Source organism: Hermetia illucens, chromosome 2, assembly GCF_905115235.1.
Source record: "Hermetia illucens chromosome 2, iHerIll2.2.curated.20191125, whole genome shotgun sequence".
Classification (NCBI taxonomy): domain Eukaryota; kingdom Metazoa; phylum Arthropoda; class Insecta; order Diptera; family Stratiomyidae; genus Hermetia; species Hermetia illucens.
Window position 1 is genome coordinate 140,585,436 of NC_051850.1, and position 72,089 is coordinate 140,657,524.

General features: G+C 40.0%; 1 protein-coding gene across 1 annotated transcript; it reads right to left on the reverse strand.

Annotated features, from left to right (window-relative positions):
* Positions 1 to 3,375: 3,375 nt before the first annotated feature.
* Positions 3,376 to 57,265, reverse strand: LOC119649990. The gene is made up of 3 exons (XM_038052445.1): positions 56,577 to 57,265; positions 11,119 to 11,260; positions 3,376 to 4,449 (listed from the first exon to the last, which is right to left on the reverse strand). The coding sequence occupies exons 1-3, from the start codon at positions 56,728 to 56,730 to the stop codon at positions 4,260 to 4,262; spliced, it is 486 nt and encodes a 161-aa protein (XP_037908373.1). The 5' UTR covers positions 56,731 to 57,265; the 3' UTR covers positions 3,376 to 4,259.
* Between the last annotated feature and the right edge of the window lie 14,824 nt (positions 57,266 to 72,089).

Below are 72,089 nucleotides of genomic sequence, written 5' to 3' on the forward strand. Positions count from 1 at the left end.
AAATGATTTCACTTACGCGATTACCAACCATTACGAATATGGAAGAATCGTGAAAGCAAATTAAAAGCACGATTCCTAAAGCACCTATGCAACCCTCGGGATCACCAAGCTAGTTAGGCGGTTCATCAACCGAGATACTTGGCTTTGGAATCATCATGTTCATGAAGGCTGGTGAATAGAAACGCCTTTATCGTAATTTTTCGATGACAAAACGCTGGCGCTTGGTAAATTTACAAGAATGACAATCGAGAAGCAAAGAAGGCGATCGCTGCTACCCGAATGATCCATTATAAAGATCTTTACGATAAACTGTATCTAACTGGCGAGAAATCACCACCGTTCCAATATGAAACAAGTCGGGAAACCGGAAGCTGGACGCTTCAGTTACGAAAGGTTTTGTGCATTTCTTAGTACGTAGCACGTAATATATGCATATACAATATTATGTGAGAATGTCCACTTTCGGATGATATTGACATTTATAGCCTTGAATTTGCAAAGAAGCGACAACTTTGACGTATTATAACTTTGTTAGCAATAGTGCGATTTCCACCAAACTTGGTAACATCATGCTCTATGTTAGACCCTATATTGTTGCGAAATTTCGTCGTCCTAGCATGAACTTAAGGGGGGTTTTGCAGCGAATTACCAAAAATTATAGTAATATACTATTATTAACTTTATTTGTGCAGCTATCAGTGTGGAAGGTATTTCGGAGCCCAGGCACCATATAGTGGCAGCCTCTTGATTTCTTTCAGATTTTTCGGTTGGGTAGTTTCTGAGAATGGCCCCCGTAAAGGAATGGTCACTTTCAACCCCCCGCACTCCCCACCTTTCCAACAAATGTCAAAACTAAGACCGTTTTCGAAAAGTACTAACCGAGACCTTTAATTTGATACCCCACATGACTATATTTGATGAAAAAAAAAATTACACCCCCCTTTTGCATGTATGGGGACTCGCCCTTAAATTCGTCGTAAGAGGATGTAACTCACTGTATGCGTGAGCGTTCACAGTTCCCACCTTTCTACCAAATTTGGTGTCAATCGCTGTAACCGTTCCCGAGAAAAATGCGTGTGACGGACAGACAGACAGACAGACAGACAGACAGACAGACGGACAGACAGACAGACAGACAGACAGACAGACAGACAGACGGTAAACCGATTTTAATAAGGTTTTGTGTTTACACAAAACCTTAAAAAGAAAGGTAGTCCAGCAAAATGTTCAAATTACCAGCAGAGCCGGTTGCTGTCCCATACCATGAAGATTTTTGAAAGTATTCTTGACAACCGTTTTCGCGCCATCGTTCAAATAATCGTAAATGCAGGGATTTGTCAAGAATTGTGGAACTTTTAATGCAATGCACGCTATTGAAGTTCATCAAGAAAACACCCTCTCACCACTCCTCTTTGTTCTAGTTATGGACACTGTCACGCGGGTCATCCAACGTCCAATGGCCTATATACTGCTTTATGCAGATGATATTTTCCTACCGTCTAATAGCAAAAATGATCTCGAACAACTTGTCCAGAAATGAAATGATCGCCTCATGCACCACGGTCTCAGACAGAATCTTTGTCGACCGATACCAATAAAAGAGTCACTATCTCTGTTAGTGACAGTGACATGTGTTATGAAATTGCAATTGCTTCACGCATTAGCGCAACCTGGATGAAATGGCATTCCATAACTGGTGTTCTTTGTGATCGTCGTATCAACAAACGTCTCAAGTCGAATATTTACCGCAGTGTCGTCCGGCTTATCGACCGCTGCAGCTCAGAGACTTGACCGACTATAAAAGACAATGAACAGCGCCTTGCGGTAATCAAGGCGAAGATGTTACGTTAGACTAGGAGTGTATCACCGCATGATCACATCCGAAATGAGGACATTCGCAACCGATCTGGGGTTGGACTGATCGTAGAAAAATTAGGAGAAAGGCGTATTCGATGGTATGGTCATGTAATTCGCACTAATGAGAATTCATTGTGAAGATTGGTCTGAACATCGAAGTCGATGGGAAACGACCAAAACGCTTCTAAACGGGAAAAACGCTAAAGAAGAAGAAGGTTTATTTTTATTACCCTTTCTACAAATGACATTTTAGATCAAACTAGTCATCGATTCGTTTATATACATCCTACCATACAGACCTCTTCTTTGGAGGGAATTAATATTTTTCCCTTGCTAATGGCCAATTCACATATTTGAATGAAATTTCCAATTAAATTGCACACGAAATTGCTTTTTCAAAAATATTTTTGATTCTGGTTTTTAGGGAGCAGAATCTCTCATTGTTATCTCATTAGATGTCAGGTTTATGGACCAAAAATTAACAAGTCGGAAAACCGGAAGCTCGGCGCTTCAGGTATGAAAGGTTTTGTTTGTTTCTTGAGTGAGTATATTTGAATACAGAATTATCCCATTTGCACGTAGCCCGTAATGTATATGTGCTTGGCATGTCAGACTACTCACTTTAATGTGATATTCATATTTAGTACTTTGGGTTGCAGTAGATTTATACGGACAAGACAATTTTGAGCTGCTGTAACTTTGTTAGTAACATACGATTTTTATCGGGGATAACATGCTTCATACTATAATCTATACTACTGCAAATTTTTATAATCCTAGGATAAACATAAGGGGGGATACTAGGTAATTTTCCCAAAAATATAGTGATATACTATTAATAACTTAATTTGAGCAGATGTCGATTTGGAGAGTGTTTTGAGACATGGACGCCGTATAGAGGCATTTTCATGATTTCTTTTTCAGATCTTTCGGTTGGGTAGTTTCTGAGAATGGGTCCGTTAAAAAAATCGTCACTTTTGGCCCCCCACACTCCCCGCCTTTCCAAGGAATGTCAAAACTAAGCATGGTATCGAAAAGTATTAATCGAGGCCTTTCATTTGATACCCAACATGACTATATTCGGTGAGATAAATTTTATACCGCCCTTTTGCATTTATGAGGACCCCCCTAAATCTCAACGTAGAAAAATGTAACTTAGCGCATGTCTGGGCGTTCACACTTTCCACCTTTTCACCAAATTTTGTGTCAATCGGTATAGTCGTTTCTGAGAAAAGGGCTTGTGACAGACAGACGTACAGAAATACATTGAACCGATTTTAATAAGGTTTTGCTTTGGAAACAAAACTTTCTAAATCGAAAAAAGAGTAGATGGTTACATTTTTTTCATCCATTTCAGTGACAGTAGAGTCAAGTTCATAAATAAATTGATTCGAATAGAATTAAGATACAAAAGGGTGATCTAAGGGTATCAAATGTGTCTTTCGCTCCACGAATATCTGGGGAATATCATATATGGCACTATTTAGCTTATAAATCAAATAAAATTAAAGATTTATATCTTGATGATTTCTTATTAAATATTACTATACTCACTATTAAAGATTTAACAAAAACAAACTTAAGTTTATATTCTATACATAGATATATCTAGAAATCACTTAGTTTTTCACTCTAAGATAAAATTTATTAAATGTCATCCTATTTTAAAATTAATAACTTTTTCAACGAGCAGTTTGGCACTGCTGATGGTATTGACCCATTCACAACTGGCTTTATCGAGTGAGGATATTAACTAAATACATTTTATCTTTTTGCAGCAAAATGACCAACCAGACGCCATCCAAAATTGTATCGTACAATGTATACTTTTATGGGAATTACTGTACTATATGGTTTGCTGCAATTGCACATTATTAAGCCGAAGATTCTTATAATTACATATTTACATTACATACATTACAATAATCACTTGAAAAAATATCTTTTTCCATAGAGGTTAATTTACACTTTCATCTCATATTAAAAGCGAAACTAATTTTGAAAGTTCACCCTGACTATTCAAAGTAGTAACTCTGATGTGGGATTAAAATATAAACCGAATATAATTCGGTTTACCGAGATTGAAAGTCATTGAGTGCTTCAGATACAAAGCAATCTGCGGTCTAAAGAGTAATCTGAACAATTTTCATTTCCATTTCAATGAAAAGCAACTTAACATAAACCGCTAAATTGGGGATGGGCAATTACCATATCTTATACAAAAGCTACAGGTATACAGCAATATCGTGCATATTTTTAGACTAGTGTATCTTTAATATAGTTCAGTCAAGTTCATTTACATATTACGCAAAAACGAAAAAGTGATGACTGCGTAACGCAACGGCCACTCCCGGGGGGTTAAATAAAGGGCATCTTTCTCAGTTTTTAGATCCGGCTCTCGATTATTTCAGGTTCACTTTGTATGTTAGCTTCATCAGCTTTTTTGAACTGAATGGGCATTGAGACCAAAGGCTTGCACATCCAATGGGTCCACTATTCGCATCGCCGGTGTATTTCATCAGTTCACCCATGTGAGCTGCAAAATGCCATTTCGTGGGTGGACCATTCATCGTCAAGGACATTGTTGTTGACCTGAAATAGAAGGAAAGATACAATTTAGTCGTTGTTCTCAGATAATTTGTTGGCATTTATTGAAAAAGATATTTGACAAAAGCTTGTGAATTGATGTACCCACTGAACCTAAGAGACTGTTGGAAACTGATTAGAAACGAAATATTATATATGAATGTTAATTGAAGACAACTAAACTAAACACGGAAGCAATATAATTATTAGATATACTTTATCAAGTTTGACACCATAGAAATCTATCAGTTTCAGAATGAGAAAGGGCACTATCACAAGGGTGTAAAATTAGAGCTGTATTCAGTAAGTTGAAATGTCGGTGAAAACGAAATGAAAAGCCAAAGAGACTGTAAATCACAAAAATCACACCCACACAGATCCCCAAAAAAAACGTTCGAAATGCAAATGGAAATTGGAAACGGAAAAACGAAACCTACAAATAATAAATACAACACTAACTAAGAAATATCAGTATGACGATTTTCAGAGAATAGGATACTGAGGAAAAAGACGACGCGCTATAAAGTATTAATGATAATTTTCGAAGTTTCTAAAGTTGTCAAAAGGATAAAGATTGAAAAGCTTGTGTAGACATAATGATGGTCCCATCAACAGCGAGGAAAGTGTGTGGCGAAGCAAGTGGAGTTAGGCAAGGTTCTTGGCTTCAGACACCACCGGGCAACCGTGTACCATCCGTAATCCAATTAGGTGCTTGAAAAATGACACAGAACCTTGTGGTAATTATAGACGTTTAAATGCCCAAACGATTCCAGGCCGAAATCCGATTCCACTCATACACGATTTTGCGGAGTCTATCCCAGACTACCGTATCTTTCTTACCTTGGACTTAGTGAAGGCATTATATCAAATCCCTGAAAATGACACTTCTCAGACTGTTCCAATGAACTAGGACGACTTTAGAACTGTGCAACGCTTCACAGATTCATCGACTCTATACTATGAAACCTTTACGTCCTTACATTCAGAAGGTATTCTGGTCTGCGGAAACGCCAAGCGTTTAGAGGACCTCGAGAACATTTTTCAACGTCCCCTTGACGCTAGTCTACTGCTCAACGTTCAGAAATGCAAATTCTTTCAATCGCAGATGGGATTCCTCGGTTACCTGCTTATTTATGAAGGCATCCAACCAGTCCGAATCAAAGTAAAAGCAATTTCGAGCTTCCCTTTTGCGAAAACAGCTAAGGATCTGAGAAGATTGTTGGGCATGTTAAACTTCTACCGCTGTTTTTTGCCTATGGTCGCCCACCATTAATCGATCCTTAACGATTACTTATCTGGGCCGAAGACCAAAGACTCCTGCCTGACTGTGCCATCCCTGGAAGCTATCCAAGCGTTTGAGACAACTAAGCAACAGGTGGTGATAGCTACGTTTCTGGCATTCCCTCAGGAAAATGAACCTCTGCCCGCATTCGCCGATGCCTCAGATATCGCCGTAGGTGATGCCCTTCACCAAAAGGTGAACCAAATAGGGCAGCCGTTGGGCATCTGAACCCGACTCATACAGCATTTACGATCGTGGGTTATTAGCCACGTATTTCGTAATTAAATACTTGCAGTATTCCCTAAAAGGCAGGCAGTTCACAGTATTCCCTGACCATAAGCCAACTACCTTTACTTTGAAACAGAAACCTCGCGACCCTCGACACCTGCATCTTATCAGCCAGCTGTCTTCCGACGCATGTCTGGTGAGAATAATATAGTTGCTGACGATTTGCGACATTTCACAGAAGTAAAGACCCTCGCCACCGTTAATTTTTCGCCAAACGAGGAGGCGCAGAAGCAGAGAGCCTAAAGTGAACGCAACATAGGTGTCGTATTTTACCGATTTCCTCAACACCTCGGATAAAATACCAGTGGGTGAGTAGGCAATTCAGCAAACGAAGGACATTGATTCCGGAGTCCCTACATTAGATTAATGCAGCGATATGGAGCCTGAAAGTCAACAAAACTCTAGAAACCGAAAATATTCCCGCCGACTGGATTAAAGAAAACATCGGTTGCGTGAAAAGCGCGCTTTACATATTTATGCCTTTTATATGAAGAAAGGAAAAAATGATAGGAGATGGACGCCAAGGCCCCATATGTCCAATCCACAAAAAAAAAACAGGATGGCGGACGAGAATCATAGTAGCATATGACTGCCCTGTTTTGCCTACAAAGAATTAACCAGAATCCTGGAAGAGTTAAAACAACGTTGGCTTTAAATTAGATGCGAAAATATCGATTACAACCGACGGTATGAAATTAGGCTCCAGTTTGCCACTCCAACAAAATTAGTTCGTCTGTCAAAAACAACCATGTCGGAGTCAACTTTGTGGGTGCAGATTCAAAACAGTACAACTAATCCATTTTTGACAGAGTATGGTCTAAAGCCTGGGGACAGGCTTCCATGTTCCTCTACTTGCCCCTTAAAAACCCAGTTGATACCAAAGGAACCCTGTCCCTCAAGTCAACGGAAGTGGTAACATACACCGATGATATCGATATTCCATCACCCTTCCGAAGCTGACGCTGTAAGGAAGGAGTAGGCTCATTAAACCAAGATCATGACCCAAACTAGAAAACATACGCCGTTTAGACAAAATGTCAAAATTGGTGAATACAACTTGGAAAATAATGAAAACTTTATGTATTTGGGAAGCAAGTTATCGTGTCCAGATGGCTCAAGTTGTTAGAGTGCTGGGCTGTCGTAGCGGAAGGTCGCGGTTCAAATCTCAGTTATGGCAGGGGGATTTGTTATCGTGACTGGATATCGGATACCAGTCGATTTAGCTGTGAATGAGTACCTGAGGCAAATCAGGGTAATAATCTCGGGCGTGCGCAATGCTGACCACATTCACTTCTGTAGGCTCTCCTGTAATGTACCGCTACGGTCTTGAATGAACTTCAAGGCCCCGATCCAATATGGATTGTTGCGCCAACAATTATTATTATTATCACTACAAAAAAATGATAAGAGAACTCAGTTGGCGTCGATAGAAAAAGAACTGTGAACAATGCATTTCGGAAGCTTTTGAAAACGAATTAAGATTGATTTCTGAACTGTGTACACGCTCCTCAACAACGGTATTGGGCGTCCCTAGTACGGTCGCCTTCTTCAACTCGAACGAGAATTCCAATTATATAAGCTGGACATTCTGACATAAGCGAAATAAGATGGTGCAGAGTACTCCTCTCCCTCTTCCGGTAATATGCTTTTATACTCTGGAATGCTGAGTGGCAGCAGACGTAAATCCGATATCGGATTGTTTCTGACGGCTACCCCGGCTTGTTCTTTTGTACCTGGTAGCTAGTTTCTGACAGGATTCTGATTGCAAGGTTCCGGTCCCGGTTAAGGAGCATCACAATTGTACAGTGCTGCACCAACGGAGATTTCCGAAATAGTTGAGAAGGCTGCTTTATATGACCAATTAAAAGCAGTTTAGAAGAGACTTTTAAAAGGTGACATTGTGATCGTAATGACTGATCTGCTCAGACCAGTGATGGAAAACACGGTTTTGGCTACTGTAATGAAATGACCCTAGGTTTGCAAATTTCTATAGCCTCCACCGCCTCGTCATTGGTGGCACATTGTTCGAGGTTGTCATTGGATTTCAAATAACCTATACCGTACGAGCAATCAGATCGATCACTTTGCGATCAGCAGTTGCCTCCTAGATATGAGTGTGATGGCCACTTAGGTTCGCTTGCGTGTTACATTCATTACTTCTCGCAGGGTTGGAGAGCTACCACAGCCCAAGTCCAACATCGTATTTGCATAATCCACTGTCATTCAACAGGCTTTACAAAAACTAGTGCAAAAAGCGTATGTTTACTGCCGACAAAGTCCATTAAGTTAGAAGCAGGCGGCCGATGATTTACAAACCTATTTTATGATATTAACTTATCTCTGATAAAAGCGAGAGTGAACAAAGGTCTCACGCCGAGAAATGCTTAAGGAAAGACAATTAGAGACAATGAGGCACAAGAAAAAATAATGAGTTCAGGGGGAACGAGTGATGAATTCTAATCAGGGTACCCCTGTCAGTGTTACATATTACACTCAAGTCTGCCGCAACAAATATGGTGTATTTCTCGAGGGGCAGTGAGCAAGTATTTTATTGTCATTGCGAGTTGTCACAATCTTGGCAGATGGCGGATTTACCTAATAATAGCACTAAGTATTTAGGCTCGGACGATCATACCTGGTGAAAAATGTATAGGAGCTCTAGTTCGACATCGACAATCCTGTGCACAATCGAGCAAGTTTGCAGAAGTGTATTTCTGTATGGTTGGAACCAGACTGTGTGACAGTCCCACTATATCAAGGGAAGTCGTGAGGGACAATATTAATGAAAGCCCAACCACCCGGGATGTCAAATTTCTTGTCTTGTCAACTAACAGCACTTAAGACTTATTGTGTGGTATATGGTGATCGGCTAAAAGGTGTTGGTTCCAATACGTGCTGTAAGTATCTCTCGAGTACTGCCTCCAGTTCATATCGGTAAACCGGACATGTTCTTATGATCTATTCGTGTCGTGCACTAGTACCATAAGAACGTACTCAGAAATGAGATGTTCCAATGTTTCTAACGCTGAAAAACACACTCCGCACTAGTGGTTCTCCATTCGCTCCTCGATTATGAACTTCTTCCTCAGAGGATTAAAGGAATGATCCTTAAAATTAGGTAGATTCAGCCTGCAATCTGCCTTAAAAATAGCCGACTTGGTGATGATGTTGTACCGCGAAGTCAAGCACGCCCCTGCCTCCGATATCACGAGGCAAGTTCATCCGCTCTACGACGAAATTTGGAGACAATAGTCCGTATCCGCCGCTGGACATTTTCCAGATCGGTTTTCTTTTACGGCGATATTTCGAATGTATATGCGAGTAAAGGGGTAACGGATAAGTTCAAAGCACTTATTTTATTCTTCCCCGAGAGATGTGATTTCAGCACCAGTTTCACACGTCGCAGGAATTCGGACAGCAGAACATCCTCCAAATCACAAAAGTTGACGAATCTGGTAAGTCACAAGATATACTATTTTGAATTAAAATATCACCCAGTTATGAAGTCGTGGAAGTGGGAAATTGGCTAGTTTTTTTCACAGATGTGGACCACATTGAATCAGTCGTCTGCGGCGCTGAGCCTGAGATGAGAAGGATGGCCGTATTTGGGTATCTTTTTCTGACATTGGTACGGTTCAAATCCGGCTGGTGGCAGTGGAAATTGTATCGCACTCTGGATGTGAGTATTAGTCAATTTACTTGGAGTGGATTCCCAAATCAACTCAGGGTAATAATCCCACGAAAGTTTAATGTTGACCATATTATCTGCAACTTACGAAATAATATGATTTAAAACTCTAGATTCAAAGTGGATTGTACCGCGCCATCGGTTATCGTCTGAAGACCAAAAATCTATTTGATATTTCGAACAATTGTTACTCTGCATGAAAAAAGTCAAGAATATTTGTTCACTTATGAACATTTTCATATTGGGAATAGAAATTCTTCTTACAAAAGTGGTAATAGATAGTAAATATCATGCGGTGGTCAGTGGTAATTGGTAGCAAAGATCAAGCAATGAATTGATGGATTAATCTTGAAGATCGATATTTTGATATATCTGTAACAGGACCCCGGAGTCGAAAACCATTTATGAGCCCTGTGGGTAAAAATATTTATTGCAACATATTGCAGATGCTGATAAGTGATTACTAAACGTCGAAATTATAATTGTTCATCGTATAAGCGGATAAAGCCTTCGACTTTTGCACAACCTTTCTTCTTTGTAAATTGTTTAAATTTTCTCCTAATTTTCCCCAAAGCACTGTTTCTTACAGCTACCCACCAATAGGTGAGAGTGATATTTGAATGATTTCTCAAGTAATAGAAAAGTTATAATTTTCTCATAAATTATCTATTAGTGAAATTATTCAAATCTTGAAACTTATGCAAGAAATAATCTACAAATATAAAATGATAGGTTCAATGACTGGTTGCAAATGTTGATGACCTCCAAGTTTCACATATTTGAAGTTCAATATTAATGAGAAAATTACTCAATGCAATATCATTATACTGATTTATTCCTATTTAACAAGCGCTTAAGAAGATGCCAACATTTCAAACCCCCATCAAACTAATCAACCAGCAAACTTATTTCTATTGCATGAGTTATTAGCCGCATAAAAATATAAATAGAATTCACTTTTATTATCACTTCCAATTCGCAGTTTAAATATACTAGATGAGTCAGTCTGCGTTTGTATCTGTCCACGCATGACAGCGTAGATCATAATAGGAAATTGCGAATTCTTAAGGTCACGTTAATTCGGAAAGCAATGATTTTTTATATATTTTGCATTATAAATAGCAGCAGATACTGCCAATACAGCGCCAACAGATACGACGCACTGAGGCTTGAGCCGATCAATTAGAAATACTTCAAGGCAAACAAGATTTTTTTATAAAACTTGCGTGTTTTCAGATAGCAAATTATGTAGATTTAAGCTTGATCAGGAAGAGTAGGCTGAGAGGTAAATGAAGTGTAATAAGATTTATTGATTCAATGATTGTTATAATTAAAATAATTAAAACCATCATAAATAGTTTTATATTATCTCTGATGCTTAGATAGATTGTAGGATAGATTACATCTTATATCTTACTTCAGAAGTTGCAACAGTTCCTTCTCCCTATCAGATAAGGTATATTCCGGGCGGGAGGCCATTTCACAAAGCATCTTCGGCAGGCATGATTCTCTAATGGCTCCGGCAAGTCGAGCTTTGAGTTTATTCGGTTCTTGTACAACTGGAAAATAAGAAGAAAAAAATATAATTATTCAGATAGCATCTAATCTATGACCTTTTAGATCGTATCTAAAGAAAAACAAAATGAGAGACAGAACATAATCGCAATTCTTCACCAAGTAACCACAGGTGGATCTTCGCACGCCGGTTATTGGTTACTCGTAATTGAGAAGATGTTGGCAGATAATTATGCATTACTCGGTCAGGGTAACTCTTTTGCACAATAATAAGGTGACTCGCTTTCGTGTTTAACGATCAGCATTCATACCTTGCTCTAATTGATGGTGTTTTAATGATAATTCTAATATGCATTTGTGCAATGCAAAAAACTTGCTTATCCGTCGTTAAGCAAGACTATTAACTGGTGTAGAGGGTTTATGAGATATTTTTCTTGTAAGCGCTATTTATACATATAAATATTTGAATTTGTGGTTTTTAATGATATTAGATACTTTGCGATCTAGTTGAAAGAAAATACAACATTCGATGCTCACCATTAGCGCGGTTGAAACGATGATATACATATGGTGACTAAAACAGGCTTCGCGATTAGACTAGCGTTACATCTTTGATGATTCAATCTTGTGAAATATTTCATAATGTGTGGTCACAGATTATACCGTCAATGTAAGGGCACTCCCGGAACATAACCGACGGCTTCTTTGGTATCATGGTAGTCATTTATCTGCTGCTTCATGATCCAGTACTTCATCCCTAAGCCCTGTCGATGTCTATAATGCCCCAGATTTCAATGAGGCACAGCCTTTGTGGTCTCTTCTCTCCCTAGGCATTTTCCGGCCTTTCATAGTGATGTAAGTTCTTGTGGAAGTTAGGAAGAAGACAGAAAAGGGATCTTCAAATGATAGTTTTAATCAGTGGGATTCATAATCATATTTCGAGAGATCAGAAACTGAACTGTATGGTTTATAGATGAATTAAGAACTTGTAACTTGTAAGTTCCCAAGCCCGATTGTGGAAGCATCGAGGGATGGATAGGTTCAAGCTAGGGTAGGTGAGTTAAGAGCAAGAGCTTTATGCTTTTGAAGATTTCTCACTGAGTTATCACGACGCCTGGCAGTCATGTATAAAATGGACTTCTACAAATGAGGCAGAGAAAAAATGTAAGGTCTGAGTTGGGGTTACAGGCGAAGTTGTCTTACTTGGTGGCTGGGCCGGGCTCCTGTAATGGACAAGACGCCGTTGAAACCACTAATTGTGGGTCGGTTCCATGACTAGGTGTCACGATGATTAGCTTCGCTTGCTGCAGCTATTTTGTCACACTTAAACTGAGGAAATAAAAGCCTTTATCTCCCGTGCCTATTAAGAAATAGCCACGAGGGTAGGCAGGCATAACATCTTACTGCCCCTCATTGCACCAAAAATTTATCGAGCGTTTCCCGTGATACGCGTGTTTGATTTGAGGTCATCGCAGAAACTGGTGACCAGGAATCGATGAAGGCAGAGATAACGGCATCAGCAACACCACGTTGAATTGTGGAAAACAGTTTCAATTGCTAGAGGATTCTTCGTCATCGCCACTGCGGTTTGGGACAAATTCCAAAGAGCGTGTATAGAATTCTACGAAATGGATCCTTTCCACAGAATAGGTGATCCCAGGCTCTCTCCAGCAACTCCGAGAATTCTATTCAAAATCAGTGATGATATTGCATCTGAAGGACTGTGTGCTCAGAAGTCGCTCCTGTAACTACAGTCACTTATGAATTCTGTTGTAGTTGCGGCTGACAGATTGCATGCTCAGAAGATTCGCTCTCGGGTTATTGGCCTAAATAATCAAAGAGATCAAAACTTCGTCTCGAACGCCAGCTTGGCTCACTAAGAGAGGACATTGCTAGACATGCACAAATTAGCACTGGTAATGCCACCAAGAGAGTGAAAAATAAAGCACGGAGGGTTTACCGGAACTATGACATCCCAGTAAGTTTGGGTGCAAGCCCTAAACGAGGGGTCCGTGGACCAGGAAAGAGGGAGTAAGTTGCTTCCCATTTGGTCCGGTCCAGCATTAAATTGATGCGGACTTAGGACCCCATCATTCTCAAAACGAAGGATCACATTCTCTAACGGAAATCCTACGATACTTTAACGAATCCGGGATATTCCGTTATATGGGGGTGTCGAGTATAATGGGCCACCATGGCCTGGATGCTCAGAAGCTATAGCTTCTCCCCCACCACACACACAAGGCCTACTTGATGTACTTAGATGTCATCAAACTTTATGCTGGTACTGACGACCGCCTTAGAAGTCTGTTGCGAATAGTAGACGTGGCGTGATATTCAGATGGAATTTGGATTAGACAAGTGTCGAATCCAAGCCATCTGTAGCAGTCATTCCGAGTCGCACGCTGAATACAGCACTGATAACCGTCGCATTGGAACAGTAACCGAGATAGAGTCCTATAAGTACCTAGATATTCTGCAAGGAAGCTGGTGCTGAAATCGTATTTCTCGGGGAAGAATGAAATAAGTGCATTAAATATATTTGCTATCCCTTCACTGGCATATATATTCGGAATATTACCATGGTGAAAGATCGATCTGGAAAAAATCCAGCGGGGGATACGGACTATGTCCAAATTCCGAATGCATCATCCAAACTCTACCGTGGAGCGGATGAACCTACTTCAATTTTTTAGACATTTCTTTTATGTATCCTACGTTTAGTGTGGGTATAAAATTTACCTAACCATTTATATGTAATTATAATCGAACTTTTCCCCCAAGATGACAGACTTAACATTTACAACCAAAATTTGTTGAGCTACCGTCACAAATGGTACTGGTCTATTGTATAAAATTATTCTTCTTGAAACCATTGACACAGCACAAATGTAGTATATAATTATATAATTTCCATTCAGGTATTAACCATTGTACTAAAAAACACAGACAGCTCTTTGAGAACTGGAATCTGGTAGTGTAAAATTAATCAGATAATGAATTCGCTATGGCATCGCTAAGGTATGTACTCATTTGGGTCTCTCAGTGCTACGGTTGGTATAATCAGAGGCGTTAATTTCATTTATTTTAAAATATATTCATTAAAAAACCAGTTTTCATGAGTTCAAGTTTTATGAATTCTGATTTGCATTAACTTTCAATGCAATCAGAATATTTTAACTTTGTAATTTGAAATAATTGGGATTAATTTTATAAGTCAGTTATGTTGAGAAGGTTTGAAAAAGTATAATAATATTTGTCTGAGTATAAACATTTTGGAGGCAATAAATAGTATGAGTAATCAATCTTGAAACAAACTTGAAATTTAATAAAATAAAAAAAAATCATGACTTGGAATTATATATATTCCATCGCGTTCTATATAGGTTCCATTGCGTTGCCACAGCCAGTGCCCTCTTACCTGGTATCCACCCTGCATCACTATTTTCCATCATAGTGTCGTATTCCTGACTTCGCAACATGCAGATCCTGGTATTTTGCTTTTGCCCTCCACCGAGAAACGATCCAGTTGCTTGTTGGTGTAGAGCATTTTTCCTTTTACCCCTATCTAGCATTCTTCAGCATCTCTCTGCGAAATCACATCCCGTCACATCACGTCCATTTATAAATGACTATTTTAATTTCTTTTTGAAATTTCTGTCACAAAACCCTCTCAACTTTAAATTCCCTGAAACTCTTTAAACTTATTTAACTATCATGGCACTTGGCGCATAACAGTAGAGGGGAGTACGAGCGTCTCGAGAAGTCGCAAGGGGAGCTGAAGTGCATTTCGCATAACAGTGAGTGTTGTTTTTTCCCCTATAAATTGCTTGCTCATGAGGCGAGAAAATGGATTTTTGCCAAGCGGTTCGGTTCTGCCAAACACTGCTGCGAAACAGCAGGCGTGCCGTCACGTCAACCACGTCCCTGCCTTCGATGTCATGAGGCAGATTCAACTGCTCCACGACAGAGTAGTCCGTATCCGCCGCTGGACTTTTCCAGATCGGTTTTCGTCCATGGCAATATTCCGAACGTATAAGCCAATAAAGGGATAGCGAATACATTCAATGCGCTTATTTTATTCTTCCCCGATAGATGCGATTTCAGTACCAGATTTAGACGTCGCAGGAGTTCGGACAGCAGCACATCCTTCAGATCACCAACTCGAGCATGGGTTCCTTACAGAAGTATTTGTAGAAGTCCTTCGACACTTGTCTAATCCAAATTCCATCCGAATATCACGGCTGAACATGTCTACTATTCGCAACAGACTTCTAAAGTGGTTGTCAGTACCAGCATGCGGCTTGATATTATATAAGTACATCAAGTGCGTCAGATCGCACTTAGCACGTAAGCCACAATTAATTACAAAACCATAATTAATTACAAAACATGCCCTCTAGCATCATCCAGTTGCCATTAAAGAGGGTTCAGTGCTATACAAAACTAAAGGGAGTCAATGAATTACCCTGAAAGATGCCGCTCCGTATATGGATAGCCTCTGAGGTATTAGCACCCTCAGTACTGATAAGGTGATGATTGTCGCCAAGAACTTTATTAGTTTGGGATCAATGCATTACAGACGTATCGATAAGGCAGAGATCTGAAAAAAACTCCGCTGGTTCCTGGCGTATGTTGCATTCTGGACACGTCTGGAGTGACTTTCGTCATACCGTCGTGACTGACTTCATATGGCAGAAAGTTTCTGCTTTAGGGTGTCCAATATTTCAACTAGGGGTATTTCACTGGGGATGGCATAGTTCCTGCACTTTACTTTTCATCCGTCTGCTGACATTGCCAATGCTGATTTGAATCAGCCTAGCAATGTCCTGCCGTAGTGAGCCCCGCCGACGATCCAGACGATTTTTCCATGGTGGATTTCTTTGATCACTCAAACCAATAACGCGAAAGCAAATCTCCTGACCGTACAATCTGACAGCCGCAGATGCACCGCAATATACACGTGATTGTAGTTGCGACAGCGACATATCAGCACACAGTCGAGATGCAATCTCATCAGAGATTGCACAGAGCCTGAGAATCTGATCTGGTCTATGTAAGGATCCATTTCCAAGAACTGTATACACGGTCTTTGGAATTCGTCCCACACCTGAGCGGAGTCTTCAGCTAGGCGGTGTAGAAGAGTGCCTCGGCAAGTACTGAAACTGTTGCTTGCAATGCGGCGTGGTGTTGTTGATGCTGCCGCCTCTGCCCCTATCGACTCCAGTTTACACGATGACCTCAAGCCAAATATTTTCCCTGGTGATGGCCGGGATTGTGTGGCTGTTTATTATTTTGTTTTTTTTCTTCACTGTCATTTTTAATTCAGTTCATTTCTTTTCCTTAGTTTAATGTATTATTTTCATTTTGTCCCCGTTGTGTAAACACAAATCCTTATTAAAATCGGTTTACTGTCTGTCTGTCTGTCTGTCTGTTTTTTTTTATGATGGAAGGTGGAAAGCTTCGAAAGGTACCCCAGGCTCTTGCCACACGGTTAGGTGGGACTCTTACCCACTAAAACCACCCCCTTCTCCTTCCACTCTTCCCATGGGACTCCCATTTGGTATTACGTCGCGGGGCTGGATCAGAATTTATTCTGCGTTCATGTGAATATTCGTGTTCCTCTCGCGTTCATTCTTTCGGATGACCTGCCTCCTGCCTAAGCTTCTTTCCGATGGCTTCAATCAATTTTTCGACTTCGGTCCATATTCTCTTTGCTTTCACCATAAGTTACATTATATTTTCGGGCGTAAAGTCCGGTTGTAGCTTCGATTGTAGCCCTTTGGGCATCGAATCTGGGGCAGTGAAAAAAGACGTGTTTTGCGTCCTCTGCAATATTTGGGCACTTTGGGCAATATGGCGAATGATCACGCCCAAATCGATACAAATATGCTCGGTAGCCTCCATGTCCGCTCAATAATTGTGTTAAATTGAAACCTACTTCGCCGTGAGTTTGCTCGATCCATTTCCGAATATCCCATATAATTTTGTAAGTCCTGCGGCCATTTTCTAACTTGTCCCACTTCTCTTGCCATTCCGTGACCGTTTTAGTTCGTGCGAACAGGAGATTCTCCGGTTTGTCTGTCTGTCGGTCACACGCATTTTTCTCGGAGACGATTATAGCGATTGACACCAAATTTGGTGGAAAGGTGGGAATTATGAACACTCACACATACGGTGAGTTACATCCGTTTACGTCGAATTTAAGGGGGGTCCCCATACATGCAAAAGGGGGTGTACATTTTTTTTTCATCAAATATAGTCATGTGGGGTATCAAATTAAAGGTCTCAGTTAGTACTTTTCGAAGTTGGTCTTAGTTTTGACATTTGTTGAAAAGGTGGGGAATGCAGGAGATTGAAAGTGATCATTTCCTTAAGGGGGCTATTCTCAGAAACTACCAAATCGAAAAACCTGAAAAAAATCAGAAGGCTCCGAAAGGCTGCATAGGCTCCGAAATACCTTCCATACCAATATCTGTTCAAATCAAGATAATAATAGTATATTACTGTATTTTTTGATAATTGGCTGGAAACCCACCCTTACGTTTATCCTAGCACCACAAATTTTGCAGTAATATAGGCTGTATTATATAGCGTGATCTGGTTCGGTGGACATCGCACTATTGCTAACAAAGTTATAATACGTCAAAGTTGCTGCTTCTTTGAAAATTGAAGACTATGAATGTCAATATCACCCGAAAGTGGATACTCTTACATAATATATGTATATATTATGTGCTACGAACTAAGAATTACACAGCTCGTCCAGCTTCCTATTTCCCGACTTGTTTCTTTTCTGTTACATTATTTACTTTCGCAATTATCATTTATATACATATATATGCAATTTGATTATTTTTATACAATTTCTAACTAAAAACTAGCTTCAGGAAAGCTCACACCAAATAGGGTGGCATGTGGTCGGTCGTGGATCATCCCTCTCGATCGGCAGATTGGCCTCGATTGTGGTCTAACCGGTACTTTATCTCTCCACTTTCAACTTCGCGTTCGCGTATTTACGTAATCTTGTGCGATATCCTATTTTGCATTTAAAGCTTAAGGATAAAGGACGTTTGAAATCTTAGATGATTACATGGTGAGGAGTGAAGTGTCCAAGGAGACCCACATTCCCGAGCCTGACTAGCGGAGAGGTATGTAAGCCCTTGCCAACGAGATATTTTAGTGGAATTGCATTAATTGTCGGAAGATCTTTATGATCAATTTCGCCATTTCTTCAGATTTTTGGGATAGCCCTGCTTGCTTAGTTGGCTTTAGTTAACTCGAATGATTATTACGGTTATAAGTCATTACAAAGGTATAATATAGTGATCTTCTTCAACACCTTTTCCTCTCTATCCAAGAAACAAAACAGTTTTCTTGCCTGGGGAAGGTTATGCCCTTCCACCGAGCATGCTTCGATGATAATGGCAAAATAATCGGATCTGTCGAATATGGTTAAATTTAGGGTTTTATTTCGTTGACGTCTTCATTTAGTTTGTTATTTCTATTTTGTTGGACGGTCGCTAGCTCAATCGCTTTGAAAACCTTTTCGATCCATTTTGATATTTAATTTCCTTCCAGAGGTTTTAGTTCGTCTCAGGTCACATTCCTTATACTTGGTGATCGCATCAGAACTGAAATATTATATTGAACTGGGGAATTTGCGAGAATTAATAGAAACGCATGTGTATCTAACTCGCTGAGTTCGAGTACAATGGATCATTAGGGTTTGACTGCTCAGAGGCTTTGCTTCTCCCCACCCCAAACAAAACAAAAAAGGTAGCTAAATTAGTGTTGCCTATTCATTCCTTAAAGGAGGCATCTACATAGTCTCCTTGTTGCTACGGTTTCCATTTTTTAATGATACTGTGCTTCAGTTTCATTATCATTACACTTAACGCTGTGCAAGTGATAAGCTCACAGCAGCGAGACAAACACAAGACGAACACGAACACTAATGAAGGCTGGGATTTGAATCCGCTGCAATAAGATTGAGAGGCTAAGGCTCTACCCCACAACCATCGCATAGCCCCTGTAGTTAAATTTAAAAAAAAATTCTGCCACGATTGTGCGCGACGAAACAGAGAACTCAAAACCCAAGTGCCGCCGTCGAAGAGGGAGACCCACTAGGTATCATATCCTCATCTAATATCTCTTCTGTCTCAAGGGGAACATTCATGGTTCCTATCCTGGCTTAACATCTACCGGATGCTGAATATACAGGTACCCCTTATGTGTGAGTTTGGAGAGCAATTTCACAAAATTGACGATATTATGTCAACCACTTTTCGGAGTAGACTTTCCTTGGATATCCTGCCAAACGCCCTTCCCGAAATAAATGATCTACTTTGCTTTGAGAACTCAACCATCATATTTTGGTTATGTTAATCTTAACTATGGAATTCAAGCGCTCAGAATTCTTTTGTTCAGAAGTCTCCAAATTTTCCTGCATATGCTTCGTTTGCGAGATATCCTGTAACCGATTACTGGAAAGCCTTTTATTATCATGGTTGATAGTCAGTTCAGAGTTCAGTGTGAGATCTTACACTGGAGAAGAGATCAAATGATTGCCGAAATACAGCATGTGTATATGAAATGGGGCTGGAGTGGTTCCCGAAATGGAAAATATTTATCTACCCAAGTAATATCCTTTAGGCCAAAACGGGAATTCTTCCCCATTATTTTCATTAAAAAACTTAACTTTCTTGCTAGAAATTCAATATTGGTTAAAGATAATAACTTATTTACTTAAATGTTCAGAATTCATAGAAAATAGTCATATATTATGTGACAAAATGTGGGATCAGATTCAGTAATAGACAACTATATTCTCTTTAACCATTATTTTATATTCTACCTGTATTTTACCTGCACCTTATGAATTTTGCGATTTTTTTCTCAAGTAAAGAAAGATAATAATGATAACTGCCGCCAATGTAAAACCAACAATTACCAAATTCATATTTTCATCTTTTCACAGCGTGCACACTATGGACACTAATTCTCCATCTGCCATCTGAAACTGGGACAATTTTTTTGTTTTTCTTTATATTACTACATGTGAAAATGGCACGCTGTTTCGGAATTACTTAAAAACCACCGTGTAACAGCCCTAGTTCGCCTCTACGCGAAAAAAATCTCGCTAGCGATTTCAATTGTGCTTTAAAAGTATTTCTGCCCAAATACAGGCACAGATAAAATGCTGTTTGTGAATATTTATATTTTCACGGCGTGTAATTTTACAATTTAAATTGGCTGCAACTTTTGTGTTTCTGCAAATCATGAAAAATATTCACTGCATGAAATAGCATTTTTCACCTCAATCTTGATGCAGATTTATGTAGTTTGGCTAAGGCTGATTGCGAGCATCTCATGAATATTGTATCTTTTGTGTTGCAAAATGGCTATAATTTTATTTCTATTGAAGGGATAGTGTTAATGATTGTAATTTAGTTGATTCATGGGAATATGCAAATGAAAAATCCATTAAATGCTTCTGTAATAAGTAATATGAGGAAATAAAATTTAAGACAAACGGGTATGACCAAATAGAATAATAATCAAATGACTACCAGAGAATCTCGACCCACTCATCTCCTGATTAGAGGCGTTACGAATTGTAATTGTTAGAAGTACGTAACAGGGAAGTAAAGAACAATCACGGCATCATCAAGGTAAGGACCGTAACATAGACAACCCTTTTTTATTGAAAATCTTTCCTTCACCCATACTTATCTAAACTGGTATAAAAAGATTTCGCTACTACACTACACATGTACCTAAACGGGAAGTTCGCAGATACAAAGAACATACTTACTCTGCTCCAAACATAGCATGAACGAAAGTTGATATGCAGGGCCATAGAGAGAAAATTCGGGCCCGGGATGAAAATTGGGTGGGCCCCTATATTATCCGTTTCGCGCTAGTCATTCCTAATTTGTCTGTCTTTCAGTCCGAGAGTAATCACCTTCGGACCTCCCCTCTTCCATTAGGCCTGGGAAATCTACTTGGGAAAATACTGCCATCGCTGTTCGGTGTTTACGACATTTGCCCCGCGAATAATGCAGGGAGGATGTTCTCTACAGTACACGCTTCGGACAAGTGATAAACATACCACCGGTCTTGCCTTTACTATGAGCTGGAAGATCGTATAAAGTTTAACTTTTGGACCCAAAGTTTCGGTTCTGTGTATGATATTGCGAATTTCCAGTAGCTCTTCTCGGCTTTCAGTGGGTAGTACCCATCTCCCAAGGCCCTGATAACCGCTTTCTTAATGAAAAATCATTAAATGGTTTACACCAAGAGTTCATCCGCGAACACATGGCTTTTGGGTGTTTTATGCTTTCGGGAACTATTCATGCATGATAAGAATTGTGCAGAGAAAATCCGAACCCGAAGGAAATGCCCCCCTGTATTGTCAAATAAACCTCTTCTTCTTTTCCTTCAGCCTTTGCCCCGTTCATAAGCGGGGTCGGCTCGTCGTGATCAATTTCGCCATTAGGGTCTATCGAATGCCTGATCTGGGTGCAATCTCGAGGCTCTCAAATTCCCATCCAGCGTATCAAGCCACCGTTGTTTAGGCCTGCCTTTTGGTCGTTGGCAAGTGAATTCTCGTTAACACGAATTGCGTGACCATACCATCTCGCAACTTTTTCACGATCGGTGCAACCCCATAACGATCGCGGATATCCTCATTTCGGATTTGATCAAAATGTGTCACGCCACTAGTCCAACGTAACATCTTCGTCTCCATTGCCGCAAGACGCCGTTCATTGTCGTTTATAGTTGGCCAACACTCAGAACCATGGAGAGCGACAGGACGGACAACATTGCGGTTGTATTGTCAAACAAAGCTAATCGTATTAAAATATATTTTCCGGGCTTTTCAGAAATCTGCAAGTCTGGGGAGAATGAAGCGTCCCCCTTCTATCTCACCAGATCCGTCTACGCTCCACAAAGGACTAAACAGAAAATTATATAAGTTCCTGCCAAAAATTGTAAAATATGTTTGCGAAGCTGAAAAGCAGGTCTCAACTGACCGCGTTAGAGGAAGGTTTGGTTTAGCGGTTTTCGGAGCTCTTGTTGTTGTCAGAATTACGTCTACGAGCGAAAGTGTCATTAGTTTACCTAAGTCAACTATAGTCGCTTGGTAAGCCTTTTAAGGTTTTGTTCTACAAATAGAAATTCCTGCATTTATTTAATGCGCTTAGCGTGAAAAGCTAGAGCTCTAACTATTAGACCATTACGTCACGGATATTATCAAACTAATATTTAGCATCCCAAGATTGGCTCGTTTTAGGCTACGGTTACTATGGATGCGATTTCTGACGAAAATGTGTTCTGAAAAGTCGAGGTGTAGTTGCTTGTTTGGACAAATTCGCCACAACTTGTCACGCCACTTCCCCGAAATAAATGAGCAATTTAAATTCTTAAACGGTAAGGGAGAGAATCTAGCTGACATCTCCGAATATATATAACCTTTTTGATGAAACCCATAACAGGGTGTTGACGATACGAATAACAAGTATAGAAGCACGCAAGTGAACGGCTGTTAGCATCAGAATTCACGTCTTATATCATCGCTGCCTTGATTAAGATAAATTCCTCTTTCTTAAGAAGTTAAAGCTTAAGAAAAGTTTTCTCTGTAATTCCTGTACCACAAGACTTAAAATAACTACTATGTTATTCAAACGTAGATAAAACGCTAGTTCGAAATATTAGTAGCTTGAGGAACGCTAGTATTCGGAGCAAAGGTACATCTTTTAATATTATCAGCAAGTCTATAACACTACCTGCCTAGAGTCTATCAAATGGCTAAGCATATCTCCTCAAACTCTCTTTTCTGAGGAGTAAATAAGTGTGATCTTCACCATTTTGCAATTCCAAATACTTGCTTATCCTTAACGGAGCGTGGAAACTTCCTTAGGCAAATGAGCGCCTCCTTTACGCTTTTATAAAGATGATCCTAAGAAGAGTGAGCAGTGCGCGGGAACAATACATATTAGGTAGTAGTGAACAGTGGATGTTATGTTCAGCTTTGTTGGCTTGAACCTACCCCAACTTCTAGACATGACTTCATCCAGGTAACGGAAAAACAGGGATTGCTTCCCTATTACCCCTTTTTGTTATTGACATTTCTATTCCGGGCCCGCGGGGAAACTTTGCGTCAGTGAGAATCCCCCTTTTCCACCCCGATCTGGATAGGCTTGTTGATATGTTTGATTTATTGTCATTTGGTGGCATTTAGAATCATCGGATCAGGTGGAGAGGCCGTCAACTATGCAGAGGAGCAACTTATTGGCCAAAAGCAGGCATTCTATGGTGGTTAGCTAATCGGCACAGAACAAGAGATAACCTTGGTTTATTAATCATGATAAGTTCAAAAATGTATATGCCAAATCGACGTTGCTACTCGCTAGGCTACAAGGACTACGTTATTGGTGCTTTAAAAATGAAAGTGATATTTGGAGTAGTAGCAATCTCATGACTTGCTGAATTTGTGTGAATTTTGTAGTTCCAGAGCTATCAAAAAAGAAATCCAAGGTAATTGTTTTGTCGTTTTATATTATCGACAAAGTCAGCCACTGTAAAACAAAAAACGCTACGGCCTGACGAGTATCCGGAAATGGAGAACAATCTATATTCCAATTTCGAAAGTTATGCTTTCTGATGAACTCGTATAACTCCATAAATAGATTTATAACAATGAAAGATTGGCCTTCGGAATACATTGCTTTTGAAACTTTATGTCCGCTAATAGTATCTTGACGGCGAACCGTTGCAGTCGAATATCGTGCTTCCCACTTTTTGTTATATTTCTAATGATTATGTTGCACTTGGAGATACTGCAAATTTGGGTAGAATTAGCACAAGTGGATTGTCAAAAATTTCGTGCAACTTCACTTTGTACCAAATACGAGTCGCAGGACCCAACACTCAAAAATGGTAACTTCATTTTTGGACGCTTTTTCCATGGTTCTTTATTCATAATTAAAGAGTAGCATGGGTCTGCAAATAGGCTGGTGAAACGCGGTAGTAGCAATGGTAATGGAAGTTACTGCAATTAACACTGCCCAAAGCAGTAGCATCTAATTCATTTAGGTTGAATAGTTAACAAATGAAGAGCCCAGTGAAGCAATATTAGAAAGGTGGGATCGATATGAGTCCGGCATTCCCCTGACAAAAAAAGGTGAGCAGACTGACAAATGGATAAACAAGTAGCAGGTCGGTTTTATTAAGGTTTTGTTACTCTTAAAACCCTAGAAGCTAATCCAAGTAGAAGATGCAAAAGTCAACTGCGATCGACTATTGTTTGAGGATTCAGGGAGCCCTAAGCACGCATTAACTTAACCGGACCAATTCGGAAACAACTTACTTCCTCTCTTGGGGTCCACGAACCTCTCTTTTCGAGTTAAACACCTAAGTTGTTTAAAAAATGACTGACAGTTTCATCCAGAGTAGAGGCAACTCATCATACTCTGTCTCATGTCTGCCCTCGGAGCAACGAAGTGACTACAAGGCGGTATTTGCTCCTTTATATAAATTCGAAAATACGACATGTGTATGAATTATAAACAGGACAAAATCGCTAAGTGAGTTTCGGACCTAAGACAACTATTGGTTGTTGCAAATGAAATGTCGGATTTTTCAATGAAGTGAAGTTAGTTATGATTTTAATGTTTAAAGCTGCCGCAAGGTGACTCTGGTGGTATGGGATAATTGAGTATAAATAGTCGTTCGTTCGATCAAGGAGTCATTTCAGTTTCAATCGTCATTGAAGTTCCAAGTAAAACTCAAAGAAAAAAGCATGGAAGGGAGTCAAAAACGTCTACTTTTTCTATATGAATTTAAACTTGGTCACAACGCAGCGGAGGCAACCAGAAACATTTGCAGAGCATTTGGAGCTGACGCAGCAAACGAACGAACGACACAGCGGTGGTTCGAAAAATTCCGATCAGGCGACATGACCCTCCAAAGTGAACCTCGTGGACACCCAGGACCATCGATCGACAACGACGAGTTGCGTTTGATAGTGGAATCTGATCCCCGATCATCGATTCGTGACATTGCAGAGAAAATAGGCGTACACTATTCGACAGTATCTCGGCACTTACAAAAGCTTGGAAAGGTGAAGAAGCTTGATAAGTGGGTTCCGCATGAACTCAACGAGCAAAACATGGCGCTGCGAATGGAAATATCCAGTTCTCTACTCAACCGCAACAGGAACAATCCCTTTTTGCGCAGAATAGTGACATGCGATGAAAAGTGGATATTGTACGACAACCGTCGCAGATCAGCGCAATGGCTAGATGCCGATCAGCCTCCACAACACATGCCAAAACCGAGCCTTCACTCAAAGAAGGTAATGGTAACTGTTTGGTGGTCTGCATCTGGAATTATTCATTATTCGTTTTTGGAGCGTGGTGAAACAATTAATGCAGAGAAATATTGTGCCCAACTTGATGAAATGCACGAGAAATTACGTGTTCAGCGGCCTAGATTGGTCAACAGAGATGGAGTGATACTGCTCCATGATAACGCCCGACCTCATGTTTCCAAAATGACGGTCCAAAAATTAAATGAATTACGATATGAGACTCTTCCTCATCCACCATATTCACCCGACCTCTCGCCAACCGACTACCACTTTTTTAAGCATTTGGATCACTTTTTGGCGGGGAAACAATTCAGCAATGAAGTAGCTGTCAAAAGTGCCTTTGAAGAATTTCTTAGCTCTAGAAACCCAGACTTTTACGAAACTGGAATAAATGCCCTTGTATCTCGTTGGGAGAAGTGCATTGAAGCTGCTGGTTCTTATTTTGACTAATAAAATTAGTTTTCATAAAAGTTATAGTTTTTTGAAATTTTACTCAAATATCCGACATTTCATTTGCAACAACCTAATAAACTAAATTTTTTGGGAATTGAGGCAGTTCTAAATCCGTCATGCATTTGTGGCCAGATTGGACCGGTTTCCAACTGGTCAAATCATATAATTTTTGTATCTTAGGTGGGTGAGGGTCCTTGGTGGACAACTGTGGAAATATGTTGCTTCCCAATTGCTCTGACCTACCAGCAAGTGAACGTACTGGAACGTAAGAATTTGGGACTCAGTTAACTGGCAAACAAACATATGCTATGACTTACTCCGTAGTAGTGGGATTTTCACCAAACTAGCAGTATCATGTTTTATATTACGAACTATATTAATAACTTTTATTGATTTTAGGGTGAACCTAAGGGGTGTTTCCACTCAGTTTTCAAAAAATATATAATAACCTCGTGCGAATTTTTCGGTTGGAGTAATTTTTTAAAATAAGTCAGTAAATGAAATGAATCATTTCAACGAAACCCCCCTCACTCCTTTGCAACAAATATCAAAAACAATACCAACTTCAAAAAATACTAATCGATACCTTTTTTTTGGTACTCCACACACAAAACCTTAAAATGGGCTTTAGTATTGTGCTCATATTATATTTCAATTATTATACTCGTTAATTATTAAGTCAGCATCTTATTTCCATGGCTTAAAATGCGGTAGATTCGCGTAAAATTGATAAATTTGAACGACTATAACTTTGGTACTAACAATCGGATTTCCACGGAACTTTCTACCAATATTCGCGATACTATCCCATTTTCTGGTCACTTTTGAAAAGTTGACAATATACTACTTTTAATTAATTCGGGCATATATCGAAATGGGATGTGTTTTGAGGTCTTGATATACATTTTTAGACTGGATAGTTTCAGAAAATGAGCCTTTCCTCAGTTTAAGTTTGCAAATTTTTGGTCCTGACTACCTTATTTTGCAATATACATCGAAACTAAAATCTACTGTTGAAAGTAATATTTGAGATTTTTCATTTGATAATCCACACGGGTAAATCAGGGGAAAATATTTTTCACATCCTTCTTTTCATGTATAACGAAACCTTAAAAAGGAAAATTTCAATACTAACGAGAGATGAAAAATATCCTGTTCTGTCTCCTTAAAAAATGCCAACAGAAAAAATTTACCTAAAAAGTTAGTATGTTTCATTCCATCCAATTCCTGGTTGGGACTGGTCTTTTCCAAAAAAATATATATAAAATTCTACAAGTACCACCTCTTATACGATTTCAGCTGATTCCTGTAATCATAATTTTTTACGGCTACTGAAAAGTCACCAATATTACTCAATAAGTCATGGAAGCATGTTATGTTACTATACTCACAAAGTGACCGCTTTCTAAAAGTCCTGATAGGGATGATTGTAATTGTAATGATCAAAGGAAAAAGCATGAGAAATTGATTAAAAAGAAACTGTGCAAAAATCAAAATTTGAATAGGTGACTCGATCTCACCTTCTCAAAAAAATTGTTGTCATTATGCTTCATCAGGACTAAATTAGGGAAGAGTGAAGATCGACGACATAGACCGCAGGTTTGCAATGCATTTTCTAAGAAAGCTGGCAGTGAAGCGTAGGCTTCACCTATTCATCGACACCTAGGAAGAGTGCTAAAAAGAAGGAACGTCCAATCCTAGTAGAAGAAGCAAAGGTTCGTGCTATGGAGACCGAATAAGCCATCTTGAGACCCAACATCACATCGCTCGATCTGCCTGTTGTGCATATTATGCATGATAAAAGAGAGAGTCATCTATAACAGGCTGATACTCTTGTCCGGAAAAGATAATTGCCTGTCCGACAGCCAGTACAGGTTTGCGGTGCGCCCACACCACTCTAGATGCAGTAAGTACGGCGAAGAATTTGGTAAAAAGTGTGGTGAATTTTGGCTAGGGCTGCTCCGTGTTGACTTTTGTTGTCACCAGTGCAGTAAATTTCGTCAATAGAAACTGAATTAAACGCACGTTGGTTGAAGTAAGTTTCTTGGATACATAGGGCATTTGGCCTTGAATTAAGTTTCCAAGAAAGACTCTCTGGAACTGAAATATAAGACTCAATACTGGAATTCCTTAAGAAACTAAGGTGAATACAGTTTTATAAAAAATGTCATCGATTATCCAATATTAAACTCTTAATATAGAAAATCCGTAATTGTGACTCATGACGCAATTATGTCAGAATGGCTAAACTATTCGAAAAACCATTCATGTCCATGTGCTTATCTACTTCCGGGGGAAGGCGATCCCAAATTAGCAGTTTCTACAAAACATGGGCAATCGGACATGGGTTGATTGAAAAATTGGCTTCCACTCAACAGGTACAGGTGAAAGTGAGTTGTAACTCTCTCAAAACAACAAATGTAAAAATTCTAATTCTAATAATAAATGCCCAAAATATCGTGAAATCTCTGTTATTTTATTTACATTTTTTCTAAACAAGAATTGCGTCACTTCTATGCAAAATTAAGAAACAGTGGAATGTTGTCTTTTTCTAGTTTTTAAATGAATCTACAATTGGTGCTAAAACTCCTAATTACAACGACACGCTAATTATCATTCTAGCACCATTGCCTTCCGAACCTGAAAGATTGTCCAAAGTGAACTTGTGAAGGTGAATGGTAATTTGATTAGTGGCTAGTAGTTTCAGGTTTCCGCTGAGGCCAATTATAAAAATTTTGTTATTTCGACTAATTAAAGATAAAACGAAATTGAAATCAGCTCATTAACCTAAGTAGCTGAAGGTCATAAGGGTCGTTTAGAATAAGATGGTCATCAATTGTTTGTGACGTAATAAATTTGCATATCATCTGGTTCCTGATTTTAATTTATATAACATGAATAACCATTTTTTTAAATGGTTTGAATGGACCCATTGTTTGCTCAGTTCAACATTTAGATTGTTAACACCCATATGAGGTAGAAGGAAAATCCGATAAGACAAAAATAGTGATTTCATGGGAAATTGTGCATCATCGTCACTAAAAGTGTTTTGATCTAAATAATTAAATTTTAATCTGCAAACTCATAGTTATATGAGCAGCTGAAAGCATTTTGAATATTACAAATTTCATTTTAATCCCCAAACTGCGATCTACAAGACACATAGGCTAATTTTTTTTTGGAATGTTTCTTTAATGTTAATTGTATATTTATATATTTTCTTTTTTTTTCAATTCCTATGATGTAGCAAAAAAGTAGAAGTGGCATTTTGTTTGTTTATTTTGCCTTCAATTCTGAATACTATTAATTTTAAACAATACGTTTTTTGAATAACACGGTCAGTGACAAGCTCCATTTATAGGAGTATTTTATTGAATATTTACCTACTTGATAGCAGTTCGAAAGAAATTATCAAAGAGGTCGGAAACCTGAGAGCAAATATGTTATGTGGGCTGCCTTATTATCCTTCAGTTATTTCGTTATTTTACCCTAGGTCTTATGCTGTGCTTCTCTTCTCACCCCCCAAGGCTGAGTAACCTAGGAGCATAGCAAAGAGTGTACCTCATATTTCCTTCGTTCGGGACGATATGACTCCTAGTATTTATAAAAACTTAATTTTTCTCACAGCATTTTAGATGATGAGCATTACTTTTTTTGTTTTCTACTCCGCCAATCTATTTTCTCATGAGTACAACCCAACATCCTCAAGATATTTTGCTACTAAAGCCCATGCTATTCATTACATTATCTAGTACCGAAGTTGTTGTTGGTTGAACGATGAATACATTGTTGTATGTGACACTTCATAAAAGCGGATGCAGTATAGGACGCTAAGAAATACCCGCGGAAACAATGTATTCATTGCTTTCATCATCAGTATTTTAACAAATCCGTTTTTCTGGGAATAGCAGCGATCGCTAGCGACATTTCAATTTGTTTCAAGTTGGGCAAATTTGATTCATCCTTATCTCCTCAGGGGTTCAGTCAACTCGGTAACCAATTTCATGGTGCTAATAATGAAGTCACTGAAATTAGACTCCCCATCCAATCCCATCGTCAGTAAAGGAGTGTTTACTATCAACTAATGACTGTTTCTCCCTCAACGGAGCCCAGCCCTCCTTTTAGGCTACCTCCATGCTTAACTGTGCAAAACATTACAATGAACTACGGGCCATGATAGTTAGAAGTGGTCTACAAATACACATTTTGAACGACTCTTCAAAGTCGTGTCAATTTTATTTTTCGGTTCCGGTTAGCATCTAATGGTAATGTGGTTGTTATATAAACCCTCCTTCCTTCGGCGCAGCATAGATCTATCGTGAGGTTCTAATACTTGACAATGCAGCCTATATTACTGCAACTTTTGCATTAAGTGGATTGACTAAGCCCCTTTTACTACACTTTTGCTTACGTTCCATAATACAAGTAGTTGCAGAAATATGAGTATTTGCAGAGAAATAAAATGGGAGGACAAGCTGAATAAATTGTAATGAAAACTCCTTTGAAAACAAGTCGGGAAACTGGGAGCTGGACGTTTCAGGTATAAGCGGTTTTGTGTTCCTCTTATGTGAGAATTTTTCTGTGTACATTTTTTTATTCGTATATAGTTACAAGCTGCAAATATCTCACCATATCTTTCCAAACTCTAAGATAGATATATGTGCATATTAAAACCATAAATATTATGCCCATCTTAAGCAAACAAAGATTGACTGTTGCCGCACACTTACGAATATACATATGAATGCATCTAAATTGATCGGACGCATCTGAGTATTCCCATATGCAAAAGCATACATTCATATACATATGTATATGAATGTAAATTGAATGCCTCTGCTAAGAGCGTTCATATCCATATGCATATTCGTCAATTGTACAAGTCCCGCATTTCATTAGCATATACATATACATACATATCCTGCCTCGAGTAATTGCTGCTGATGTACAAATAACCAAAAAACTCAAATAGGCCACTAAAAAGTTCCTGTGCAAGCACCGTTCATATGAACTCACTTTAATTTGGTACTTACTGATGGATTCACATATGAATATTAGGTCATACACCTCTTAAAATGAAATAAATTCCTATCAAATAAAAAATTTTCCCCTTGTATAGCTTTGTTAATAATAGTTTGATTTCCAACAAACTTCCCACAATAATGGTGCTGTTATTTGAGCACATGTCGGAACGGGATGTATTCCGGGACTTAGATTTATCGAGAGGGAGAACGAGTGCTTTTCTTTTTTTTGAAATTCACGTTTTGTCCCTTTGCTCTCTCTCTCTCTCTCTCTCTCTAAGTTTCATCCTCACAACCAATTTCGAAAAGTATTAGTTGAGCCCTTCCATTTTATACCCCCCTCCCCTTGTAAAAGAAAGGTTTCAATCCCCCCTTTCACATATATGTTGGACCCTCTTACAATCAACCTAGAACAATATAGCGCACTGCATGAGTGGGCGTGCACAATTCCCACATCCGCACCAAATTTCATGTCAATTGATACAACCAGAAAAAAGTGCGTGTGACAGACAGAAGGTTCCACTTGGACTAAAATGATCCAGCTCGGAAAGTCTATAAGGGCAATATCTATGATAGAAAAAGAAGACGAGGCAGACCCTGCCTGAGATGGAGTGATGGCGTAGATCAGGACGCCAGACAGATTTTAGGGATATTGAATTGGTGCACCCCGGCGCAAAACCGAGATGTCTGGTGTTCCTTATTAAAGCAGACCTAGACCGGATACCGGTTGTTGCGCCGTTGATGAAGGTGAATATTCTACGGCTAATGAAGATATGTGGCCGCATGCAATCGTGTCGATAACTTGCAAAAAGAGTTATCACTGCCAGCAAAGTCCGGATTGGTTGGGTCGTCTGCCGGCCATGAGAGCTGAGCTGAGATTTCACTGAAAAGATCCTTTAGATTGAACGGAACTGTACAAGCGTTCATGACTAGTCCGAGCTGTGCCATAATTGCGCCGGAAAAGGAGATATTGCTAAGGATTGCGTGGAAAGGCCTCATTGTCTGCATCACAGCCAGCAGCATATGTCCAGTGTCTAGAAATGCAATCAACTCTATACCCAAATGTTCTCATAGCTAAACTCGAACTATAACAAAGCAGCTCAGGACATGCTTTCCTAGAGGGGGCTACAAAAAAATCGACATCGTCATTGTTGGCGAACAATACAAAGCCCTACAGAGTGGAATATGAATAGCGGATAAGAGCAGATGCCACTTTTCTATGGATATGCAGAAATCGAACTACAGAAGAAACAATGAAGATTCTCGAGAGTAGGTTCACGAGAGGGAAGATAAGTGGTATATTCATATACAGCTGTGGCACCAAGTTTTACGAGAGAGGAAAATCATAGCTGGAGATTTTAACTTATCGGCTGAAAAAAAAACTCAAAAGGACATGTGTTACTTAAAGCTCTTCATAGTCTGAATCTTGTTTTTGAATGGACGATGCGTCAATACTTTCCGCAGAAGAAAAATGGGGTCGGCGATAGATATCATATTTGTTAGTAAAACTTCAGTTAAGGTGTGGCGCGTTAATCAAAATTATACAGACAGCGACCATCAGACCATAATTTTTGAAATCAAACAATTGACAAAAGTAAATTGGTCCCGCAGGCAACTGTAAAATTGATAGTCCACAGGTTTGACGAATAGATTTTCAAAGAGGTCAAGCTGTAAAACACCGATAAATGAAAATGCGAACACTGAAAGCAATGCCGCAAGACCTGCCTCAAGGCCAGAAGAGGCGGGGACAACAATGCATGTGGTTACAATAAGAAGTAAAAGCGAACACTTCAGGCGGCTGTGTAATAAAACTGATTCGGACCCCGGGGGCGGCGCCTCTAAAACATTAATGTCCAAAATCAAAGGCAAACGCTCTCTAATGATTACTTTCCTTTTTCCCACGAAAAAAGGAAAATAACAGAAAATAAGGCTCCTGCCTTGGAAAGTATCAAAGTTCGTAAGGCAGCAGTGAAAATAGTGTCAAATATGTTTGCCGAGGTATTTACCGTATCTCTTAAGGAAGGAACATTTTCCGTAGAATGAAAAAAGCAATTCTTCAAACCGGTGTGCCTTCGAAATAATACTGGTAAATTATTTGAATGGAAAATCTACAACAGGTTACTTCCAGCTGACGAAAAGGAAGGTGGTCTCACTGAGCCTACGACCGAAGCAATTAATTTGGTAGCTCATATTGCTAAGACCACTCTCGGAGAGGACAAATGCTGTGTAGTAATAATACTCCACATAAAGAATGCTTTTAACATTAAAATACTAGGGGCCCTAATTAAATTGTGGCGGCAAAGTATTGCCGACTTTTTAATCATTAGGCTTCTATGCTACGATACAGATGAAGGACTTAAATCATTTCAAATAACATGCAGAGTTCTACAAGGGTCCGTCCTAGGACCACTCGAGTAGATAATTTAGATTAAATGGAGTGCTAACGCTACATACATGTGACCATCATCAGTTTCGCGGACAACATTGGGCTTATGGTTGTTGCACGCCGTCGTCCGTCTATGAAGATCAAAGTAGGGACACAAATAATACATTTACAGTCTGCGCTAAAATATTTTGACGTAACGACCGGCTAAAGGCTAAATTTCAAAATGCATATGAAGGGTGCAGCAATCAGGGCATATAATACCGGAGCATTACTGAAGAGAATGACACCGAATATAGGTTGCCCAAGGCCGAGTCATCGCTTACTTGTTTGAGAGGTGATCAACTTTATCCTAATAATATAGGCAAAGTGTGGGCGGATGACCTGGAAAAGAAAGTAAACATAAGAAAAATGGGGGCTGCATTTCGCCTAACTACACTCCAAACATGTTGCGCCTATTGAACTAAATCCGACGAAGCGGCCTGCGTGCTAACAGGAAGTACGTCAATTAATTTTCTGGCGAGAGAAGGACACCGTCGTCACCGGCAGTTCTCATGGAGTGAGACTATCGCTGAGTGACAGAAGGGGTGGAACGAGTCAGAGAAAAGTCGATGGACCGAAAGAATCATTTGGGATATTCGGAGATAGATCTTCGACCCAACGGTGAAGTAAGTTTCGACTCACTACTAGTTCTGAGCGTACATAGAGGTTATCGAGCTTACCTCTATCGATTTGTACACGACGATTCGCCATATTACTCAGAGTGCCCGAACGTTGAGCACGTTTCTATGCGGATTCTTCCGCGTTATTTCAATATCCGGGATTTGCATTTCAAAAGATTACATAAAAAAGTTATACAGGAGGAAAACAGCCGAAAGGAGGAACGAGTGACGAGCACAACGTGAACACGATTGCAGGATAAATTTAGATTTAATTTCGCAGGGTAATACCATATCGGAGCTCTCGTGGAGAGTGGTGAAGGTGGTTTTAGTGGGTAAGAGTTTTTAGTGAAGTTCTGGGTCGCATGATTAAAATCGTAGCAATGAAAGTTAGTGATGACACCCAAACAGTATAACAGTAGGGTGGATATTTAGTTGGAATACTTAATAACAAATGCTAATGAGATGCGCATTGAGAGTAGTTTTCTTGTGTTCACTTCACTTTCGAGAATGTTCCGCGGGGTAAAAAAGGAACTGAGATTCGCCCTTAGAATCATCTATGGTGCCACCAGGATTTTATCTCACGTCAGTTCAGTTTCAGAGTTAGAATCTTATATGTAGGCCACAAGTACGTGTTGAGTATGAGAAGCGCTCCTACAAAAGTCAGAGGACCTGTTTTTGTTGAAGGCTACCCACTCCAGTGATACGAGTCGACGGGAATAGTATTGTTAAGTGCGTGAAGTAATACGTGTAAGGATTCCAATTAAGTGGGTGCACTAAAAGGGGTTTTGGAAGTTGCAGGTCTTTACTTTAACCAGACCAAGTACGGAAGTGTCGATATCGAATAGGACATGCATATAGCAATTACGTAACAAAATTTAATATTTTCATGAATTCCTCATTTAATTTTCAATTTTTCTGGAATTTCTTTAAGCCATTAAAAGAATTTCTTCACGTATTCAGTTAAGAGTACAAGTTTAAAGTAGTGTAAACATGTGCAAGTAAACAAAGTTTCTTACATCCATTGTTCAAACTTCTCTTTGAAGATGCAGATTACATGCATTTTGCAATCATTAAATTGTAATTTAAGAGTAAATATCAACGGAATCAAAACATTACACCAAATGCAAATTCACGTTAAAGGTTATAGAAATCTGTAGTCAAACCAAACACAATTCTCAATGCTCGCTTACGCATATTCCAATCTCAATAACCCCGAATAGCAAAAAGATTTTTGCAAGCAACTTCAATAAACATTGCCGCCATGCCATTCACATCTTATCTTTGGTTTTCTGCGTAAATTATTTGTTTTTCCATTACCACAAACATACGTAATCAGTATATTTCAAAGAAAATCTTCTTAACCTTCCAAACAACTCAAGGTCTCTTCTTTACTTTCGACCGAAAACAAAAGACTTCGATGCATTGACTAAGCTAGAAACTTGACAGAATTAATGAAGCGAAATGGTTGCTATGCAAAGTGAGTTCTTTTCGTACGTATGAACTCGGGTAACCAAATCTGGATCAAGTTTATTAGTTTTGCTTACATTTAAAGTTTATTTCATTGTCTTTGGTTTTGTTTGAACTCATTAATATTCAAATATTTAAATAAATTTCTCTCCATGGCTGAAAGTGCTTAACTATTTTTGTGCATGCTTTGTGTTTACATCCGGCGCAATGAAAGTAATTTGTTGGGTATTGACAAAGATTTTAGGAATGAGTTATTTGCACTCTAAACAGAGATAGACGTAGAACCCAGAGGAAAATATGGTATCTTTCGGGAAAAGGAGCAAGAGGGTTTTTTACGTATTTTGTTGTATTTTGTGTTTCTTGATTCGTCCTGAATTAGACATTCCTCGTCCTGGTCCCGACTTGGCTTTCGTTGTTTACGACATAGTAATGGAGTTCTCAATTAATTAAGCAATTTTGCTAATAACTGCATCGTTTCGGGGTTTATGAAAAGCGTTTTCTCATCGATTAAAGCTAACGGATGAGAATTTAGCAATATAATCTATAATGATTTGAATACTTAGCCAAAAAGAAGCCAGATTCAACTAATCAACCTGCGCTGTTTGAATACAGAAAGTATATACGAATGTCTAACTGTCGTGCCGGAGTCATACATATGCTTATTTGAATACGTTATTTAAAGCTGTGGAGGGTCTTCCCACTTTAAGAAAAACAATTCCTGTCCTGTTGTAAAAGGAGAAGGGATAGATAGCTTCAGTCTGAATGGCTGTTCGCCACCGCAGCGTCTGAGGAGGTACGTAAGAAGGGCGGGAACTCTGCAGTTTTACAGATTAGCCACTAAGGAAGCTATCACCACACATGGCAATTAGTTATAAAATATAAACCCAAAAGTCCGGTACGGATAACCGGCGGTAGTTATCTGGTTTGGTTACTGGATTGTGCTCCCGTAATGGACACCACGTTGTCAAAACCGCTAATCGTGAAGCAGTTCGACGTCTAGGCGCTACGATGACCAGGAGCATTGTTCCGCCTGCTGCAGTTGTTTCGCCACAATCTGTACCGACCACTTCACTGGGTTTGCGTTGGTAGCAGATGAAGTGGACAGTGGAAATGAACCCCTTCAGTATCCCCTCCTATTACACAACAACGGCGGAGGTGGGTGCAACATCTTACTGCTGTCGCATCAGAGATTCGTCGAGTGGTTCCCGCAATTCAATCACGTGACTGTGCAACGAGTCGTAGACCAGTACCACTTTATAACTCGCAGCGACCGAGAGACAATGGAGGCAAGGCGGTGACATCAGCGACACCACGCCACACTGCAGGCAACAGTTTCAGTACTCGCCGAGGAAATCTTCTTCACCGCGCTGAAGTCTTCGCAGAGGTTCGGAGCGAACCCCAAAGACCGTGTATGCAGTCGGTAACGACAGTATGGCGAAAGTCACTCCAGATGTATTCAGAATGCAACATATGCGAGGAACCAGCGGAGTTTTTTCAGATCACTCAACGAATCCCAACAGAGCGTCTAGACAGTACAGTTTCGGTCAAAAGAATGTTAGCGTGGAATTTTGGAGGTTACCATCACGGCCGAGGCCCACCCGGCTGTGGGAACACTTTACTAGAAAACTACTTTGGTTTGACAAGATTTTCTTACCGACATTGGAGTCATCTGTTAACAATTATCGTAACTGAATATTCGCCCTACTGTTTTACAATTTTGGTATCCTAGCGAATTGTCATTACTACGATTTACATTAACGTCACACACAATTTTCCCAAAGTGAATTTCGTCACAATATTATAAAGTGATATCACAAGCACAACCTGTTATTACCCCTACTCTACATATGATGTTATACTTCCATATCAAATATTAACACTCAGGAAACCATAGTACCAAATATTACTTATTACTAAATTTTTGCAAACGAGCATTACCTCACTTAAAAGTTTCTTAATTTGGCATAATTAAAAGATTTATCACACACAAAATCAAAATCATCTTTCCATATCAAACTTATCCGAGAGAATAGATTTGTAACCGATAGTCGGTGCCAGCACTCGATAGTCCCCTAGACCGCTTGTCCTAGGAAATGTTGTGTAGACCAACGCCATCATCATTATCAACGGCGCAACAACCGGGATGCGGTTCCATGCGAATTAAGTGACCATAATATTACATATCCATAGCCAAGCATCTTTTATTCCCACATTCACATGGACCCGAAATCATTTTCTAGCCCAAAAGCCAATCTGAAATCAGCCCAAAGCGAGTCCAAAGCGAACCTAAAGAAAACCCAAAGCCACACCGCTTTAAAATTTTCAACTTGAGAGGTCCTGGTTTGGATTGGGTGCAGAATTTCTGTTATAAACAATTTATCAGAATACACAGCCCGTTGGAATATCGCATAAATCAAATTATTAGTTCCTGAAAGGGACACAATATAAGACCCCGCTGGATATGGGAGCTGTGCACCTACGCCTGAGTGAAATTAGGCGCTGATCACATCGTTTCCTAATATGCCATCACGATCTGGAAATGAAGTCCTCTTGTAGATATCGTTAAATTTCGAATCGAACAGACGTTTCTAATGTTAATGCAAGGGAAAGAACGAAAAATTGGAAATTTAAACTACTTTGATTTCGTTCACTGATCCACACAAATGTCCCTGCTTTTTTCTACCTGCTTCGTGGCAGCCCATGCTCTTTCTGGCTGATGGCGCGTCCGACGGGTTCTGAGGCGGGTGCTTGATATCGTTCCGCCACACCCTAATATACTTTAAAGTCTAAATTCCAGTCAGAGTGTTACGCTACCCAAAGTTATCAAGGTGACTGCATTTTTTTGGTAAATGAGCGTAGAAAAAATACGAATACGTCAGAAGATAAACAAACTCCCGCTCTACAGCCAGATAAGTGCAGAGATCGACACCCAGGCCCGCTCGGATTAGAATGAAATTTCACAAAATTGACTGATAAAACTGCAATGAACGTCGAAGATTAAAACCGTTTCTGCAGATCAGCAAAATTGACGCCTTTTCTGGAGGATCTCTGTCAATGTTTCAGTCAGAAAAATGCAGTTAGACACAAACCACTGATATCGTCTACACTTTCCAAGGAAACGCATCAGTTGCTTGATAGCTTTCTTGAGCGGAAAATCCGAGATAAAACATACATTGACAAGATTGATACAAACCGGCCCAATACCAATGATGTGCCCCAAATATAGAACCTCCTTCAAGACAAATTTCCCAACGGGTCTCACGCATAGAGCTCTGCATTGCAAAGTCTAAATAGCATGGTCAAGAACTGATTGGCTTGGAATTGTAAAGCAGGCCTTATCCCCGAACGCATAATCCCGTGGGATTTGTCAGAACGTGTTCTTGAGATTTACACTTATAATAAATGTAATCATTAGCAGGAGATAAAAAATCCCGTTGATGAGCAGTCGAGGATAAGCGTCTTTCACTATTGCTTTATGCGCATCCAAATCAAAACGTATTTTGTCAGATCTTACAACGAGGGCTACCGAAGGCTGACTTGACTTTCTCGGCATTTTCAACAGAACATATCGAAGTTGCAAATAAGTCCTATGCGAGTTCAAACTTGCTCACAAAACTGGCACTAAGGGGTAAATGGGATCAGGAGAAGTAACATCAATTCCACGCAAAGCAAGATATCAGCCAATATTGGGCTTACTTTTGAGTGGCTAATCCCATCAGGTGTCTTGGAATAAATGCAAAATCTTTCCTCATTGTCCCGATCGTTCTAATTACCACCTGCGTGGATACTAAAGCCAAAACAACTAGTGCTGCATCCAATCAGTCCTAAGCTCCGTTTTCCGAAGGCTTTGACATCTCAGCATAGCTGGATATGTGATTGGGCTGGCAGCGGAGAACAGCGGTTTAGTGTAGACGACAATTATGTATTATTCCCTGCCAATATTGGGGTAAGCGTAGTCTTGAACTCTGAACTGAAAGCATTGGTTTCTATGGAATAATAAGTGGTGACGTTCAGTCAGGGTAATGGAAAGATCAGATCCCCACAGCACGGTGACTTGCACCACAGTCACATCCTGTCGAAATGAGAACGCCTCCCCCAGGGGTGGGCTCAGGAACAAGACATTTTGAACATGGGGATTGATGTATCATATGTTTATTAACTCCCCCGGGCCCTAGAGAGCACAATACCTTGAGATCCTCTTGTACAGTTGAGCTGGTAAATGCTTCCAGGAGAATCAGGAACTGGTTGATGGCAACGGTGTCGGTGTGCCACCAAAAGCCAATTTTTATACCTCCATGTCACAGATGCGAACTGCAGAAATAATTGAAAATCACGCAAAATTCAGAATCAACCCAAACCTAAAATTTTCCCCGTGCTCTTACACTTTTAGCTTTTCTAGTAAGATAGTCAACGACTAAGGAATACGGGGATAAATTGACGCCAGGGACAATTGACCAATTTGAAAATCAGTACAGAAACACCCACATGACTGAAAGAATGTTAACGCTGTTAGTAGTTTCTGTAATATTTGTTTAATCAAAGAAAAGGAAAAAGAGTGGAAGAAACAAGGTAACATTTACTGAAATCTCACATTCCCAAAGATTGAGTCTTAATATGGCGGGTTATCGTACCCTTCCTATATGCAATAGTGCCAAAATATAGAGGACATTGATAGCTTTGTTTTTGCCGATGATAGCACAGTGCTAGATCCGCCTTCATTGCTTTGTTTAAAATTTGGAAATACAAATACCTCAATACCTACAGCCAGTTAAGGTTGCTCTGCGCCAATATTTTCCCCGCGTTACCCCAACTGGCATTACTACTCAAAAGTTTCCAGCCTTTGTCTTTGCCGTATCATCGGGGTAGCTTGGCCCGATAAAATCCCCAACGAGGACCTGATTCAGCCTACTGGCCAGATACTGATAGTTATGTTGATTAGAATTAGGGTTTGATAGTGGTCAGTTATCCCAGAGTGGTCGAAGATTTCTTCGAATTGGTAACAATGGCTCATAGGCGCGGTTGACGTGCTATGCTCCGTTTAGAAGATATTGGCCGCAATAAATTTACTGAAGGTTCTTCCTCCTGAAATATCCTTTCTTTAGAAACTCCTGAGTGATTGTAAAGTAAAATAAAATTACCACCCCAAAACTAAATTGTTGATGCGGGATCCCCAAAGAGTGACCGGAACGCGCTTTAATTAAACTAGAAGTCATGAAATACAGGAATACTTAAATCAGCACTCGAAATTGAATGCCAAGAATTTAATCTTACCCATTTGGAATCTGAGAGCAAAATGAGGATACAATATTGTAGACGAAGTAGGCACATCTTGAGCTAATTTCCACGGTATTTCATCAAAGTTTCATTTCACTTAACCTCTCATCCCGACGATGAAAGCAGAATATTAACTTTCAGATAGGTAGAGATGGATACTCCTTTGAAGCTCGGACAGCAGTGTTTACCACCGTATAGCGAGAGAGATGTAAATCCTACGAATTTTGGAAGGAATTCAGCTACTAGACGATAACTCTCAAAACGAACACATAAAAGACGATGTCTTGAAGTATGCTACCGAAGGAGCTGGTAGAAAACACCTCTTCACAAATTGGGATAGGAATGAGACTTAGAAACACTTGCTTCATGGGAAAAAGGCTTGTAAACTGCAGTTTAGAAAAGGAAGTCAAGTGCACGTAGTGCTTGGTCCGCAACGAAGTTGAGAGACCGATATATTTCTGGTATTATAAAATCAAAGTCCCAACTTCGGAATAGTGTATCTTCCACAGGTTCACTGACTGGAAGCTTAACCGATGTCTGACGTGAAGACGTGAAGTTTTCGTAGATACAGTTCCTTGAGCGACCAAAAAATTAGGGCAATGAAATCGTTGAAAATTGTCGCACTTAACGAGAGCATGAACATAGTGAAATAGTGAACTGTCCAAGGTAAGTAACCACATCTTTTCAACCCCTGGAAGAAGGACGACAAACGCCGTTGATTGCACTTAAATTTTTACTAATTATCTATAGTCCAACAATCCAATATAAATCCATGCCTTGAAGAGTGTTATTCGACTTCTTTTCAAAACCATAACGATACACTAGGAGGCAATGGGATCAGCATTGCGCGCGCCAAATATTTTTACTCTGATTTGACTCAGGTAGCATGGCGCTTGCCTGAGATTACTATCCCAATTTGACTCAACTCCTCTGAGTCAACTGTTAAACGAAATTTAGTTACAATGTAAATGTCTCGGTTCCCAGTAAGATATGAGCCGCAACCTCCTTGGTATTCTAATCTCTAAGCTATCCGGACATTAAGGGTTGTGTAAATAAGGTAGTCAATCTCACAAATAAGTACCAAGAGGATTTATGTATTCAGGGCATAATACTTGCTACCCGTTTTGATATTTTTGAACCCGAGATCGTCATTCTGTATAACACAGATAAGTTTTGCAGATTCTTTTTAACGCTCATTAGTTCTGTCCTTGTAGATTTAAATCGGGCCGGCTAGTTAAAATGTCGTAAGTAAAACTATGTGCAAACCATTTGCAGAAATATACCAAGTATTTCGCAAATATACTTAGCGTAGGATGGTAATCATTCCTCTTTCTTTTCTACTATTTCAGTAGTCATTCTTTGTCCTTCACACACATTCCAACACACCCCCAGTGATTCGATTAGTAATCTTCCCAAGAAAACGTAACTACAAATCTAATCAATTGTGCAACGTCTGAATAAAATAGCTCTGCATTCCACCAGACATTCAAATTAGTAAACGAGAGTTATAAATAGCTGACCACCTTCCACCATTTATAGCTGTCATTAAATAGATAATCGACATTACCCAATTCAAGTATCGACAATACTTAAATTCATTAAACGCCGCCTTTGTTCCATATATCCAAGGAACTAGAGAAAACAATGGGTCCAAAGACACAATATTATTTTTGCGCTAATAAGCCGTCTGTATGGATGGCGTTACGGATTTAAGCAGCAATCTAAAATTCACGTCGGCACAGCTAAAATTTCCAGATTGCACCTTCACCGACCACCTACAAATCGAAAGCATTGTTATGTCATGTGAATGCTAAGATTGTTATTGTTTGTTTTGATAGCAATAACTATCTATTTCTTTTGAATCAATTCAGGCAATTTGTTCTATTTCTGTTTATTGATCTTTTATTTAAATAATTGTTTTCGTGGTGGATGTTTGTTTTCATTTGAATTGGAAGTTTATACGACCGACAAGCACGTGATTAATTTATAGTAAATATATGTATAAAAAGACGATAGAAACTCCATCCATGACTGAGAGAAAGCATTGCTCCTTGCCACCCTTAAAAGGCTGTCCAGTGCAATTTCGACTTTAACAGAAGGCGAATAGTACATTGGGCCTAATAAAAGGAGTGGTTACTTGGAGCTGTACAAAATTAGGAAATGCAGCAACTAGATGGACAAATGGGTTGGCAATCAACGTCAACCAGAAGAGGATAGATTAAACCATTACACATAACAAGCAGTGAGTAGAGATATAGAAACGATGAAACTTATGAATAGTAGAAAGGAGACCCAATATAAATTGTTGAAAGGCACTGAACAAAGGGCCAACCAGTGTCCGAAATGAGAAAGGTAGTCCAGCAGAATATTCAAATTACTGGCCGATCTGATTGCTTCCCATGCGTGTGCCACAAAAAACCCATTTGGTATGCTCTCCGGCAAAACCTAGTTCGAGGAAAACTTGACCAACGCAAATGAAACAGGCAGACTATCAGTGGCAGCAACCTACCCAGAACTGAGCGATTTAAATATCTGGATTCGATGCAATCAGCCAATGATGAACTGCGTTATGAAATTGCTTCATGAATGAGCGCAACTTAGATGGAGTAGTGTTGCACAACTGGCGTTGTTTGTGATCGATGTATAAACGAATGTCGCAAATCTAAAATTTACTACCGCTCACCCTGTTGCCCTCTCTGGTTCTGAATACTGGCCGACTATAAAAAGCACTGAATGGCACCTCGCACAAATGGAAACAAAGATGTCGTGTTGGACCCATGGCGTAACACGTCATGATCACATCCAAAATGAGGACATCAGGTCCGGTTGCACCGATCGTAGGGAAATTGAGAGAAAGTTGTCCTCCATGGTATGGACATGTAATTTGCATTACCATTACGCTTATCAAACGATTTTAAAGCCCCTCGAATCCATCCAAATCAAACCTAAGGTCAGGCAAAATGGCGGAACTGATCAAGATGAGCTGACTCCGCTTCTGAATGGGACAAAGGCTGAAGAAGAAGACAGTTCTTAATAAAACCATGGCAAAAGAGTATCCTACCTTCGGCGGTTTCGTCCAGCTCCAAAGGTGTGGCCCCTATGGTGTAAGAAGATTTACTTCTACCTTCTTAACTCTACCTGCAGCATTTCGTTGCTGGCGCCGAGCAATTTCTTAATTCAAATTGGAAAAATCACCTATAACTAGATGAGTTATTTCCTAGTTGGCAAGGGTTTCGAATTCTCCATCTGTCCCAAGGAGAAATTTGGTAGCCATGTGTTTAGGCTAGCGTTATTTTGGTAGCTGCTTCTTGATTTGCCGCCGAGTTACTTTTAACTTATCCTTGATTTTTTCATGTCTCTGATGAGAGGCTTTTTTCCTAATCCTTTTGGGTTACTATTATTTCCCACGTTCTTTTACTGGTTGTACTTGCTCACAGTTTTTCTATTCCTAGAATCTCCTAACCTCTTTGGAGGTTTTACTCGCCAATGCAGTCCAATAGTTGGGCATCCTGTGGTGATGTTGTCTCCATTGGTGCATTTATTCGTTGTTGCCATGTTGCCGAAAATTATCAGAGGAAAGAACTCGAGAAAAGCGCTAAGCTGCCTTGGCTTAACTTTAAGAGACCATTATATCTAAAAAATACAAATTTGAAATGCGCCTTGCGTAAATATTGCTTCTGCTTTGGGTCTTCATTCGTTCATTTCATTTTTTATTGAGATGCTATTCTGAATGATAATAAGTAATGACAAATTACAGTAATTATATAGTCCTTGGGGGGTTGAAGGGTTACATCGAAAGACAGGATGTCGAATACTTGAGAGTTAAGTTTTCGTTACAATAAACGCTGAGAGATATAGGCTTTTTTCGGAGCTACTGTAATTCAGTTAATTAGAAGATATTGTGATACATAAAAAAACAGTAATTCTTTTTTACTAAAACTTTGGTATAGGTTAGACAATATAGAAAGATTCCATTGCATGCATCATACTTCTAGTTATGAACGCAAGCCAAATTTGATTGAGGGATACCTTCAGGTTTTTTTAAATCTTTCGATTGTGTAGCGTTTGGAAACAGGGTTAAATATTCATCTTCTAATTTGTTACGTGACAACCGACGCTGAAGTGAGGAAAGTTTGTACAGGAGTGAGATTTTATCCTGTTGTTATGGTCAAAATTGACTCCTTTTTGATTCAGGATAAGCAGCAGCTATGGAATTGATGGGCTGCCTCCGATCAAAACGTTGGAAGGTTCTTAGACCTTTCAAGCCATAAACTATAACCTTAGCAATAAATAGGGATGGCTCCATATGATCTTTCCTCTTCACTCACTCAAAGTTAATTACACGATTGTGGAGCATAGTACATCGATACAGCTCCATTTATCTCTTCTTGTTTATTCTCAAACTCCCTTCACCCCTTGGTCGGGTATAGCGCGTCACTCACTCGTTCCCCCCGTCATTCAGGGTTTGTGAGATGTGTCTCAATTCCTTCCACGACTTCCCGAGATGCCCATATTCTTCCACTACTGTTCTGAGCCAAGTGATTTTTGAGCGACCCATTAGTCGGAGATGAGAGAGTGGCTTCTATTCTATAGCATAGCTAAAATGGAAATTTCGTCCCTTCTTAATGTACGATCTATCCATTGCTACTTGCGCCTTCTGATCACAATGTTAACGAGCAACTGCCCTGTGAGCTGGTCAAGTTCTTTGTTTGAAATATTATCAGGCCAGCATATCACCCCTTGCACATCACAGGCAAATGTTGAAGAAGACTTGGAGCTAATAGTAAGAGTCACTTTTCATGTGATTCTCCCGGAGAGTAACACAGAGAGAAGTTTACCACAGACCAGTCTCAACTTGATATTGTGGTTAAGAAAACTGCGTTTCCGGATTTCAAAGAGGACAGCGAAAGCCGATCTAGCACTAATATCGCGTCAAACGATACCAAACTCGGTGCAACTGTCAGCAGAAATGACGATTCCCGGATATATAAGCCGATTAATGCCCCTCCAATGGGGAGAGTACGAAGACCCGTCAGACTGAGAACCTGAGGTTTTGTTGATGTTTATCTTCAACTCAAATCTACCTCACTCTCTTTTCAAATCCATTTGACCAGGTCAAGGTGTTGTGGCAAGATGTCATAATCCATTGAACTCCCTCACGTCCTCCGGACAAATCAGAATGAAGAATGTAACTTTTAGCAAAAAATAATGTCGACGACAAGATTCAAACCTGCGGACTCCGCTTTGGATCTCAAATTCCTCTAAGATTGTACCTTGATACAGAGCTTGATATTTTGCACAATCATGTGTTTCTCTGATAATAACTATTAGTTTCTCCGGAATTCTCCCTCTATGTAGAGTAAGCCGGATACATATCCTGTCTACACAGTTTACAAATTTCTAGAAGTCGGCGAAGATAAGGCGAAGAGAAAATCTGAACTCTGGACACTATCCCAGATCAGCAAGTTGTTGAAGTAGTCAATGCAGGAGGATCCATAGCGGAAATCGGACTGCTCGTTGTCGACCGAGCTATCGTGGTGTTCCTTAATGCATTGCAGGATTGTTTTAGTTATTATCATTGCAAGGTAGGGAGCACGCAGATATTGGTTGCCCTTTGTTGGTATCTTAACGATAATCCCCTTCTTCCATCCTCTCAGATTCCTAGGATTTACATACGAATTGGAGTAGGAAACCTGCAGTAACTATAGTGTATTTATGGCCAAGAGGATTTCTCTTCTGTTTGGGGGAACACCGCGCATCCGCATGTTAGAGTGACTAGCCATTTCATCCACAAGAGAAGTTACCTCAGCGGATGCGATATAGTTAACAATTGTGGTGAAGTGTCCTTTCTACTTCTCAGCTTCTTGTCATCGTGGATGAGAAGTCGACCGTTAGCGTCCCTCACAGTGCTATTGAAAGTTTGCCACAATAAGCAAGGTATTTTGTAATGCGGTAAAACCCTCCTGACCTCGTTGCGTTCTACGGCATTTTCCACTTCTCTAACCAGCGCAATAGCAAATTCCTTTTTGTCACTGCGCACACTACGCTGAATTTTCTGGGATTTGGCACAATGTCGTAGTTCAAGCGCATCGCACCACGTCCGCCATCCTTTGCAGCGCTCAATAGAACCTTCAACCACTTCCGTTCGTCTATCTGCTCCAACGGGGAATGAGCATTTTTGATGGCAGCTTAATGCTTATCGATATTTTCGGGCGGGTTACTTAGTGTATTTGCCGTAGGAGACTAAGTTAACTCTTTCATTGCCGAACGAAAAGAGGATCATACGAGTGGTCGATGTTGAACAGCGCCTCTCTTTTTACGCACATCCAGGAAACAACGCGTCAATCTTCTGTTGATGGCAAAGTGGTAAATCCGATTGGTCGAATGGCGTCGGTGAGTTGAAACCCAACCCTTGTTGGTTGAACAATGTGCTACCAATAACGAGGCGGTGAAAGCAGCTTTACATAGCTACATATCACAATATAATGTGATGATGGACTAGAATCTTTCAGTCAAAATCCTGTCAGAAATCGGCCGCCTGGTCAAGAGAGCATACCTTGCGAAAGCCGTCAGTAGTGATCTAACTCTAGATTTGCATCTTCTACCACTTGACTTCCCAGAATATAAACACGCGGTAGTATAAGAGAAGGAATTGCTCTCCTCGAGATCCTACCATCTCACTTTGCTTAGGCCTAGAATATTCAGTTTATATCACTGCAAATCTTGCTTGAAGGAAGCGAGCATTTTGGAGGCTCTTGATACCGTCAGCATTAAGTGTTTTTAGATCGAAAAACCAATTATTAGCCGTTTTCGATATCCAAAGGTTATACCCTCTTTCCGAACAATTAGTATATCTCCGTAGCATTTCTGCCGATTGATGTTACTTAACGTGAGCCCTGCAAGAGTAAATTTGTTGTTTTTGCTTGATCAAAGTAATTTTTACCAAGCTGTTGTGCAAATATTAAAGATAAATTTGGACCATGCTACGTCCTCAGGAGTCAAAGTTCAACTCAGGAATCAGAACAATGCATTTGGAGATCGATCCACTAATACACGGTGCTGCAAGTGCTGTTCCCCCCCCCCCATCTTAGCTCTTTGAAAAGCTTTAATTCGACCAAGGGTAATATATTATTCAAAAACGTTGCTCAGCAATAAATGGCTTACATTCTATTTCTTTGAGGAAAGTAACTATACAAGTATTATTTAAATACCATAAAGAGACAAATTGCCTACTGAAAGCAAACAAGAGCAGTCCAGATAAACCACTAAACAAGATTTGAAGGACCTTTCTTATGTAGCAAAAATTATGTATGCATCTAAGGTTACAGAAGTGAGTTCTCAGTGACTCAGAGTTACGACTCTATTGGCTTTGTGGTCCCAACCCACAAATACGGTACACCTACAGTCATAAATAATATAAATGCAATATAATGCTACAACTGGATTTGAATTACAAAAGTAGATGGTGGTTAACGCCAGTTATTCTTCGATTAGCTTAAGCATTTCAACTTTTCGACTAGTCACGCTGATACGTAAGACTCTCTCATGGTGGGTCTGAACTCTAGCAATTCGCCAGCTTTTTGATAGCGAACTTATTCACCATCAGTGGTAGTTGCACCTTTTACGCTTCTGTAATTACTTTTTCCAACCGGTTTCGTACTTCAATCAATCACTTTTCGACCCAGCAAAAGTTGCTTAGAATTGCAAAGTCTTCACGTCAGTGCATAGATGCATATGAAAAAAGTGCAGGTGCTGACAGGGCTTGTAGATAGATTCATTGTATTTTATAAATCCGTACTTTATTGCCTCACATAGGTAAGCCTCACCTGAGGCGGTTGAGCAATTTGATGGTGAACACAATTGCTTTTATTATTTGCTGAGTTTGCGTTTTTTCCATTGACAATATTAATGAATGAAATTGACGTATTTCGAAAGAGAGTTCAAATTGTCGTAGTGTAAAATACACTATGATTGTGCAAATTTACGTTGACCTATAAGGATTGGAAAACCCGTGAATTTTTTGTACAAGTTTAGGGTGTATTGACCAAACAGTTCGATTTGAATTTTTTTTTAATGGAAATGTGATGCCTGGGACATTTTTTGCATAGTATGGACTTTAAAACTTGAGTGGAACCCAGAGTAAACCGGTCGATCATGAATGCGAAAATATAATACTTCCGTTTTCTACTAAAATATTTAAAAAATAAATCAATAGATAATTACGTCACAATGGTGGTATAAACAAATAAGTTGAGTTCCACTCAGTTTGAGTTAATACAATTTTGCTATCTGCATCGTAGGGAATTTGAATTTAATGAACTACTTAAATCTAACCGACTTTTCAATAGAATTCGAAAATGAAGTAAGATGCTATTACTAACTTTAGTTTAAGGGAGATCAGTATGGTATGTACCCTAAGGGCTGGATTTTATCGGGAAGCATCTTCACGATTTTTCCAAACTTGTGGGTGGGATAGTTTCTGGGTATGAATCCTGTCTCAGTTCAAATTTGCGCTTTTCAACCCCTCATTCCCACCCTTTCGATGCGATCGATGTCAGCCGGTAAAACTGCAGGATTTTGAAGAAAATGTAGCGGCCAGGACACGGTCAGCATCAAAGACCGGGTCAGATATAAGCATATATTTCCTATCGATATGGTAGTGTGTACATAGATTGGTTCTGCAAGTCTAATTCAGAATTTTCCAAAATAATTTCAGACCTTTCCAAGTTAACTTCAGACCAGTTTCAGAATTTTCCTTTTGTAATTTAAATTTTTTTTTAATATTTTACTATACAATTTTATACCAACTTTTGTACCACTGGATAAGGATGGAGCTGGCATTTTTTGAAGAAAATCTGAGCAACCCATCGATTTTCTATCATTGTTTGTTTGAATGAACATGGTATTCGGTCTGAGAAAAATGCAATCACCTCAATTTTAGCTATATCTCATCATCTCTTCTGACTGAAATTTATTTCGCCTTACCTCACGTTAACTGCTTGCATTACTTTATTTTCTACTGAAGCTGTCTTTTCCCTAAAAGTTACTGAATTACTTAGTTCAGAAGGATGTAAGGAGTCGGCTCCCACTTTAGCTTTGAATCCAAAATGCGCATACTGCATTTTCAAAAAGCATGAAACGGCTAATAGCGTACTACGCGGGGTCAGTTCGTCGTAATCAGTTGCACTATTTTATTTTACCAAACGCCTGATCTGGAGTAGCCGCGAGGCTTTCAAATCACCATTCAACTTATCAAGCCACCGTTGTTTCGGCCGGCCTAATGGTCATTTACCATTGACTTTGATGTTCAGACCAATCTTGGCGAATGATTTCTCGTTAGCGCGAATTACGTCACCATACCATTGAAGACGCGACAGTGCTTATAACAAGAACAAAGAGGAGTGGCGAGAGGGCGCAGAGACAATGGTTGACAACTGGAAAAAATCAATCACATCAACAAAACTAACAACACCAACGATATCAACGATGCCAATCGGCAATAGTCAACATTATTGACGTTTTGTTGAAAACAAAATTTTATTAAAATCAATTTACTGTCTGTCTCTCTGTTTGTCTATCTATCTGTCATACGCATTTAGCTCAAAAACGACTGTTTCGATTGACACCAAATTTGGTGAAAAGGTGGGGGCAATGAACCCCCACTTATGTGGTGAATTACATTGTTGCATGTTGAACTTAAGCGGAGGTCCCGATATACTTAAAAGATGAATGCAATTTTTTTCACCGAATATGGCTACGTAGATATCGACTAGTAATTTTTAAAGCAGATATTAGCTTTAACATTGGTAACAAAGGCAAAGAGTCCGGAATCCCGAAAGGCTTAACTACTATAAGCATTCTCAGAAACTACCCAACCGAAAAAAATAATGGTGGTCCATGCACTTGGTATCTAAGCCAAAATACTCCCCGTTACGATATCTGCTCAAATAATTATAATATTATATTTTACTGTGGTCCCCCTTAAGTTCATTCTATATCCACGCAATTTTGCAGTGTGTCAGACTTTAGTAGCGAGCATCATACAGGAAAGTTTGGTGGAAATCCTACTATAATTAACAACCTTATAAGAGGTCAAAGTTTCCCCTTCCACATCAAATTACTACTCCCTAAGAGATAAAATGTCAGCACCACATCGAATTGAATATCGGATATATTCAACGTACATGCACTACAAGCTATGTATAATTGGAACCATCGTGTACCCAGATATTCTTACACAGAATATCATCAAAACCTTTCATACCTAAAGCACCGAGCTTCTGGTTTCCGACTTGTTAAAATTATTGACAGTATACCGTGTCTAACGGTGTCCGCGACTAAAATGGTGAATCTTATCATAAATCCCTTTGCAGGAAGCGGGAAGTTACAGTGGCCTCCTCTCTTGGCCTTTGACTAGCCTCAATGGCGAAGAGGTCTGAAAACGGGCGTAAAAAATGACGATACATGAGCTTTATGATACCTTCTGCTTAGGAAAAAGTATTGACGAAGCCGTCAACAAGTTAACGGCGCAAAATATTTAACTAGAGAGGAACGCGCCAGCGGAGTGTCTGGAAGAACGGTCAATAGGAGTTAAAGAAAAAGTTCAGCCTGGCGGATAGAGAACAACGAACCGATAATAGAAGACGTGCAGAAAAGGAGGGAGATCTGAATCACAGGTTGCACGAAGAGGAATCCCGCGGGATTGTAAACAAGCAAAAGAAAGAGCAGCAAATATAGCAACTAGAGCTAGGCTGGACAATGGCGGTGATGGTTTCGTCAGAGTTCTTTCTGTGACAATAATCGGCCTACACCATATAGGATGATTTATTCTCCTTTTTGGGAGAAACTCACATCTTTAGAGGACTAGATGCGCAATGCGGAAGGACGAGTCTTATTTAAAGCTAATTTTATTGCCAGGCTCTTTAAGTTGAACATGGCTCAACCAGACTCTCGGTGAACGTGAATCTTTGAAATGCACATCAGGACGGACTGATTGCCTCACACATTAGTAGCAATAATGCCGTAAACATTACTTGTTGCAAAAGCATTCCCCTTTGTAGGGAAACAGTGATCGCCAGTGAAAGAGTAAATGGCTTCTGATCACCAATATATTTCCATAGAAACAGCAGTCTTCGCTGATTTATTATTGGACTTGGTGATGGGCCCTGTAATAGCACGTAATGAGCCATCACCTAAGATAAGGCCGTAACAAGGGAAGTCGACCGTGTACTGGTAAATATTTGATATTGAAAATTCACGATGGTTTTTCCTTTGAATTCGGTGGATCATATATTGCGCGAGAGGTAACCCTCAGATCCACAAAAGACACCCAAAAACTCGACCCTCACTGATTACTCCGTTCCATGAAAGCAGCTAAAATGGAAGAAATAGTCTAGGCAGTTTTTCCTGTCCATCACGCGCGAGCCAACGCCATTAATAAGAACTCTTCACAGTAAGGGAACCTGAAGAATCGGTGTTGTCCATGAAGGATAAAAAGGCACCAGAATCAATGGCATCCCCACTGATGTGTTGAAGCTTGTATTTATACATTAGTCGAAAGTGATAGTCCGCGGCTTCAATGTTTGTTTGGTAGCAAGTGTTTTCCTCCTCGTTGGAAGATTGCGAGGTTGGTGCTTATAAGGAAAGGCAAAGGAAATTCTAATTTGTCATCATTGACTACCCTCTCAATATGTTAGATACAGTGGCATTGCTGCTTCAGAAGCGCATTAACCCAAGACTCGGAGACACAATTCGTCCTGCGTGAAACTTGTCGATAAAACCGTATGGTTTTAGGGAGGGTTTATCCACAATTGATTCGATTGGAAAAGAGATCTCTTTCAGTGGAGATGAAACACACAGGTTTCATTGTAGATAAATAGTGCTCCTGGTAACACCGAACCTAAGGAACGAATATCGAAGCGAGGTGCCATATTCTTAAGACACTGAGAAGTAGGATATTGAGGGACTATTTAAGGGCCCGCTGGTTACTGTATAAGCTCCGGGAATGGATTGCTACAAATTGAGATTTATTTATTTCTTTATTTAATTTTAAGGGCAATACACACAAAAGTAAATTGCAACTTTTGTATTCTCCTCAGTGGGAGGAGCAAGCAAGTTGCTTAATTTATGCCTACAGGTGTAAAAAATCAAGCTCTGGGACGTTATAGGACTAATATAATCTCGACATATGAGAGTGAAACTAGCCAACAAGCTGTGCGAAAAGAACGTAAAAAATGTAAGCATATGCATAACTGTCAATTATATCAAGGAAGATTTGGAGTCATTGTAGGTAGGGAAGGTTGAGAGTATGAATCGTGGAGAATAGTCCACAAGGAGAAATTTTTTCTCTAAAAGAGGGATCGCGTAAAGTTTCATTGTGCAGCTTCAAGGGTGGCGCAGTAAAAGCCGCGAAAGGAGACCAAACTGAAAAGCAATATTCAAGGAAGTCTTTAATATGAGAGTTGAAAAGTGCTGGACTGAAGTAAAGTCGGAGAAGGAACATAGTAGGATATCAAATACTTTGCTAATGTCAACGAATCAAAGCGAAGTTTGTTATCGAAGGTTACACCAAGGTTCTGAAAGGAGATCAGAAATTATTAGCATTGCCTTCTCAAAGAGTAGGAAAAGGATGCTGGGATGAGTTTAAGCGAGTAATACATTAAGGGGCATTTACTGATATTTAGTTCCAGCTTGCTCACTGAACACCAACGCGTCAAAGTTTCTAGATTAAATTGCAAGGGAGCACAGATGGAAGGTCATCATTAAAAAATAGGAACAGTAGTGAGCCTTAGAGAACACCATTATATGGAGAGAAGGAAAAAGATGGGGAACTATGTAAAGACACTACGCGGTTAGATAGATTGGAAGCGAGCCATGAGAGTAAATGTTGAGCGGAGAGAGTTTGTCAAGAAGAATATTGAATTTGACGAAATGAAAGATTTTAGAGTAATCGGTGTAAAGAATGTGTACTCCATGCCGTGAATTAAGAGATTTAACAACAAATCTGGTAAAATCGAAGTTTTACGCAGTACATCTACATCAGAAAGCCATACTGCTCTTTCACTGTGAGGTGTTCAAAGTCCGCGTCAACCAACCGTTGAAGTATCTACCTATTATGGATTTAGAAGCAGGGGGGGGGGGGATGTGAGATAGGACGGTGGTTCAGTAGAGTTTGCGTTTTTGAGGGTGCAGATAATAAGGATCTCTTTTTAAAGATCAGGAATGTAGCATTCTGTTAGACTTTGATTAAAAATTATACACATACGGGAGTGAGATGTATGGCTTGCAGTAAACTAGCAAGGAGTGAGAAAACCTTAGAGAAACGTAGAGGGCGCATGGGTCGAAGTAGTTTACATGGAAAGGAAGTAAGAGCAGGGTAAGTAACAGGATTGCTAGAGTGTGCGAGTTAAGTGAAACAAACTGGCACAAAGTAGCACTGAAAAAGGATACATTTTGTGTCCGAAGTACGTGTTTGTGAAAGGAACTATTTTTATGCAACCTGATGTAAGAAAGTTTCCCGAAGCTATCTCGAAACGAATAAACGAGCCACTAGACTTGGACATCTATAAAAGCGGGCTATTCCAAAGCGGACCGCTACCCGGTAATAATAACTAACATAACATAACATAACCGAAACCCATTAGGCCTTAAGTACAAGTTCCTCATTAAAAAAAATTGGTCCTAACTGATTACCCTGCTCCATGGAAACAGGTAACGTGCACTTAGAAAAGACGCAGAGGGTGCATGGGTCGAAGAGGTTCACACGGAAGGGAGCAAGAGCATGATAGGTAACGGGATTGCTGTGGGAAGTTACCAGTAGAGCTAGTAAAATTGATAGCTGGATTGATGCATGTTGAATCATACCTGGTCAGCTATGCGGGTGATGTTATGATGTAAGACGCTGCATATTCGCTCAAACAAGAGCAATGTTCACTGGAATGGTGATGCAGAAAGTTATCAGATGTATGACAGCGTAGGAATTTTCCCATGCACTGGAGGAGACTGAAATAGTCGTTTTAACCGAAGAAAGGATTTCCACAGTCCTTTCTAAGCAAGTTGGTGAGGCTCCGGCCCAGTTAAAGCTTTCAGTGAGATTCCTCGGCATAATGGTAGATTCGCAGTACCGCGACCAAGGCTGGAGCTTGAATAATTACAACGGGCCGATTAATGTCGAGGGCACCGCATCCGGTGTGACCATAATTCAGTCCGTTCTTCTCGATGGCTCTGAAGTGTGAGCTGCCGTCGTTAATAAGCAGATGGGCCTCTGCACGCAGGTTCAGCGGTAGAGACTTTAGCGAGTAGCGTACGTACACTGCACTGTCTTAGGGCTAGGTGTGGTGATGAAAGCAGGAGTCAATTTGATCAGTCTGCACGCTGGAGAATTAGGTTCTCTACACCATGGAAAAGCAACGAGGATAAAAAAGCAATAATTCGTGCTGAGAGGGTTTGCACCATTAGCACATGGCGACTATCTTGGTAGTGTGAATCTAGGGATTGATTGACATGCGATTTTGGTTTAGCCGAAGGCACGGTTACATTAATTATTACGCTTGTTTTTGGTTTTAGCTACACAGAGAGATGAAAGTCGCTCGACAGTATTCACTGAAAGGACTGGTTGACGAAGCCTCCCACACTTTCTTTGCCGGAAGAGGTCCTTCCAAACACACGATCTGGTTCTTGAGGCAAAAAGATGGAGTTATATAAATAGGAGTAGTGGCAACAGCTTCAAGGTAGTGCCCTTGAAGCAACAGGGGAGTATGTTAGCAGATAGTATGTTCCAGAAGAAGAGTTCAGCACTTTGTTCTTAAAAATGTACAACATTGTCAACTTGATGTTAGCGTTGAAACGTAGTTGCTGCTTTAAATTTGCGAACTGTTTATCGGAGCCCGACTCCCCTGCATGCCATCTATAAATCTTTGGTATTCGGTCAATGAACAAAGAAAAGGAAGATACAACGACTTATACGCTGTGGATCTTTTATAATTCGATAGTTTTACCTCTTTGTTTTCATGGTTACTCCCAAAGTCAGTGAGAGTGTGAATAGGTGTCATCCAGAAAAACAGACCAAAAATGATCATGAGTGGTCAAGAATTCAAATTAGGCTACTATACTCGGACGTACATGCTACATTTTAATGAATCTGTTATTTGCTTGAATCCGCATTTATTTATGAAACTGCTACTTGTGAAATTTCGAGATTATGACTGAGTAATATTGTGGAATTTATTATTTTTAACTCTTGCATAGATAACAACTGCATAGAGAAAAGGAAAATGCTAATGTACTTTGATAATCTAAAAGATTAGAATATACTCAAGTGAAAACTAAAAGTTACCCCTCAAGCACTTTGACTTTTTTGTTGATATTTGGTGCACGGAGTTTGTGATTGCCTACTGTTTGGTACGTAAACAATATTCACTACTTTAAGTGAAATAACAACACGCTTAATGCACTCATTGCTGCAAAAGAGTGTTTTTATGTCGAAGATTGTTTACTATCCAAAGAGGTTAATGACAACATATATGTATTAAAGTCCAATTAAACCCGGACGCCTTCGTTTTCATTTCCATAAACTTTCGCAGTGAAAGTTTCATGAAAGCGATTTGATTAAAATCAACACCAATTGTTACATAATAATGCATAGTAGTGGTGTTGAGCTACACTAAATTGATATACGTTTGATCAGTGAATTCAGAAATACTATAGATCTTCTAGAATATTTACCTTCTTCAATATCTAACTCCGGCTGGGCGTCTCTCAATGTTGTAGGGTTTTTCGAAGCGGTCGTCCGTATATTGGCATATCCAAAGTAGTCTCCAAACATGATCAGGGCAAAAGCTGTTAGCAGCATTATTCGAAATCGCCAAACACCTTCCATTGCCTTTTTGTTTTAGCCACTAACGAAAAGTATACACACAATAAACAAACCACCTGTCCTTGAACCTAGACTGACACCTTAAAAGGTAAGAACACTCTTTTCAACACCAAACGAAAAGCCTATTTTCGGAAAAACAACTCTCGCTCCGACTATGGAATTTAGAGATATCAATTAAGGCTTCAAACTCACGTAACACCAACGATTTTATTCGAATTCGAATCACATTCACTTTCACCTTCGATGCTTTACAACGGACGCGGTTGCACCGAAAAGATACCCATAACACGTGGGCCACTCGATTAAAATGTTGTTGCTCAATATGAAATGTTACCGATGATGATTTAAAATCGCGGTTCAACGTAGTGTTCGCAATGTTTACCTGTTGAAGCCACGATCTCATATGACTTTCGCGGTTCGCGATCGTGCTAACAAATTCAGAAATCGTGAGAGTTACTTACCTGGCCGTAAGCTACCTCAGAGATACTTGTGCAGCAACCGCGGAATACCCCGACGAGCTCCACGATTTGAATAATTAACATTTGCTTGACTATGTATGCTTACCTGGGCAGTGATTAGACTGTTACTGGAGTTAAGTAACAAACTTACTTCAGAGGTACAACATATGCAGATGAATTCACACTTGATGATGTTTTTTTTACCGCGACTTAGATTTTTAATGATCGTTGAAAACAATTTCCTGTTCCGGTTAGAATAGAAGTGGTTATTTCCATTAGTTGAGTTCTGAACCCGATTTCAAGGACAGAAATAGATCTAAGCCCCTGGCATATGTGATAGCAAAATATAACAAAATTCGAATTTTTCTTTTCATTGTTAAGATACAAAGTATGGGATTTAAGTAAGGTATCCGGAAGTAATCAGACAAAGGTTTTTCAAACCTCTTCTACCAAATCTTTCTTCGACAATAAACTGAAATCGCAAACGAATGATTAGCAACCTCTGATGAAAGATACTTATCTCCTGCAAAGATATAGAGAGTGACAGTGGAGCCAGAAACACTTCGTTGAGACATGGTACTCCAGAAACATTGAAAATATGGAGGCTATACTGTGGGCAGCTTTCGTGAAAGTTGGCGACAAGGACTTGACTGATGTTTACCCGTTCGGGGTTATTTTTTGCAACGAAATCTGATTAATTAATGTTCTTTGTGATAAGACTAACAAAGTAGAACCAGCTGGTTTTAAGTTTCTTGTTTATATTCTATGGTTTGTTCCCAGAGAAACTCGTACGCTAGTTTTTGAAAAGCTTCGATGATTTAATAACCAATTCAAGTTTACCACTCCAACTGATAGTTTTTTGCTTGATCTTCATACGTTCTAAAGTTCAAATTTAAATGTGGAATTCATCCAAAGTATCAGTCAGAATCAGTAATACTTGTTTATGTCTTTAACCTTCGTTCTAAGATCATTAGCATTCCCAACTATTCGGCATAGCATGACAGCCTTGCATTGGATATCTACATAAACGTAATTCAACTCCAACCATTGAGCACATAACATGCAAATAGCAGTACATTTATGCCTTCATTAACTCACTTTAGGTCATGGAATTAATGGTTTGTTTGTTGTCTGTAGTCATAGTCAAAGCAAAGGTACTTCTACCATTATTTAAAAATATAACTACATGTCTTCCTGCTGTAGCTTTAACATGAATAAAAATGTAGCTATGATTTTGTTATGGCTATTTCTTATAACGATAGAAAGCATTAACATGATATTTAGTTATTACCATCTTTTATGTGGCATTTTGCCCCGGATTTCCGGGAAATGTTTCATTAGATTCTATTGGTACGAGCGATCACCATATCATATTAGGAAAACTACCTGAAAGTTGCAGTGCTTGTCGTAATATTTGTTGCCTTTTTCGAACACTCTGTTTAATGACCCCAGTGTTATGCAACACAGATTGTCTGATGGTTTCATAAATGTAAAATTTGACGAACCCGTGATCTCATTATTGGGACAACTGAATAGTACGCTCTGCTTATTGTTGTAATTTGCCCCTCGCCATGAGTCTTTGGTTTAGCTCGGATTATGAGTTCACGTTTATTCTGAACCTTGACCCGATCTATTTTACTACTACTCAGAACAATGTAAAATAACGAAGGGGTTGTATTCACCTGTTCGTACCGGTACACAATTGCCAACAAAGGGGGCTGAGATTACAGCTCTCTCAGCCCTCTTTGTTGGCAATTGTGTACCGGTACGAACAGGTGAAACATCCAAAGGCACCTATTGATATAGGCTTGCCTTCAGTTTTGCTACGCAGTTCGTGAAAGTGGGTCGAGTCCTTGGAACTTCGGTCCCTGTCACGCCATTAACAAAAATTCTATGCCTTTAATCTCCGGTATATGGGTGTAGATCGATACGGGTATTATATATAGCCAAGAATATACTCCAGTTTCGCAAATCAATGTAGTATTCGCACCTACAAAAATCATGGTGCCTAACAATTCAACTCGCTAACCTAGATGCCGCAATCGTCAACCCTAATTGGCCTCTACAAATCGCCTGCCAAAGGGACTTTCGACTGTGGAAAATATTGATTAGCTCTCGGACACCGTAAAAAATCTTGAAGACACATACTCTCACTTTCACCTTCTAACATGGTTAGTGTAACGTTATCAGCGCGCTGAATGCCACTTCGACAGAGGACCAAGTTGATTTGCGATTCTCATTGATCACACTGATCTTTAGAGTTGGTCCTGATTTAACATCTAATTGACCCCTCCCTAATATTCAATTGACACCCTAGCTGAACTCAATCTGCAGGAGGGTACTTCAGGGGTAGAATCACGATGTCATTAGACACTCACATTAATTTCAACTAATCCTTCATATCCACATATGCATCAGTTCGTTTCGTAAAATAACTGAAACTTTACTCCATGTTTGACAGAATTACTCAGCCAAATGATATGATCGATATAAATCCCTATGTCGAGTATAGCGCACCAACCACACGAACGCACCATCCCAGTCAAATTCTGACAATGTTCTTCAACCCTCCCCCGAATTCTCCGAGAGATTTGCACCCCTCTTCCACTGCTTTCCGCCCCGTAGTTCTAAGGTCACCCCCTAGCGGCCATTCTAAGAAAGTGGGCGGAATACGGAATAACTAACCATGGTCCGTTCTCTCAATGTGTGACCTACACATGGCCACTTCTGCTTTCTCATTTACATCTCCGCGGAGATCTGCTCTACTACTGCTCTACTACTATCGTCTCAGGTCAGAATATTCGGATGATACTTCGCAAACATGAATCGGTAAAAGTTGAATAGTCACTTGCTATCTACTACTCCCATATAGTATGATTCGGTGAGAGTTAAAATATATAATCAGCGTGGTCGAGGTGCTTAAGAAAAAGTTATTCAACTCCTCGATATACTCAAACCAAGGCAGCAAGAAGAACATCATCGATAACAAGAAGAAATGATATCGGTGTGTCTATAAAACTTCGACGACATTGGTGCAGCATGTGACATTTTGCGCCATCATATATCGCTCTGGTAATAGCTATTACTTTTTCCGTAATGCCCCTCTTGCATAGAACACTCCAGGTACATTCTCTATTAACATCTCACCATCATTAACGGCGCAACAACCGTTGCCTGGTCTAGGCCTGCCTTAGTAAGGAACCCGCGCCGCGGTCCACCAATTCAATATTCCCAAAAGCTGTCTGGCTTCCTGATCTACGCCGTCGCTCCATCTCAGGCAAGGTTTGTCTGGTCTTCTTTTTCTACCATATATATTGCCTCATAGACTTTCCGGGTTGGATCATCCTCATCCATACAGATTAGGTGGCCTGCCCATCTCAACTTGTGCAGTCGGATTTTATCCATAACCTGACGGTCGTGGTATTGCTCATAGATTTCGTTGTTATCTATGCTGCGGAATCGTCCATCCGGCCAAGAGTACGCAGTTTTTCTTGCTAAGAACCCAGGTCTCCGAGGAAAACATAAATGCTGGCAAGATCATAGTCTTGTACAGTAAGAGCTTTAGCCCTTTGGTGAGACGGTTCGAGTGAACCATAGCTGTTATCGGTTGTAATTTTTGACCGTAGATAGGAGAAATTTTCAATGGTTTCAAAGTTGTAGTCTTCTATCTTTTTCCTTCGCGTTTGACCAATGCGATTCGTTGCCACGATGTCGCCGTCTTGCCTTCATTAATGTTCAGCCCAAGTTCTCCCGCCGCCTGAACGATCTGGAAGAAAGTAGACAGTACATCTAGAGTTGTTCTTCCCATAATGTCAATATCGCCATCATAGGCCAGTAGTTGGGTGGACTTAAAGAAGATCGTACCCCTCGCATCTACCTCAGCATCACGGATCATTTTCTCCCAGGCCAGGTTAAAAAAAACGCAAAATAGAGCATCCCCATGCCTTACACCGTTCTTGACGTTGAATGGTCTCAAAAGTGATCTTGCCGCTTTTATCTGGCCTCGTACATTAATTAGGGTCAGCCTACTCAGTCTTATCAATTTCGTCGGGATACCGGATTCTCTCATGGCCGTGTACAGCTTTACCCTGGCTATGCTGTCATAGGCTGCTTTGAAGTTGATGAATAGATGGTGTAACGGATGGCCATATTGCAGCAGTTTTTCCATCGCTTGCCGCAGAGAAAAAATCTGATCTGTTGCTGATTAGCCTGGAAGAAAGCCTCTCTGGCATGGGCCAACGATATTCTGGGTGTATGGGGCTATCTAGCCTAGCAAGATAGCTGAGAAACTCTCTTGAGATCAAAGAGGAAGGACAGCTATCACTTTTGAACCTATTACCGAGGAGGGAGCAGAAAAAAAATTACTGGAGATGTACAAAATTCCGATGGATTCCAAACGGGTCATCCCCGATACATCAAATCACACCGATCAACACAAGATTGCCTCAGTCACATGATTAATCAGATGCTAACAGTCTTCATACCCTTAGAGAGTTTAGTAAAAGAGACCTAATATATTTTGGAAGTCGCCAGAATCAACTGATTAAAGTATCAATAATTTGACCGATAGACGTAGAAGGACTCTAAAACGATAAGCACTCAGCAAGCTTACTCCACATCAAGCTCAAAAGGAGAACAGCGTTGGGTTCAAATTAAATTTTTCTTTCCTAGAAGCAAAAACGCGCACCGCGTTTTTAGCAGCACAAATAGCCTACTTAAAACTATTAGCCTAATTGGCTAACAAGACAGAGTTGGCGCAAAAAAGAAACGAATGATTTCAATACGAAGGTTGCCGAGGACATAGTCTCAAGGAGGATGATGCAATGGTGAGATAATTCCTATGGTTTGAATAAGAGATGTTCTCATATATTTATCAGCAAAACTACAACTGTAAGAACTATGCGAGAGGCTGAAGCATGGGAGTTACCTAGTGAATTATTTCCTAAACCTCGCAACAAGGACAGGACTTTTGAAGTTTTAGAAGCATATAATATCATCAGGCGGAGGGTAGATTTGATACGCCCCTGATTCTCTTGAGCTCTTTCGGTGTTAAAGAAATTATGAATGTGGAGCAATGGAATATTATAGAACAAAGTTTTTCGTCAAAGAAGTCGAAATTTCACCGTAACTTCAAGCATAATTCCGGGTTAGCACCCAATCAAGTTTAACCAACGCTCACATTAAGGCGGCTTGAAACCTAAGGGCCGAAAATATGCGCATAAATATCTGGGGAAGGACAATACGATGGCTGAGTTAATTAAGCGTGACCCTCTTGAACTCTTTGCTGCATGTTTGAATGGTAATTTGGTAACTTGGAGTAATGTTGCATTCTGAAAGAACGCGGGCACGTGCAGAGACTTATCAGGAACTTCGTCGAGCAGAGAAGCGACTTCACAGACCGAAAAAGGAAACCTGGGAGACCCAACATGTCTGTGAACTATAAAAGTACGGGGAGCAACCGCACCAGGCGCGGAAATTTTACCAACAAGTCAGTAGGATGAAGCCTTATACACTTCGATGCTCATCCTGCCGAGACAAAGAGGGAAATCTGATTTCTGACAGAACGGGCATATTAGAGCGATGGGTTGAGTACCTTTATGAGCTACTAAACAACCAGAACATCGGCGAGTTGGAGGTCCCGCCAACTGAAGAGGATGGACAAATACTGCCACCACCAAATTTAGGAGAAACAGTCCATGCAATTCATTGGCTTAAAAATCATAAGTAACCAAAAGCCGATGGAATTACAGCCGAATTGGGTTAAATATGGAGGCGAACAGTTACACCAAGTGGTTCATCAACATGTGCTCAAGGTGTGGGACAGCGAATCAATGCCTGATGATTGGCAAAGAGGCATTATCTGTCTCATATATAAAAAGGGAGATATCACACAGTGCAGCAATTATAGAGGTATCACGTTGTTGAGTACCATCTACAAGATATTCTCCACTATCTTGCCAGGCCGGATAGCCCCATACCCCCAGAACATCATTGGCCCATACCAAAGAGGCTTCACTCCAGGCAAATCAGCAACGGATCAGATTTTCTCTCTGCGGCAAGCGATGGAAAAGCTGTTGGAATATAGACAACAGTTGCACCATCTGTTCATCAACTTTAAAGCCGCCTATGATAGCATAGTCAGGGTAAAACTGTACACGAAAATGAGAGAATTCGGTATCCCGAAGAAATTAATAAGACTGACAAGGCTGACCTTGACCAATGTGCGAGGCCAGATATAAGCAGCAGGATCACTCTCAAGACCATTCGACATCAACGACGGTCTACGATAAAGGGATACCTTATCATGCGTCCTCTTTAACTGGCCCTCGAGAAAGTGATCCGTGATGCTGAGGTAAATGCAAGAGATACGATCCTCTTTAAGTCCACCCAACTACTGGCCTATGCTGACTATATCGACATCATGGAAAGAACCACCCGATACGTACAAACTGCCATCATCTAGATCGAGCAGGCGGTGATTAGCGTGAGATCTTGGGCTGCACATCAATGAAGGCAACACAAAGTATATGGTGGCAACGTCAGCAACGAAAACGAAACGATGATGAAATCCGCGCACGGTTGTTGGCACCCAACAGAGCCTATTTCAGCTTACAAAACTGTTCCGCTCGAAACGTCCCACCATAGGGTCAAAACTCTTACTGTACAAGACTATGATCTTGCCAGTGCTCATGTATTCCTCGGAAACTTGGGTTCTTAGCAAAAAAAATTGCGAACTCTTGGCCGCGTTCGAGAGAAGAATCCTCTGAAGAATTTTTGGTCCCCCACATGAGGATGGACGATTTCGTAGCCTACACAATGACGAAATCTATGAGCGATACCATGGCCGTTCGGTTGTGGATAAAATCCGGCTCAATAGGTTACGGTGGGCGGGTCACTTAATCCGTATGGATGAGGATGATCCAGTCGGGAAAGTCTAAAGGGCAATATTTGTGGTAGAAAAAGAAGAAGTCCTGCCTGAGATGGAGCGATGGGGTAGGTCAGGACGCCAGACAGCTTTTAGGGATATCGAATTGGTGGACCTCGGCGCAAAACCGGGATGTCTCGAGTTCCTTATTAAGACAGGCCTAGACCGGATACCGGTTGTTGCGTCGTTGATGATGATGATGAATTTGGATTTGGAAACTGATTCGTTTCTAGCCGAAAGATAATTCCGCGATTTTTTTCTACGAAAACGTGAACGAAACAGTGATTTCAGATATTACAACGATGGCAGTTTTTGCACAAACAAAACACAGCCAATAAATGGAGTCAACAGATAAAAATTACAATAGAAAAATCAAGCTTCAAAGCCCATGAATTTTTACAAAATAATACAAAAAGTTATCAATGATAAATGTTTGTATGAAAATATACATATATCTTTTAGTCTCATTTTTCTGTATAACATTTTATTTAGGATTTATCTGGAGTTAATGTGGACACAATATTTGATGGCATGTTTGTTTTTCTGCCTAGAAGGGAGTTTCCAAGCCCAGAGGAAATTGTTTGAGATACGGATGGACAGAACGGACAGTAACTTACTCCCACGTTTTTTGGTCCGCGGGCCCCTCGTTTGGGGCATAGCACCCAAACATTCAAAGACAAGGACTAACGGCTTCGTCCAGGGCAGAGGCGCAGCCTCACCTCACTATTGGCGGTTTAACTTTAATATAGTTCGCACCCTTGTCATGTTTTTACGATTATATAAAGGAGCGTTTTCCACCTGTTGCCCCTTTCGGTCACGCTGCTCGGTGGTGAGGCAGCGTCTGATGAGTTACCTCTGCCCTGGACGAAACCGTTAGTCCTTGTTTTTCCAGAGGAAAATTTAAGGAGACTCGTTTTGTAAAACACAATATAGTATTTTAGCGTTTAGTAGTCAAGAAAGCCTTTGGAAAAGAATATCTTATTTACGGTATGTATTAACTACTATCCGAAGATATTATTTTAAATATTTGCCTCACTTTTGTTCTATTTGGGGCAAATTACTTAGTTTGGCCGTCCATCCTCTACTTTTAATTCTCTTCGACGGTCTGTCTGCCTTGATGACAGGCACATGTGAATTCATGTAAATTTCCAGTATGATTTTAAGTTAAAACCTAAATGTCGATCGGTATCATTTTCAAAATGCCACTGGCCAAGGAAAAATTGTTCATTAACTTATCCATCTAATTAAAGTTTTCAGATAAAGTGCACGTAATAGTTGGATGGTATTAGTCATTTTAATGGCAACTAAGCTTCCACTCATCAAAGTGATACGACATGTGTATTTAAATTTAAATGTGAAACTACGGAGCAGTTGCTATTAGCCGGAGTATCTCAAATATCAGAGGATGAAACAGGCTACCTAAGATTATTATGACCGCATCAAACGGCAGAGATAATTCAGCATTGTGTGGGTTGTTTTGGGTAATAAATACGAGACTGTGCTTTGTGATGATGAACTGAACAACTATTCATCCTTGCCAGGACACTCTGGACCCCATTACAGATGTGACACAGAGCACTTTTGATGTACAACGGTGACGTTGCGATTCATATCGGTCATAAAGTGATGAGCTGATGGCGATTTGACGTGAAAGGGGAAGAACGAGTTAAATGGTTAATTAAAGAACCCTATTAATGACAATATGGAATGGGAAGAAAGGGACTAAAGGCTATCCACCAGAACTTAATAAGTCAAATGGAAATATTGTTCTCTTTCGAATTTGTTTTATTTTATTTTGCCCAAGGTACGAGTTACTCTAGTTTAGGATCATTAGTTTTAGATATTTGTATCTGGCTAATATATCTATTCGTTGTTCCTTGTAGGGTGGAGGCTTACATGCTTCCATGGTGAATAAATGAATGACCTTACAAAAGTGAAGAAAGTAAAAATTGCTTTCGAATTAAAATAGTCCATCTATAAAGTTACTGGAAACATTTGAGTTAAACTGAATATCTGCATTAACAAATGCCAATAGATCTCCTTTGTATGGAAAAACCATGGGTCAGTCAGTATATAACGGAATGTTAGCGCTTTGGAAAATGAACAATCTGTAAATTCACAGAAGTATCAATGGTATTTGGTTTGAATTAGGAGGTTGTTTGTTAGCCGAAGTCTTAAAAACAAAGCCTTGTAGGATATTTTTCCTGATTATTGTAAGTATCTAAGTAAGTAAGTATTTAATTTATACAAATAGGTATTTTGGAGGACCAACTGTCTCCCATTTGGGTTTTTATAACCGTGCCTGCGATTATAATATCTTAATTATGCTTCTATTTTTCTCCTACCCCTTCCTAAAAGCTTCATCAAAGAGGCAAAATTGCCCATATCGTGTTTAGCCGTTTTTCGGGGAGAATTTTCGAGATATAGAGACTCCCGTAGGAGATCCTTCAAGATATTGGCGTTGTCCAACGACAAATGGTGTCCTTGCTTTATTATATGTTTGGCAACCGCGGACCTTATGTGTGGATTATTCTATTTTTAGCGGATTCGGCCTCCTTTAAATGTTCTAACACCCTGGTGTGGACTCGCCATTTCGTTTGCCCTACGTAAATCTTATAAAAGTCGCTTTTTTCTGTACACTCTTTTTTGTCCTTGACTGGTTGTAACCGGATCTTAAGTAAGTAGGTATTGTCTGCTGGTCGAGGGTGAGCCGGAATCCACATTTATGTAGCCGCCTTTTGATGCTCTGCCCCGACCCGAGTAGATTAATGTTATCCATTGCCTCGGTTCTGTGTTCACCTCCTGGAAGGGTGTTGAAAGTTGCTGTCTTGAGTTCTGGCATAGTTTCTTATTGATCCGATTTTCGATGAGGTTCCTGTTGTATCCGTTTTTGTTGGTTGTTTGCAGCTCATTTCTTTATATCTTCGTTCCTCATTGAGTGGTGTTGGAACCATCCTGTGAAAGCATAAAGTTATATGCCGCCATCTAATGGTGGAAATCGTGGTTTGAGGTGTATGTGATGGTTCGTGGTGTCTAGGCCGGTTTCCTAAAAGCCATGCAATCCATATTTCATCAACCATACCTAATGCCAAACTCCAAAGAAAGAAGATGGAAAGAATCGCGATAACACAAGTCACTTTACACGAGGATAAAACATTATGTCCGGATAGCTGAGTGGTTAGAGTACAAGGCTGTCGTACGGAAGGTCACGGTTCAAATCTCGCTGGCGGCAGAGGGATTTGTATCGTGATTTGACGTCGGATACCAGTCGACTCAGCTGTGAATGGGTATCTGAGTCAAATCAGGGTAATAATCTCGGGCGAGCGTAATGCTGACCACATTGCCTCCTACAGTGTTCTGTAGTGTACTGTTACGGGCTTGAATGAAGTGCTCTAACACACTTCAAGGCCCTGATCCAATATGGATTGTTGTGTCAACGATAATTATTTTTAAAACATTACACACTCCATGCCTACTCCGCACACTTAAAAATCAGCAAGAACATCCATGGAAGAAAGGGCGATGTAACCGACATATGGGAGAAAATAGGGCTACACCTGCGAAAAGGCCAGAAAAGGGAGCATACTGGAAAAGAAATTAAAGGCGCTCACCGCAACACAAGCAGGCCAGGATGCAATAGAGGAGGAACAATTCATACCCAACTATGTGATCAACAGATCCAATGAGCACTTTACCCAAAAGCGGCTTTCACTTCTCAATCAAGGCTTGAACTTCGCCATAAGAGACCCCACTTTCCCCAAAGGGGACATCGTAATTGACATCGCGGCCCAAGAAGAAAAATTCGACACCCGGGAAGAAATTAGGCGACACCTGACCACAAGGACGAGAGCATCGTCCAACCACCACAAAACCATTAAAGAATTGAAAGAATTTTTTTTTCAACTAAATATGTGTTTCAAATGAGAAATTTTGATTGGTACTTATCAAAGCTGGTCTCAGTTTTGACATTTAATACTCAAGGCGGAAAATCGGGGGCTGTAAAGTGGTCACTTCTTTCATCAACCCATTCTCAGAACCTACTCATCCGAAAAGTCTGAAAAAATATCACTAAGCTGCTTCTTCAAGCTCCGAAATACCCTCCACACTGATATCCGCTCAAATAAAGTTAATAATAATATTTTACAATAATTTTCAGTAGTTGACTGCGAAACCCTCATAAAGTCTATCCTAGAATCATGAAATTTTACAGCAATATAGATTAATAAGAATGACATTGGTAATGACCGCCGTTCAAGAGACTGTGCGATATGCTAGGATTCTATATCAACTTATTTGCCTGAAGTAAATCACTTCATATTTCGCTGCCAGAGAGTAGAATTGAATTCGCATTGGCCATTAGAAGTTGATTATTGCTCTGTTTAGGACCTCTGCGATTTATTACCAACTTGCTTAACATACCGGCAAGTTTCCTTGCTTTAGTTATCGCATATATCTGCAAAAATTTAACGCCCTGAAGTGTGTTAGAGCACTTCGTTCGGGACCGTAACCGTACACTACAGGATCCTTCTTTTTCTTCAGCCATCGACTTCGATGTTCAGACCAATCTTGCCAATTGCGTGACCATACCATCGAAGACGTCTCTCTCGCAACTTTTCCACGATCGGTGCAACCCCATAACGATCACGGATATCCTCATTTCGAATGTGATCTAAACGTGTGACGCCACTAGTCCAACGTAGCATCTTCGTCTCCATTACCGCAAGACGCCGTTCATTGTCTTTCATAGTTGGCCAACACTCAGGACCATAGAGAGCGACTGGACGGACAACATTGCGGTAAATTTTAGATTTGAGACGTTCGTTGATACGTCGATCACAAACAACACCAGTTATGGAACTCCACTTCATCCAGGTTGCGTTAATGCGTGAAGCAGTTTCATAACGCAGTTCTCCATTGGCTGACAGCGTTGATCCGAGGTATTTAAATCGCTCAGTTCTGGGCAGATCATTGCCGCTGATAGTAATTGTGCCTGTCTCACTACAGGATTACAGTACCCTATAGGAGGCAATGTGGTCAGCATTGCGCCCGCCCGAGATTACTACCCTGATTTGACTCAGGTACTCACTCACAACTGAGTCAACTGGTATCCGACGTCAAATCACGCTACAAATTTAATTGCCACCCATGAGATTTGAACCGTGACCTTCCGTACAACAGCCTTGTGCTCTAACCACTCAGCTATCCGGACGCAATATCCTGTATTATATCAGTCCACCTGTGGCTATTGAACGCGTTGCAACTGTTCAGTGTTGCGAGTGCGGCGAAACATTTTGAGAAGTGACTTTCAAGTTTCACGCTAACCACTATGTTTTCGATTGTTCGTAGAGATGATGTTTCAGGTCTAAAGCCATGCTAGCTAGCTACGTCCAACACACAAAGAGGTCTGTTGACAAATTGCTGGTGGAATCCCTTTGGCCGTTGTTAAACAGGATTAGCTTTTTTTTCCATATTTCTGGAAAATCTCCTTCATATAGTCTTGTGTTACACATATCTAGCAGCATCCGTTGGCGTTCGGGAGTTAGTACGTTTATGACCTACGTAAGTACATTGTCACGCCTGAATGTTTTATTCTTTTTTAGCGTTTTACTTTTGGCGACAATTCGTTTGCTGCAAACAGAGTAGCTTGTATCCTGATCGCTGTTTAGATCATAGCGAAGCTTCTCGAATTCCGCCTCCTGGCTTACCGATGTAGTTAACTTTCTTTCTGGTTTCTTGAGCTCTTCTGCTTCTGCAATCTCGTTGTCAACTCTTCTGACACCGGATAGCCTTTTTAATTTTTTCCAGTTGCGCGATTTCTGGTATCCACCCATAGATGTCCGGTTCTCTAGATTCGTTTTAAATCACTGGTCGATATATTCTGACATTAGACGAATTGCTGCGTGGCTCCGCTGTCTAGTGGTTTTCATCTATTCAACCAAGTAAGAGTTCACATTCCACGTTTAATATAAGGTCTACAAATAAGTTCTGTCGGTTTTCACAATAGATGGCGTAGCTTGTTTTTTATTCCATTGAACCACATTTCCAAACATTCAACGGAAAGCTACTGTCAATAGGCACAAAGGTCAGTATAAATTATTTAATTGAAGTGTAAACCACAATACTTTTTTCATCAACGAAAATGGCCAATTTTGTACCAAATAATGTGTTTTTGCGGGGAGTTCTACTTCATTATTTCAATATGAAGAAATAAGCAACCGAAAGTCATCGCATTTTGGTGAAAGTTTATGGTGACCATGCTCTATCTGAGCAAACATGTCAGATGTGGTTTGGACGGTTTAAAAGTGGCAATTTTGACTTGGAAGACGAAGAGCGCGCCGGATGGCCAACAATTTTTGAAGATGAAGAATTAGAGGCATTGCTCGACCAAGATCCATCGCAAACGCAAGAAGAACTTGGAAAAACACTTGGAGTCACTCAGCAAGCCATTTTCCACCGTTTAAAAGCAATGAGAATGATCGGAAAGGTCGGAAATTGGGTTCCGTATGAACTGAAGCCAAGAGACGTCGAACGCCGTTTTTTCACGTGCCAACAACTGCTTCAACGACAAGAAAGGAAGGGTTTTCTGCATCGAATAGTTACTGGCGATGAAAAGTGGATCCATTACGATAATCCCAAGCATCGGGCAACGTAGGGATACCTCGGCTATGCCTCATCATCGACGGCCAAAGCGAATATTCATGGTGAGAAGATCATGCTGTGTATATGGTGGTACCAGCTGGGTGTGGTATACTATGAGCTGCTAAAACCGAACGAAACGGTCACGGGCGAACTCTACCGACGTCAAATGATGCGTTTGAGTCGTGAACTCAAGAAAAAACGGCCGCAATACCAGCAAAGGCATGATAAAGTTATTTTGCAACATGACAATGCTCGTCCACATGTTGCACAGCCCGTTAAAACATATCTAGAAACGTTGAAATGGGAAGTCCTACCCCACCCGCCGTACTCTCCAGACATTGCTCCTTCTGATTATTATTTGTTCCGGTCGCTGCAGCATGGCCTGGCTGACCAGCACTTCTCCAATTACGAGGAACTCAAAAAATGGCTCGATGAGTGGATAGCGGCCAAGCCGGCCAATTTTTGGCGCGATGGTATCTATGAATTGCCTGAAAGATGGAAGAAAGTTGTGGCTAGCGATGGGCAATACTTTGAATAATGAATGTATAATCAATTTTTCACAATAAAGCTTCAAATTTAACAAAAAAACCGACAGAACTTATTTGTAGGCCTTATACAACCCATTTTTTTCTTCGCCTTCTACTCTAAATTATTTATTCATAATCACTGACGGCTGAATCCTCTAAGAGTTTCCATTCTCGAAGCAATCGATATAAACCTCTGCTGAGCTTGATTAGTTTTTGTAATTGTCGTTTCCTATGGATATCTGATTCTCGTCGTTGCTGGTGCTAAACCTCACCAGGAATCATCCAGTACTCTAGATATTGAAAGATGGAAATTGATAGATGATATTATCCTCGAAGAGTAGATCACGTTGTACTGGTATTTCTGTCAACCTCCTTTAATCCTCCTCCAGAAACGTTCCTTCATTACGATTTTGTACTGCACCTTTTCTTTCCGACAAAAACAAATAAAAACCTGCAATTGATAATTTTTATGAATCTACTGTTCGGTATGTCGCTTCGTCGGGCTTCTTTTTAGTAAGTGAAACCAAAAAGAAACGACTCATTATCCTGAATTTCCGAATAAGGGCTTTTATTTCTAAAATTCTTGAAGAGGAGGACAACTGCCCGAAAAAGAGCTCCAACCAAAGCCACCAAAAAACAGCGGGACTCAGCGGCATCTAAACTACAGCAAAAATTACTACATGAACCTCGGAGAAAACAGGTGAGTACCAGCATTACTCCAATTATTATCGTTGAACCACCCGAGAATTTTAGTGCTAGGTAAAGCTCTATTTCCAATTCAGCCACCAAGAAATTCCTATTTAAGAAATCATG

Bases quoted from the DNA above. Each gene is read 5' to 3' on its own strand.
- LOC119649990 (XM_038052445.1), bottom strand. From the start codon at position 56,730: ATGGAAGGTGTTTGGCGATTTCGAATAATGCTGCTAACAGCTTTTGCC. The intron at 11,261-56,576 runs GTAAATATTCTA...CTTATTTTCCAG, and splicing joins GGAGTTAGATATTGAAGAAG to TTGTACAAGAACCGAATAAA. The intron at 4,450-11,118 runs GTAAGATATAAG...CTTCTATTTCAG, and splicing joins GAACTGTTGCAACTTCTGAA to GTCAACAACAATGTCCTTGA.